This window comes from Marmota marmota, unplaced genomic scaffold, assembly GCF_001458135.2.
Source record: "Marmota marmota marmota unplaced genomic scaffold, marMar, whole genome shotgun sequence".
NCBI lineage: Eukaryota > Metazoa > Chordata > Mammalia > Rodentia > Sciuridae > Marmota > Marmota marmota.
Genome location: NW_025999977.1, coordinates 50,843,055 through 50,915,143, shown reverse-complemented (window position 1 = coordinate 50,915,143; position 72,089 = coordinate 50,843,055). Strand labels below are relative to the sequence as shown.

Here is a 72,089-nt window from a genome sequence, read left to right as displayed (position 1 = left end):
GGTTGTATATAATGGAAACAGGAACTGATTGAGTCAATGTTTAAGGCTTTAATCAGTATTTCCTTTGCAAGTATTTCAATTTTCCATGTTTTTTTTTCTCCCACCAATAAAGTCAGGGTACAATAATAACTGGGCCAATAAAGCTTGTATTTATTATATGCCTAACAAGAGACATAAATTTAAATGCCTCCTTTATTAAATCATAGGTACCTCTAACACAGGAATGATTACCATCTCCCTTTTCCAGAGAAGAAAACTGCAGTTAGCAATCTTAGGGAGGCAGCATAAAACAGTGGTGAGGAACACAGGGCCTGGATGCAGAAGGGTTTAAATTATGGCTTCAATATTTGCAAACTATGTGATCCTGAGGAAGTGACTTAACTTTATGCTACAGTTATCTCACTTCAAAAATGGAAATAATAACAGTATTAAACTCATATGATTGTTATAAGGATTAACAACACATGGAACCTGGTAGTTATCTGTAAACGCAGGCTCATTTCCATCATCATACTCTATTGTCCAAGATCATTGTGCTACCAAATGTCACAGTCCAAACCAGCCCAGGTCATGTCTGGTAGGAGCCTTGGATCATAACCATCATGCTCTGCTCCTTAGAGATCTCCATTGTTCTTCTATCTAATTTTTAAGGACCATTATATGTAAGCCACTTTAGGCAGACATGAACTCTTTGGACCTTTTACATAGCACATTTAATATTTTAGAAGTATATAAATTTGCTAATTTATTGCTTAAGAATAGGGTATAAAAAAGTTTTCCACTTATCATTTAGACTTCTACAGAATTACAAATGAATGCAAAAAAATATCATGTGCCATTCACCTACATTCCCTAAAGGAGGTAAGTTGACAACATGTGCATTCAGATAAGACATTCTGGGAAGGACAAAATGCTGCTTTCACAGAATTTCTGCTAAAAACTCATTGCCGAAATGCAATCACAAGGAAACAATCAGGCTGAGAGACAATGCAAAGTAACTGGGCATTGCTACTTAAAAGTTCCAAGCAATAAAAAACAGAAATACTGAGAAACTGTTCCAGAATAAAGGAGACTAATGAGACATGAACACTAAATACAATCTGTACTCCTGAGTTGGATTCTGGACTAGAAATGGGACATAATACAATATGTGCATAATAATCAGATTGTGTCATTATTGTTCTTTTTCTGGATCAGAATACAGTTTAGGAATGAATGTATTGTATCATGGTTATTTTCCTGATTTGAGGTTTCATAACTGGATATTCAAATGTTTATAATGTATACGTGGTTAAATGTAGGAATTTCTTTTAGGTAGATGCATTATTGCATGAAGGGGTGTCCATAGGCATCACATGCCTTACATGGTGCAGATGGAGTACCTGGGCTTCAGAAGAAGGTATCCTAGTAAGCAGTAGTTCTGAATTCTGTCTCCCACTTCTCAGATCAGTGCTATTTCTGCTATATTCTATTTCGTAGAAACATTCAGGCCTTAAAAATGTATTGTGTCCGTTAAACACAGGGGCTTTAATGAATTAACAGAAGCTAGGTTGCTTAAAACAATGGACATTTATTCATTTTCAGTTCTGAAGGTCAAAAGCCAGATGAGTTTCACTGGGATAAAAAGTGATAGCAGAGCTGTGCTCCCTCCAGAGGCCCTGGGCAAGAATCCCTTCCTGAGTCCTGTGCAGCTTCCAAAGCTGCAGGCCTTGCTTTCCTTGGTCCTACACCCGCTTCCTCCATCTTCAGAGCCAGCATCTTCCTATTTTCAAATATAGGCTTCCCACAATATTCGATTCCCTTCATTTACCTTCAAACCTCCTTTGCCTCACTCTTATAATAACCCTTGGATTTCATTTAGGACCAGCTTGGATAATACAGGATGATCTCCTCATTGTAAAATCCTTAGTTGAATGGCAGCTATAAAATCCCCAATGCCATATAAAGTAGTGTTCACAGGATCCTGGGATTAGGACCTAGATATCTGTGGGGGTCTTTATCCAGCCAGCCACAGGCATAGAAAAACATCCACATTTTTATAGGATTGTTATTTTTCATTCATAGATTCAAATAGGCATTGATTGCTATTCAAGTTGCAGCTAAAATTAATAGTTGGGACACAGATAATTCCGAGTCATTTCTCTATCAGGAAAATGACATGGTCTCATAGTGAGAGCACATAAGTTCTGAAATTTTGGTAATCTGCTTACATGTTTAACTGCTGAGCCTCTTTAAGGGCAGATGCTTTAAATGTTTCATATGTCTTCAGTATGGTAGGCTAAATATTGTCTACAAAGATATCCAGACCCTAATTCCTGCACCTTATGAGTGTTATCTTTTATGGCTAAAGGAACTTTCACCATGAATAAAGAATTTTGATGTGCAAAGTTTATTCTGGATTTATATGAGTAGGCCCTGAATGAAGTCACAAGTGTCATCACAAGAGGGAAACAGAGGAAAAGAAGGAAAATGGACACAGAAGTGTAAAAGCAACATGAAGACAGGAACATAGGGTGGCAGGATAGGGTCACAGGCAAGGAAAAGCAAGGCCACTGGAAGCCAGAAATGGAGAGAAAAGATCTCTCCCGGAGACTCCCAAGGGAGAATGGTCCCACTAATACCTTGACGGACTTGTGTGTAAGACTCACTTTAGCATTCTGATTTATGACCTCTAAAACTGCTTGACAATAAATGTTAGTTATTTTAAGCCAGGAAATATGTGGTAATTTGTTAAAGCAGTAACAGGAAACCAATGTGTCTAGAAAAGCACCTGACACATAGTAGGAATTCAGCCATGCATGGTAAATTTAGAAAGAATATAAAAAGAAAGGGAGGCAGGGGGAATGGGTTAAAGAAAGTCAACATTTTGGATATTAAATTAGCATTTGCCTTATTTCCCTCGAATGGGGAGATAGAACTGACCTCCCCAGTGAGGACACTTGGGATTCTTTCCTCTACTCAATTATGAGGTGCTGTGTTTTCAAACTCCACATCTGGGACTAGCAGGGTAATGCCAGGTTTCATCTCAAGAAGACTTTGCAGCTAAGCTAAGAACTTCTGCAAGAAGAGACTGCAGAGAAAGCTAGACGGTCCCTTTTCTGCAAGAGACTGACCAGCCTGCTACAACAATGGGAAAGTGGGTGGAATTCAGAGGTGGAGGCACAGCCCCTCACTGCCTTAAGGGACCCATTCATTTATGTCTGAAATTTTTAGGCTAAACACCACATAATCCCAGGCAATGTCATTTTCAAAATGTCTCCATTTCTATTAGCTGCAGAAAAACAATTAGTACTTGATAGATTTAGTGATACATGAAATATCAGAGTCCACATATACAGCTTCAGAAATAGAATGTGCTGACCTTATTGAACTCTTTAATCTGGTATTTAGTGAAAACCTGCAAATGACCTAAAGGGAGTGAGCTATGTCCATGGGAGTGGTTTCCATTGGGTAGTTCACTCAAGTGTTAAATTAAACAAAGCTGAAGATGGGAAGGTTGAAGCAATTAAGCTCTTATTTTGCAGACCTCCTTCTATAGGTCCCATGCTAGAATTCAATTAAAATAGACTTTTTTTCTTACCCCAAATTACCATTGACTTATCGAGTTTGACAATACTCAACAATGCCTTAATGTCTGTGCAAGTGAGAAGAATCAGTGTTCTGTCACAGAGATAAACGAGGCAAACTCATTGAGGACCCAACTCAATAAGAATATTGATGACGTTCTGCTTGGATGCATAAACCTTCAGTAATGAATGACTTAGACATCCAATATGACTTTTTGTAATTGTTTATTTAAAACAACTGTAAAAAAAAAAAGACATCTAAGGTCCCCATCTTGTGATTCCTTCAATAATTTTTCAGTGTTTACAACATATTTCATTGTAAGTTGCATGAAATGAGTCAGTGTGTAAATAAATAAACAAGCAAATAGACTACTGAGCTGAATCCAGCTTGATTATTTGCTCTCTTTTAATTCAAATAATATCCATCATTTAGACTTTCAAACTATGCTCATAAACTATGCACATAGTACTTTCCCCAAACTCTCAAGAAAATAATTTAAACCTTTTTTCTTTACACACACACATACACATATTTATAGACAGTACACAATTATGATAGCATGTGGATACATACTATTTCTTAACATGTAGTTGCATTTATTTTGCTTTTCAATTTGCCTACTTCCTTTTTCTTTCCTCTCTCCCCACCCATTTCACCTCCCTTTCAGGTAAAGCATGCAGCATCTTCCATGGCTCCGTACTTAGCCATACCAACACACATCGCAAATACAGATGCATTTGGACAAAGACAAAAACCTAAATTTCAAAATGTGTGTACGTGTTTGAAACATGACTTACAAGAAACTAAAACACGTTATACCAATTTTTCTTCGTCTTGTTTTCTTCATCTTCTCAATACCTGACAAACATTCCTTGAGTAAACAGACATAATTCAAATCCTCAGTGGTTTTATCCCGCAGTAAAATTATTTGCCATAATTTATATAACCAATTATTTTTTTTTATATTTCATTTTTTAGTTGTAGTTGAACACAATACTTTCATTTTATTTATTTATTTTTATGTGGTGCTGAGGTTTGAACCCAGGGTCTTGCATGTGCTAGGCAATACCTGAGCCACAATACCAGCTCATATAACCATTATTTACTGATGGATATTTTATTAACATCTTTCTATCTGGATAATAATGCAAGAAAAATCCTTATTACATAGATCTTTGCTTACTCATCATTTGGTTTCTATAATGTACATTTCCAAGTATAAAGTATTGCTGGATTCAAAACTATATGTACCTTAAATTTTAATAATATCTTCAAGATTGTTCAATAATAACAGGTATAACAATACATATTCATACCAGCAGGTGTTAGAGTGTGATTCTCCCTTTATTTCAGGGAAGGTCTAAATTCTTGTTGAATCCAAAGGAGGCCTATGCAGAGTGGGAATAAAAATTCTCTATAAATTTTGTACCACTTTTTCTTGGTAGTTGTTTGATTAGTCAGGATTTGAACATCGATGCGAATTTTGAGGAAGTCCAACCAGGATAACCCTACTATTTTAAATCCATATACATAAAGAGTTGACTCATTATATCTATTTGCCGATTTTCAATTGTTTTTGCAAAGAGCTACAGGGCAAAAATCTGATTTCTTTCCATAGGAGTTCATTTAAACAGGAATTAGTGACATTTAGCATATTCAGAATTCTTTTCTTCTCTAAGTGTCTTCACTTATTTCAACTGTTCCTCAAAAGAAAATAAAGTCTTCCCACCACAGGTGCTTTCTGTTTTCTTAACTATCGGCAAATGTTAAAATTATTCCAAGATTTAAGTAAAAACAACAAATAAGAACATCACAGGACTTACTTGTAAGGAATACTGATCGCTATTAGCAGGTTTCACCAGGTTTGTGCCTGGACATGGGGAACAAGACTGACTTCCTGGGCTTCCAGAGGCAGATACCCGGACCGTGCTCCAAGCAAGAAGAACTGGAACTTGCAGGGGCTGGGCCCAAGGAGCCTGTGAGCTCAGCTTCCCCAGGTATCCCGTCCCACTCTCAGAGGAAAGGCCTGCTTTCAAAGCCTCTGTCCTTCTCTTCCCACCTGGGCTGATTTAGGACTTCATTCAGCTGTCAGTTACCAGGAAGAAGAAGGGTGCTAATTACCTATTAAACATCTCCAAGTGACTCTCTAAGAGTGACTTCTTCTTTTCCTCCTGAGCAGGCTGCATTTTGCTGCTTTGCAGGAACCTCAACCCCTTGAGTGCTTTATTCCTGCTGTGAGACTCTAGTTAAAATAAAGGTTTCTTTGCATCTTAATTGACTTGCTCCCACTCTTTCCTTACGAATATTTTTGTAATTTTGCAATTGGCTTCTTAAAGGTATCACACACATTTTAAGAAAAGTTGATGTGCAGTAGCCAAGCTATTTGAAGAGCAAACAAAACCATAAAGGTTTTGTCATAAAAGCAAATGGCTTCTTAAAAGCTGATGAATGAATCTCAATTCAAGCTTGAAGATGTGCAAAACTATATTCTGATGTGCTTCACATTACATACACAGGATGACTTTAGAAGAACCCGAGTAAAGATCTCCTTCAGTGTCATTTTGGCCTTCATTCTTCTCAATATTCAGGCTTTAACTATTTTAAGGCACTCTTTTTCATTTATCTATGTTTTCCAGGTCCCTAACAAATATTACCTTAGCCAGCTAACAATTGAGAGATTTCCCAGAAATTAAACATGAAATTTGCCACAGTCCAGCTGCAGCAAAATAACCGGGGGGGTGACAAAAAACTTGTGTACATTGATACAGCAGGAGTGGGAGCCGTTTATTGTAGGACAGGAGGGGTATATATACATTCCACACAGCTTATCTTAATTAACACAAACTAGATACAGCAGTCAACCAATAAGGAATCTCCACACTTAATGGCTCGCTGGCATTACTTCACAAACCACTCCCTCTGGCAAAATGCCAGGCGCCATCTTGACTTGTTTACAGACCCTAACAGAAATTAAGGTTTTAGTGGAGCCAGTGCAGAAACTAGGGGATCAATGTTTCTAGATAGATATTTACTTTACAGACTTATCTGCAGTATAGAGGACTTGGAGTTCAGATTTTAAAAACCTGGTTTCCAGAGGTTCAACAAAGTTCTCTAGGTGTAACTTTATGAGTCCTGAGTTCTACTTCCCTGTCCATAAAGTGCAATAACAGTTTTCTCCCATCACAAACATTAGAAATGAAAGTAGTCACAATTTTTTCACTTAAATCTGGAATCCCAGGTATCAAATCTACCCACTTCTGCTAACTCTTCTACACGACGGAAAACTTACACAATTCCCGTCATGTCAACTTACTTAGGCAATCTTTAAAGCACTATGCGAATGCTTAAAGAACAGGAAGTTTATGTTGACAAAATATATATTTAACCTTGAACAACTGGTTAAATGTGATCAAAGATTCTGCAGAAACCGACCCTGACATGAGGATCTGTATGCCAGTGATTCTGAAGAAAGTGCCCTCTGGGAAACAAGTCTGGACATGAGAGATGGAGGACAGAAGGTGGGAGAAGTCCAGCAAGGTTGAGGTTTCAGGTATAGTCCCAGCAATATCCTAGGAAACACAGGAATATAAACAATTACCCCTTTGGAATTTGTTCAGCCTGGAAGCAGGGAAACTGGGCTTTCTTACTTCAACAATAAGCCTGTCTCTGAACAAGGGAAGAGGTGCTTAATGAGAGACATGACCTCACAGGCACACAGGCTTTCTGTGAGTATACTTGATCAAGAGGTTCCAGGAGTCCAAGGGTGTTCCCATGAAGAGAGTGTCAGGTACGAGGCAGGAAAAGCAAGCCATACCTTCCAGGGTAAGGAACCTAGTGCCCAGAAGAATAGTAAAGCTTTCAATATTTTAAGGCACTCCAGTCATTAATCTGTGTTCCCCAGTCCCTAACAGATCCCCAGAGGGATCTGGGTAGAGCCACTTGGGTTTGCAAATGTCAGTACTGAGACTCATGACATTAGGTAGCATGCCTAAGTTCACAGCTTAGAGTAGCACACCTGTTCTTCCAGCTCAAGACTCCCAGCTCAGCTTTCCTTCCACATCACCAGAATGCTGGTGGGTCTCCAGTAGTATCACTTCTGATGTTATGCACACCTTCTCTGTCCTTAACCTTTTATTCTTGTCTGGAAAGATACTCCACTCCAGTACAAAATTGATATGTACCCACCATCACAACAGTCAACTGTTAATAAGGTTACAAATAACTCAGGAAATAGCTGCTGAATGCAGATCCCCCTGAAAACACTTCACTGACTAGAAATGCTGTCCTTGTTATTAAATAATAAAAGACAGAACAGTGCATGTTCCCTTGAATGTAAGAATTTTTAAAAATCAGTATTTATGAAACAATTGCAAGGTTTTATGTGTCAGGCATTTCCTTACCACCCATTAATATGGACCAAAATCATTTCATTAAAAATGAGAATGGAATCCTCAACATATTGAACATGAACAAATAGCCTAATAATCTTGCTGCTTGGGAGAACCAAATCCAGTTGTTTCATATTCAAAAAAAGAATGTAATGATTACTTCTGATGCTGAAGGGAAAAGAACAAGGTTTCTTTTTCGATGACAACACTAAAACAAATCAAAGATTTGTACTGGTCTGAAAAGAGGGAAGCAAATTTTCAAGACAGATTTTTTTTCAGTGTTTTCCTGCACTGCTCCAATAACTTGTCCCGAAGAAGCAGCAGTCTGCAGGATGCCTACCAAATGGTCGGCTTCCTCCCAGTGTGCCAAGGTGTGTCTGAGATCCTGGAGCAGGCAAGATGATGTGTATTTAATTACAAAGGACAAATGATTATGGAGTCTATCTCCAAATATTCACAGAAGAATCACAATCAAAAGAAACTCAATTGAGAACCATGGGTCATTTTCCCACATGGCTGGATTGACCACTCTCTTCTGAATCTTCTGAATTGTGCCTTCATTTTCCTTCATCCAATGACAGTGCAAAATTGAAGAGAATAACTAATGGTGGTACTCTAAGAGTCAAAGGTTACTACATTAGAGAAGAGACGGATACATCTTCTTTCCCTCCAGAATCAATCAGACCAAGAGACAGTGGAAGGGAGAAACTGGTTTAAGCTCCACAGTATTGTGCTCAATAACTATGACCATTAAATAAAAAAACTGGGAGTTAGTCCCCCAAATTGTCCAGTGTATTCTCTACTACATGCTTTGTATACCATTACTCAACAATTCTCCAAGTTTTCCTATATCCATTTTAAATAATGAGTAAAAAAAAAATTATAAAAATTGCAACCGTTTTCTGGATATGAATGCCCCAAATCTCAGTGCCCCAATATCCCCTATTCTCTGCAGTGCAAAGCCAGGTCCTGAGACATGCTTTCTGATGTGGAATTAATTTTCTAAAAAGAGACTTTTAGAAAGAAGCAGAAAAAGTGAGTGTTCAAGCACATGCAGAATGCTTCCAAAACAGATTCAGGTGGAAAAAGAAAAGAAAAGAAAAAAAGAATCATTGTCCATGTCCCATCAGGGAAGGACTTGAAAGAGAGAAAAGCCAGGAGGAGGATGTGGCCATTAGAAAGAAACAACCAGGGCCTGAGGTTGTGGCTCAGTGGTAGAGCACTTGCCTAGCATGGGTGAAGCACTGAGTTCGATTCTCAACACCACATATTAATAAATAAATAAATAAAGGTCCATCAACAACTAAAAAATATATCAAAAAAAAAAATAGAAAGAAAGAAACAACCAGTTAACCATCCTCAGAGTCTGTCCCCTCAGAGTCTATTTGGTTACACTTCAGAATACTTAAAAATGGATCAGCATCTGGAATGAGCAACACCACAGCTCTAAACCAAACAGGCACTTGAGCAAACAGAACAAGTTCTACTAACTTTTCCTGCCTACTCATGCAAACGCACTCCACAGCAGGTGATGTTTGTTTTCTGTTTCCCTCAAATCAGCAGTCAAGTCAGAAGTTGCTCCACCATAACACCCTGGATTCAATCATGAAGCACCATCAGGGGGTTTACTCAGGAGTCCAAGCCCACAGCTATCCTAAATCCATTCCACACACTGAGTTTTCCTTATACTTGGGTGGTTCCTACAAATCCAACTGAATTTTCTCAGTTCTCTCAATCCAGTCTCAAAATAAGTCTGTAGACTAGAAAAACCAGGGATATTAGGATCATACATTGTAAAAGCTATCTAGGCTAAGCCCTAGGTCAACATCATTCTAAAGAGAGAAAAAGTAAAAGCATTCCCCCTTAAAACTGGAATAAGATAGGGATGCCCTCTTTCACCATTTCTACTCAACATAGTCCTTGAAACTCTAGCCAGAGCAATCAGACAAAAGAAATTAAAGGGATATGCATAGGAAAAGAAGAACTCAAACTATCACTATTTGCTGATGACCTGGTTCTATATTTAGATGATCCAAAAAACTCCACCAGAAAACCTCTAGAACTAATAAATGAATTCAGCAAAGTAGCAGAATATAAAGTCAATCACTGATGAATCCACTGCAAGAGAAATTAGAAAAACTACTCCATTATTAACAATAGTCTCAAAAAATATAAAATACTTGTGAATCAATTTGACAAAAGAGATGAAATATCTATATAATGAAAACTATAGAACACTAAAGAAAGAAATTAAAGAAGACACTAGAAGATGCTCCAAGCAGAACTGATATTGTCAAAATGGCCATACAACCAAAAGTGTTATACAGATTTAATGAAATTCCTGTTAAAATTCCAATGACATTCTTCATAAAGATAGAAAAAGCAATCACGAAATTTATCTGGAAAAATAAGAGACCCAGAATAGCAAAAGCAATGCTTATCAAGAAGAATGAAGCAAGAGGCATCACAATACCAGACCTTAAGCTATACTATAGAGCTACAGTAACAAAAACAGCTTGATATTGTCACCAAAATATACCTACAGACCAATGGTACAGAACAGAAGACACAGAGACAAACCCAAATAAATACAGTTATCTCATATTAGACAAAGGCACAAAAAACATACATTGGAGAAAAGACAGCCTATTTAACAAATGGTGCTGAGAAAACTGGAAATCCATATAAACCAAAATGAAATTAAACCTCTTTCTCTCACCATGCACAAAAATCAACTAAAAGTGAATCAAAGACTTAGGCACTAGAGCAGAGACACTGTGCCTAATAGAAGAAAAAGTAGGCACAAATCTTCATCATTTTGGCTTAAGACCTGACTTCCTTAACAAGACTCCTAAAACACAAGAAGTAAAATCAAGAACCAATCAATGGGATGGACTCAAACCAAAAAGCTTCTTCTCAACAAAGGAAACAATACTGTGAAGAGAGAGACTACCCAATGATAGAAAATCTTTACAATATGCACCTCAGATAGAGCACTGATATCCAAGATTTATGAAGAACTCAAAATAATTAACACCAAAAAAAAACAAATAATCCAGTCAATAAATGGGCTAAGAGACTGAACAGACACTTTACAGAAAAAAAAAAAAATACAATCAATCAACAAACATATGAAAAAATGTTCATCATCTCTAGCGATTAGAGAAGTGCAAATCAAAACTACTCTAAGATTTTATCTTACTCCAGTCAGAATTGTAGTTATCAAGAATACAAACAACAATAAATGTTGGCAAGGTTGTGGAAGAAAAGTACACTCATATACTGCTGGTGGGACTGCAAATTGGTGCAACCACTATGGAAAGCAGCATGGAGATTCCTCAGAACACTTGAAATGGAAACACTCTTTGACCCAGTTATCCCACTCCTCAGTTCATACCCAAAGGACTTAAAATCAGAATACTATATGGACACAGCCACATCAATGTGTATAGCAGCTCAATTCACAATAGCTAAAATGTGGAACCAAACTGAATACCCTTCAATAGATGAATGGATAAAGAAACTGTGGTATAGATACACAATGCAATATTACTCATCCTTAAAGAAGAATGAAATTATGGAATTTGCCTGTAGATGGATGGATCTAGAGAATATAAGTGACATAAGCCAAACCCAAAAAATCAAAGAATGAACATTTTCTCTGATAAACAGATGTTAATCCACAATGGGGGGGTGGAGAATGAACAGACTTTGGATTGTGCAGAGGGGAGTAAGAGGAGGGGAGGGGGTGTGGGGATAGTACAGACAGTGGAATGAGGTAGACATTATATCTATATCTATCTATCTATCTATCTATATATATATATATACACACACACACTACAGGTGTGACTCTGCACCATGTTCAGCCAGAGGAAGAAGCTGTGCTCCATTTGTGTACAATGTGTCAAAATTCATTCTACTGTATAACTGAATAGAACAAATTTTAAAAATTCTCTGATTGGGCTAGATATTTTTAAACTGGGGCATTTTGGGCAATAGAAAGCTTTATTACCCTTTAACATGGAAATAAAATTTCTTAACTATTTTAGATCTGACTTGAAATTCCAGCATTGGTCTGAGAGTCAAACAGTTTTCTGCACACTGTTTATACATGAGAGTGGCAATGGCCAAAATGTCTTTACAAGTGTTTAACACACGACTGAAGAATTCAGAAATGCACAGGGCTATCTAATCCAAGTCCCTCTTACCCTTGACTCTTCACTAAATTGACTCAGGACTTTGAAGTTGGAAGGAATCAAGGAAATTGACTTACCCACATCTTTGTACACGTAAGATAGATGTTGAGAGTGGGAAAGAGACTTCCCCAAGGTCACAGGGTGACATGGGGACAAAGACCTGAAATCTAGGTCTAATTCTCAGTCCACAGCTTTTCTCCCACCACTTCAGCTCTCCATGTCCACGCACCTGCATTCCCCCCAAACACTTTCAGAGGAAAAAAGACATTCTGATCTGAAAATAATATTATCATTCCCTACTCAGCAACTCAGTTAAGAAAATACCATCATCCTTTGGCTTTTCTTTTACAAATAATTCCACCAAGACAAATGAAGCTCAGGACTTAAGCAGAGCCAGCCCAACCTGGGTATTGTTGATCTCCAGCCCTCCCATTGTGTGTCTTGGAGGTTTACATCTGAAAATGACCTTGTCCAGTGCCTGACTCCCAGAGTATGTGGCAAGGCCTGGGGAAAATGTGTATAAAGATACAAAGTACTGGTAGTTCCTGCTGTCTCCTGTAATTGATTTAACCAGCCTGAGATATGCGAGATGATTAGAGTATCAAGATGGCTCCCAGCATGAGCACAGTTTAACTAAAATCACACCTTAATGAGATCTGTGAAATTTCACTAAGACCAAAGCTGAAATATCATCTCATCAAAAAAAATAAAATCCATTTCTGAAATTCAATCTATTTTGAAAACTTGCTTTTATTGAGAGACGAAATGAGATTAGAAATTTGTCACTGGTTTTTATCCTAATACCCATAAACAAAGCAAATAAATCTCCATATTCTCCCATGGCTACTGGTCAAGACCCTGAGCCTTTTCTAGTCTGGAACTTTCAAGCAATTTTCTTGGACCTTGAGACATCCCCGGGCTGTTTCTATACCTTGCCTTATTGAACAATTTACATGGACAAAGCATTGAGGATTTCTCCCCAGGCTCCCGCATCCACCCACTGCCTTTAGACTTAATAGGGGAGTAAAAGTCATACTATAGGCCAAGAACTCTGAGTCAGACCTGGGATCAACTTGTGTCTGCCTAGTTTGCCTCCTTGTGAAAATCAACAAATATTTTGTTTTTGTATAAAGTAGGCAAAAAGTTACTTCATCGGGGATTATTGTAAGGTAAAACGAGAACGTGGTTTATAGATTTGCTCTTCTTAGTAGGCCCTGAATGCTCTGCACCGCAATCTCATGTGAAGAAGTCATATGAGAGTTGGAGGCATTTAGGAGAAAAATTACAGTATTTCGCCCTTTATTGGCCTTCTGTCTCCAGCCTAAACCAAAGGTTGGGGATAGCTGAGAAGAGGAAAGTACTCCTTTAAGAGAAAAGAACCCTGAAGTATCCAAAGCCTAGGGAAAGGAGCTTTCCAGAGACCCTTTAGACAACCTCCTTGCTCCGCCCGCAGAGACTGAGAGGTAGAGTGGGCTTGTGTTGAGCCACAGATAGACACAGAACAATTCAAATGGAGAGAATGCATCTGGCTAGCTAGGCTGACAGCAGGTAGCTGCAGTGAAATTATCCTTAACGTGAAACTGTCAAAGCAAAGGAATGAGAAGGCACCACTTGGGTCAGTTGTGTTGCTTCCTGGGACAGAGGAGCCTGTGTGAACACGGAGCAAGAGACCTCACCTCAGCAGAGAGAATGAGCACGGCTGAATGGCTAGCCGTCAGAGGAGCTGTAAGGAGCCTTTCATACAGAAGGAAATCTACCTGGCAGCATTAGGAGTAGGGTATGTGTGTTTCCCTGTAAAGGTTGGGAGCAGGTCTTAGAAGATCCACAAATGCCGTCCTGTGTGAGAAAGAGTAATTAAACACCTGCCCAGCTCAGGGAGACGGATCCCAGCCCACAGCAGCACCAGAGACTCTCCACACCCTGCGTGTTCCCTCCTGTATCATTCCCCCCATCAGGACCATTGACCCCCAGCACCCAACATTTAGAACAAGTTTGTTTATTTTTTTATTATCACACCAGATTGGACTGTTCCTATTACCTGAAAGTAAGCAGAAAAGTTATTCCACCTGCCATAAATTGCACTCATAAAGAATCTGCTGGGCTGGAAAAATTCTGCTTCTTTGCCACAGTCACTCTGTGATAAATCATTGAACTGTACAGTCCTGATTTCTCTATTTTTCTGTATCGGTTTTATGTTTGCAATAAAAAACAGAAAAAGGAGAATCGTATTTATTGTTAATTGTCATCACTGACAAAAATTCTTCATATCTCATTCTTCTTGCCTTTGCATTTACTAATTAATATTTCATTTACAAAATAATAATGATAAAATACTCAATGGATATTTACCACCTGCAATGTGTTATGCTAGATACTTTTAATGACTTATTTCAGTGATTCCTGGCAGTAATCTCAACATTTGGTTTACAAATGGTACATATTTCTTATTATTTTTCTACTTCTCATTAATATAGTTAATGCAATATTGAAACAGCTTTGAAAATATGAGTTTGCATTAGATTAAAAAAAAACAACAATAAAACAAGCATTGTGAAATCCCTAATATTTCTAATTTGGGGATCCCAAAATACAAAAGGGGGGATTATAAATCCTAGAGAAGGTTATGATTGTCCACAGGTTGTTGATAGTATTGAGTGAGATAGTTCAAATGAAGTCTTAATAATAGATTAATAATTCTACAAATTAGGATTTTGCCCAATTCTATTCAATGTGGCCATAATGTGATCAGCATGTGTATTTAACTAGCAGCAACCATATATAAAAGATTTGTTTTCTCTGCAGTGGAACACTGCTGTACCATGTTTGATTGGGTCAGAAAGCAAGGAAGCATTTGATATTGTGGCTCACTGGCTGGTGTGGAGGAAGACTGTATCACGTGATACTTCCACGAAGGGTTTGTGGTAATTCAAAAGCCAACTTGGAAACAGCAATACACAATTATGGTGAAAAATGTTATAAACAGACATATGTTACACATCAACAACCCTAATGACTTGAGTCCATCAACCCTCCAAAGAAAAAGCATGAATATAAAGAAGAGATGAATAAAAAAAAGTATCCCAAAATTAAGTATTTGAAATTTTAGTATTAACAGCATAGGATTAAAAGCAGATTAAATATCTCAAAAGAAAAGATCAGTGAACTTGAAGACAGAAATAGGGATTGAAAATGAAGTGTTAAAACACACACACACACACACACACACACACAAGAAAAGAGAAGAAAAAGTTGGACAAAGTTGTGAAAACACCAGATATTTGCATGAGCATCCAGCCCAAAAGGGGAGGGTAGGACACCCCCTGAGAAGCAGTGGTTGAAAGTTATCAGCATGTAATGGGAACTGTATCTCCAAGAAGTTCCATGAGCTTCATCAAAGAAGCCAAGAAGTTCAAATATAATCACATAGTTGAAAATCAGAAATAAGAATAAAATCTTAAAAACAACTTTCTGAGCAGAAAGACAAAGAGAATAATAAGCAAAAAAATGTGAAAAGAAGACAGTGGAATCATTTTTAAAGTGCTAAACATCAAAAAAAAATTAACAAGCCATTATTTTATAGCAAGTTTGACATATCTCTCAAAAATGGAGGTGTTAAATTATATTGTTACATTGTGTGCATGTACAAATGTAATGTAATAAGGCCTTCCACTCAGTGCCTAACTATACAGTATTAATAAAAAAGAAAGAAAAGGGAAAGTATGGAGTTTTTTTTTTCAGACAAATAAGAGCTGAGGCACTTTATTTTCAACAGATCTGCATGGCAAAAAAAAAAAAAAATCAATCACATTAATTGAAGTTGCTCAAATCAAAGGAAAATGCTATCAATTGGAAATCAGGATCCACACAAAGAAAAGAAGAGTGGAGGATACAATAAACGTGTAAGACTGAGATTTTTTTTTTCATTTTAAAATTTCTTTACGAAGATCACTGAGTTTTAAAAATAATTATAACAATAATGTACTGTGGAGTTTATAACATCTGAAATTAAAAACTATGCAACAATACCACAAAAACTGGAGACAGAATTGGAATTGAAAGTCTATTATTGGACAAAGAAGTATAATATCCTCTGAATATAAAAATATTACAAATCAAAGGTGAATTTATTGAAGATTATAGCAATCAGAAAACAATAAAATGAAAAGTTACAAGCAGAAAGTCAGTGGTAGCGATAAAATATAATCTGAAAAAAATATTGAAATAATCTTTTTGGCAGAAAAAGAAAAAGATCAAAGACTGGATGGGGCAAGTAGACAGCAACCAGCATGCTGGTGGTTATAAATCAAATAGATCAATGATTGCACTGAGTAAAATTGTCTCCGTGTTCCAATCAAAAGACGTATCTTATCAGACTGGATACCAGGCAAGGTACAGCAAGCTGGCTACATGATAGCCAAAGTAAACGTAGAACTGCAACAGGCTAAAAGTGAACACGTAGGAACAGGCAGTCAGTCCACGCACCACCAGGACAGCTGGCCACCTGCACTAGAATGACAGAGTGAACCTTGGAGTCAGAAAACGCACCAGCGCTGAGCGGGAGAGTTCTCAAGGTAAAGAGAGGCACTCACTGAAGGACAGACAACTCCACACTTTTCTGCCTTCCATATTCATTCATTTTTCTGTCTCCCTTGATCATTACAAGAGCTGTAACCTAGTCAGTTTGTCCTGATTTGAATGAAATCACAGGGTGGTACCCACAGGCAGGAGGGCCTGGCTGTGGGAAGGTTGCTCACCAGGTGTGCCACTGGTCACACACCTTGTCCCTCTGGCTTGTCTCTCTGTCTCTGTCTCCTGGCTGAGGCAGCTTCCCTCTGTGGAGCCCCCCAGCCATGATGCTCTGCCTCACCCAGGGCCCAGAGTGATGGAACCTACTCATCATGAACGGAAATTCCTCTGCATTGTTTTGTTTGGTATTTTGGTGACAGCAATGAAAAGTTGACCAACATGGGATGTTTGTAGAAAATCTTTGAATTAAAAACAATTCTAGTAGTCATCAATAATGTAAAAATATATAACTCAATTATAAGATAATAAATTCAATTAAAAATTACGATTAAAAAATCTTAATATTTCTCAAAAGCAGAAACAGTGAGTAAACTTGTGAAAAGATGTTCTCCATCATTGGTCATCCAGAAATTAATTTAATATCACAATGACATACCCCTCCACATGCAGAAAATACTTATAAAAACATTTGCCCAAGAGAAATGAAAATATGTTCAATAAAGAATGATGCATAAATATGCATACCTTGAATAATAGCCCCAAAGCTAGAAGACAGCTAAATGTGTTAAATGGCGAGGGTGTTGACAAACGAATAAACAATTTGTGCTCATAAAAAAATTACTTACACACAGGCTCACACCTGTAATCCCAGGGACCCTGGAGGCTGAAGCAGGAGGATTGCAAGTTCAATGCCAGCCTCAGCAAACTTGGTGAGGCCCTACGAAACTTAGCAAGACCCTGTCTCATAATTTAAAATAAAAAGCACTGGAGATGTGGCTCAGTGGTTAAGTGACCCTGGCTTCAATCCATAGTACCAAAAAAAAAAAAATTACTCTGCAAGAAAATGCTTCATGAGGGAACCCAGCACCAGAGTACACATTCTATGATTCCATCTGTGTGAAAGTCTACATAAGAATGCAATCCCTAGTAACTGGAAGGAGGCACAAAGGGAGTGATTGGGGTGATGGAAGTGTCTTCTCTCTTAAATTGGTAATGGTTTCACAAATTAGCAAATCACATTGAAATATTCATGTAAGCAACGAATTTTGTGTTTGTTGCTTACAATTCAATATAGTTGATTGAAAACAGTTTTTAAAGCCTGGATATGCTGCCCAACCATAAATCCAAGATCCTTTCTGATTCTCCAGAACAGGGTGACCTTCAATTGTTCATAACAAGAACAAATGAGTTGCTTTAACTTACTTCCATCTGGGTAAAGAGTTTGCCCTTTAGTGTGATTTCCACTGATTAGAACGGCTAAGGATCTGTTTATCATGCTCCTCTTGTTATGGTCTTTTTGTTTCCTTTGAGGTACAGTAAACACTTGTATTTTAACCAGGTATTTGAACATTTTCCACTTCTTTTTTTTTAAAGAGAAAATGTTATAGAAAAGGTAAAACATCTGCATGTAGGAATATGCATTGAAAAATTATAATTAAAGATCTGGCTCTGAAGTTATCATGCATTATCAGTGGTCAGACCAGGTATCGATGCACATTTTTCTTCATTACAGCTGCCTGTTCAAGTCTTTTTGTCTGCCTCTGTGATAGCACAGGTCTGGGGTGATTTTTCTGAAAGCTTTCCTGTTTGTGCTGCCTGTATGTGGGTTTGTGATCTCTTTATCTCCACCATTTGACCCAGCTATCCCACTCCTTGGTCTATATCCAAAGGGCTTAAAATGAGCATACTATCGTGACATAGCCATACCAACGTTTATAGCAGTTACCCTTTTCTCTTGATGACCTTGGTTTCAGCAGAGCTCCTCGGGGCAGCCTGACTTCCGGAATTCTATAACTTACTTAATTTTGATCGCAGACTGCCCTGGCACTTTGCCACAATTTGGCATTGTAAGAGGTAATTTGAGGGATGGACCATGCCATATCCGACTTCCACAGAAAGTCCCCAAATGATATTCCCTCTGCCTAAGTATATGCATCATTTTTTTCTCTTTCAATAATTAAGGGAAATAAATCTGACTTTTAAAAATTAGAGCTCTGATTCCCAGTTTTGATTAATTCTAGAAGAGAATTTTCTATTTTTAAATATTTTTTTCTATTTCTGCAGGATGCCACTTCTGTCTTTCATTTTGTTCTATTTCTCAACCATGTAAAACCTAAATGTGAGTAAACATGTCCTGGCTTAATTATCACCGGTCGTTCTCTACTTATATTCCATTCCTCAGAAAATGTATAGGAGCTAAAATTTACAGCCATGCTTAGAAAATTATTAAATATTCTTATTATGGATCCACTCTTGGGAACTCTTATAAACTGTTTAAAACATATTTTCTTTGGAAATAGTCCAATTGAAGCTCTGTGGGGACATATTTATTGCACATCAGCACTCACAATTTGTGTAGATGAGTGAGGTTGGACTAGTTTTGTGATAAGGAAGTTGAAGGATACAATCAAAGAATAAAGAAGAAAGACTCTGGCAATAAGAAACACAGTGAAGAGAAATCAGGTTGCTCAGAGGGGACATAGGACATGACTTGCCACTTAGTCCAACTAGTCAAGGGATGTACTAGTCTCACCTGTGTTCTGCTGTGGCAGATTCCGCAGTGGTCCCACATCCTTCCTACTCAAGCTGCTTTACGTGAGGTTTCGAGCTTTCTCCCTCCAAGAGGCAGAGTTTACCTCTTCACTCCTTGTGACTCCTGCTTTGATTAATATCAGGAAATAAGATAAAAGCAGAGAACTAAAACACATCTGTGCGAGGTGCATGCCCTTCTCTTGATCATGGATCTTTGTAACCAGGTGAAAAAGCTCCAGCTAGCCTGTTGGATGATGAGAGAAACGTACCCTGCTGTCCCTGTTACTCTGCCCAACATCTTGTGTCATGTTAACACACACATGAGGCTGTCACACATCATCCAGCCATCACATCATCTTGACCTAACAGCTCATCATGAGACCTAATTAAACCAGCAGAGCTCCATCGAGCTGCCCCAGACCAGAAGAACCACCCAACCAAAGTCTGAATTGCAATTTAAATAAATGATGGATGACGCTGAATCAGCAGCAGAAGTTGACCGATACAAAATGAAAAAGTCAATGATCCCAACTGACCATACAGGTCAAGTTAAGCATTTCACTGAGAAACACTCATATAATCTAAGTCCTATAACCTCTTCTCAATTTAACAAATACTTATTGTTACCTAGAAAATGTACAGTTAAATCATAAGACAGACAAGTTATAGCATTCTATTTGCATTAATATAATATGAAGTATATCCATTCTTTTACTTTTTATTCATTTTTTATTTATTCTTTTTTAATTATAAATGACAGTGGAATCTATTTTGATATATTTATACAAACATGGTATATATCTTATTCTAATTAGGACCACAGTCTTCTGGATGTACACAATGTTGAGATTAACTGCTGTTTATTCATACACGTACATAGGAAAGTTATTTCAGATTCATTCCACTGTCTTTTCTATTCCTAGCTCCCTTCTTCCCTTCATTTTTCTTTGTCCAGTCATCCGAACTTCTATTCTTCCTTTCCCCCAACCCCTTGTTGTGGGGTGGCATGCACATATCAGAGAGAACATTTGACTTTTGGTTTTCTGAGATTGGCTTATTTCACTTAGCATGATAGTCTTCAGATCCATTTACCAGTGAATGTCATAAAGTCATTTTTCTTTATGGCTGAGTAATATTCCATTGTGAATATATACCACATGTTCTTTATCCATTCATTTGTTGAAGGGCATCTAGGTTGGTTCCATAGCTTAGGTATCGTGAATTCTGCTGCTATAAACATTGTTGTGGATATGTGTCACTGTAGTATGCTGTTTTTAACTCCTTTGGATATTGTGCCAAAGAGTAGTATAACTGGGTCAAATGGGGTTTCCATTCCTAGTTTTTTTGAGAAATCTCCATACTGCTTTTCAGACTGGGTACAGTAATTTGCAGTCCCACCAACAACGGATGAGTACATTTCCTGAATTGTTTTCAAATATATTCTAAAATGACTTCAAAATAACAATCTATATTAAAGATCTGCTTGAAACAGGAGTGAAAATGTTCACCTGTCCCATGGCTTTGGAAGAGAGGAGGTAAATGGGTGATGTCGCTGGTCTCCCAACAGAGACAACACGTCCATTTCATGTGTGTTTTGCCTAGAGATGGTATTCAATATGGATACAGCTGCCTCCATTATCAGGCACACTTATCTTTCATGAAAGTGGAGAAGCTGTTTAGAATGTGAGTGGTCAAGTTCAAGCAATACAGCCTCACCATCATCCTTTGTGCCTCTTCTTGGCATCACCAGAGGGAAGCTGGAAATGCCAATTGTCAGAACCTCTTCTCTCTCTCCATTTCAGCCAGGGCAAGCCACTAGAAAGATATTTGGAAACAGCAAGAAAGAAAAGCTCTCTGCCCACTTTAGCTGCAGGAAGGCTGGGACACCCATGTTGGATTCCTTGGACACCCATGTTGGATTCCTTGACACCCTGAAGTCCTCCCTGGGGAGAAACAACAGAGACCACATCTACCCCTCCCATGCAGAATGGCCTCACTTGGCTTCCAGGGAACCATCCACGTGGGTCCTGGGCTCAGCTGGAATCCTGGACCACAGCTCCCTCTAAGCCTGGTAATTCTGAATTTCTTAAAAAGCATACTCTGACCTTCACCCCCGAAATCTTCCTAATGATTGCATGAGTTTATAATTTTATATGTCAAATTTATGTCCAATAAAATTACCTAGTATGTTTTTCTTCATGAAATGTTTCAACTCATGTTTTTTGTTACTGTAACTGTTTCAGGGAAATGGAATCTTTAGAAGAATATAGGAATCAATCTTCCTACCTGCTTAGAACCAAAGAACAACCACAAAGAAATGGATGGCAACCTACTTATAATGTCACGGCCTATGTTACCTCCACGTTTCCCTACAAGGCAGAGCGTACTGAAGGCAAGTGACAGAGAGATTAAGTTGCTCATGATAGACTGCTATAAAGTGACCACTAAGTGGGCCGCTTCTAGCTGCTCTCAAGAGCTCAGAAAACAGGTAGTGCCATAGCTGCTTGAAAATGTGTGTGAGCTACTGATTCTCACCTAGACTGGTTTCAGGGCTCACACATATAAGAAATATGACAATTTCAGGAGCAAGAAAATTCAGAGGTGATTATGCAAGTGAGAAAAAAATGCATTTTTTTCTTTTTTTTTTAATGTGTGTGTGTGTGTGTGTGTACAGGGATTGAACTCAGAGGGCCTTTACCACTGAACCACATTCCCAGACTTTTTAAAATTTCTTTATTTTGAGACAGGGTCTCACTAAGTTGTTCCCTAATTAGCTGAGGCTTGCCTTAAACATGAGATCCTCCTGCCCCAGCCTCCTGAGTTGCTAGGATTACAGGCATATGCTACCATATCCCAGTACAGCTTTTGAAAATATAAGATCAACCAACCTCTAACTCCAATGAGGCAGCAGGAGATCTAGATTTATATTTTGCCTTTGATACTAACAGTGGGTATACGAACTTGAGGTTATTACTTAATATTCCTGTGACTACTTTTAAAAAGTACAGAGACAAAGGTAGGCGGGTCCTTCTGTGAACTCAGAAAGAGAACTTCAAAGGGGTCGAAGAAGCATCCCCAGCCATGAGTTCCAACCGGAACGGCACTACCAAGTGTTCCCCAGAGGGCAGATTGCACTTCTCACACTGGTGACCACCCTTCCCTTCTGGCTTGCCACTCCTGACAGATTAATCCTCTAGGAGCGTAAAGCCTCTAAATCATTTCTCTCTTCAAAATACACAATGGTTTTCTGCTGAGCACAAAATAGGCCGTAACTCTGCATCCTGGTGTTTAAGGTTTAAAAGATGGAAATTACTGGATTGAGGCATTATTATCCAAACTAGCTTTGGAATATAGCCACATATTAATTGGTTCTCTCAATAATCTATTTAATCACTCAAAATACATTCATTGAATGTCTCCAATGTGTCAGTTACTGTGTGAAATACTAGGGAACAGAGTCAATGAAGCACAGTCTCTGCCTTCAAAGACTGGCCTCCAGGTGAGCATGGAGGGCAGAAATACAGGGGGAAGCCATCCCACAGGGTGACCGTTGTTATGACGTAGGTGTGCACAGGAAGTGACAGGAGACAAATGGAGAATATCTAGCAAACCACAGCAGCATGTGAGAGGGAGCCTGGCCAGGGCCAGAGGTTTGAGGTACAGAAAGGGGGCACCAGTAACCCCAGCTACTCAGGAGGCTGAGACAAAGACGGCAAGTTTGAAGCCAACCTGCCCAACTTAGCAAGACCCTGTCTCAAAAGAAAACAAAACTAAAAGGGCAGTGGTAGATTGCTTGCTGAGCATGTATGAGACGCTGAGTTCAATTTCCAGTACAGAAAAAATAAAAAGAAAGAAAGAAAAAGAAAACAGCAGGGAGCAGGGTGTCAGGTGGGAAGCTGGATATTTCTGAGTAGCTAGGTTATGACATTTGTAAAACACAGAGGCCAGAGGATTCTGGAATGTTTGAGAACAACTTCATTGTGGCTAGAATTCAGGACACTAAAAGGGACCTGATAAGAGGAGAAACCCAGGAACACTCTCAGATATACAATATAAAGGCTGCAGCGTGTACGTTGGGTGTCTGAACTTGGTGGTAAAGGTAACAACCAACCATGCCATGGCCCCAGCACACAAGCGCTCGTCAGGCTTCTGACACCAAAATATTCCATAGCAATATGGAAATTAATTTCAGGAGAGGGATGCTGAAGAAAGATGGAGAAATTGAGATGCTTTCAACTCTAGGAAAGAAACTAAGTCTTGACAATTCCACTAAGGATGGAAGAAGGAGGGCTACCTTTCCCTTAGCCCTGGCTCCCGGCAGCCACTGGACCCCTGCACTGCTGATGGCTTGGGTGCCAAGTAGCTGCTCAGTCCACTCCACTCCAGAGGAGACAAGTGCATCTTTTGTGACTCCCCACTCCTTTCACTACCAAAGTCCCTAAGCCTTAACATATATCATCTGCACCGCATTCCTGCCAAGCTTTAACAGGTAATAAAGGAGGACCGGTGCGATTTATAGGACTAACATAGACTGCTTAGGCACTCCCATTGCAAGCCTCAAATCATCTGACCCCTCCTCCTGCCTACTGAATTGTGTTATGAGCAAGCTGTGGTACAGTATCTCAGAACACTAATCCCTATCCCCACATCAGTCGTGAAAATATTAAATTGAGAGAAAGGTTGGTTTGGGGGTGAGTAGAAGAAATCACTCAGTTAGAAAGACAGAAGCAATTGAAGGAACCCAAAACTTTGAGTTATTTAATTCCTTAGAGGAATAAGAAGACCATCTGTAACTTTTAAAAATAAAAAGCATTTTGAACCCATCACTCAAATACCATAGCAAGTAGTGCACTAAGTTTAGCAAAAGTAATTAATTAAGAAATCTGTTAGATGTTGGAAGCTTATTTTGAAATAATATCATTCTTTTATTATTCTTAAAGGATATTGGGAATCTGAAGTCCATTTAGAAGTAGGAATATATATATATATATACTTATGTGTGTGTAGACATATATGTATATGTGCACACACATACACACACACACATACACACACACACACATACCCATCAATTCAGTACTTCACCAGATAGGACTGGTATTTGAAAATGTGTAATCTTGTATTGCAGTTGCATCTAAGGAACTAAGGAGATACAACTAAGGATTTCTGAAACCTCAAGTAAAAAGCACAGGTAGACTGGGCTTAGTGACCCAAAGCTGTAATCCCAGCTACTCAGGAGGTTGAGGCAGGAGGATCATGAGTTCAAAGCTAGCTTCAGCAACTTAGCAAGTCCCTAAGCAACTCGGAAGACCCTGTCTCTAAATATATTTATTACAAAGGGCTGAGGATTTGGTTCAGTGGCTTAACGCCCCTGGGTTTACTCCCTGGTACTAAAAAGAATGAAACACGAAAGTGTACCAATAAAGAAAAATAAAATAAAAAACACAAGTACCAGAGAGGTCATGAACTTCAACTCTTTGTCACCTTTCCACATGGAATGTATAATTTTATTCTGAACAACAAAACTTTCCCTCCATATTTTCTTGTCATCAACAGTGATCTAAGTGCACGTGCACTCTAATCAACATAAGTGGTGAGAACATCAAATATGTGGGCTAGAGTCACCTGTGCCTGAGGGCATGGCACTTGGGTAAGTCCATGACAGGTGGCTGGACCAAGGATAGAGCATTTGTACACTTCCAGGGTAAGACTGGAGGGGTATTCCTCTGATAAAGACAGGCAAAGGAAAATGGTGCAGACGTCAGATAGGCACCTTTTCCACGTCAGAGCTTTAAGCACGAGTCACTCTCCACACTCCCAACTATGGATCTAACTTAGAACTTTGCATTTTGTTTGATAATATGTCTCCTTTCACTTTTTTATATTTTCCTTTCTGAAAAGCATATCAGAATCAGATAGAGGTTGGCAAACTTCCCTGGACAGTTAGCAGGACTCTGCTCAGTCTCCCTTCTACCTGTCTCAGGTATACGATCAGATCATTTGCCTTATATAATAGACAGAATGGGCACTCGTAACTGTGAGTTGAATAAATGTATATATTAACACATTAAGTAATTAAATTTTTGGCAAAGTGAGAAAGTGTAAAAATGTAAATGAAAATAAGATAGAAAGATAGTTATTTCATTCCAAGAAGACCCTTCAGCAGTTCATGGGGTCAACTTGAAGACTTATCCTACACATAAGTTCTAAAATGCATTGACTGATTTCCTCAAAGCTGATCATAGAGTCTGGAGTCTCAGATTATGGATACATGTAATATCCTTGTGATTTCTGCCATCTTTGGCTAGTTCTGTTGGGGAAGAGCCTCTTTTACAGAATGGTTTTTCCAGTCTTTGTCCAAAATTTCACTTATATGCTTCTTTGAGTCTAAAAGACTCACTAAATGATCATCACAGACATGGTCACTCACGGCAGAGTTCCCGATGGCAGAAGTTCCTTCCACTCTCCAGGTGTTTTTGAGTGAGTTTATAGTTCACCTTTCCCATAAGACATTCCCATGAGAGGGAGGGCGTCCTAGACTTTGGGTCTTTGAGACACAAAGATGGCCACTGTGGGACTATCCAGCTTCTACTCATGTAAGCCAAACTAATAAATCCCCTTTTTATAATTATATATAATACCCACATATACGATGGTCTTGGTGATTCTGTTCCTCTATAGACCCTGATATACCAATCATTATCATTAACTCTAAAATTTTTAAAAGCCACGTTATCTTCACGGTGACTCCCTAGAATGATCGTATCTGATACTCAGCACCTTTCTGCACACATGCCATGGCTTCCTGGCTCCTCTAAGGGGAGATGAAGCTCTCACAAGGCTCTAGATGAAACACCTAATGGCAGAGCCGGTCTGCTGGCTGCTGTCCAGTGCTCCTGCTCTTCAGCATGTTTTTTGCCATCACCCAAGGAAGAAAAGCACCTCATCTCCCGAATGGTCCGTGGACATCTGGGAGGCTGAAAGCACTGCAGAAAGCCTGGAAGAAGCACAGCAGAAGCCCCAGCATGAGATAGAATAGGCCCATGTCCACAGCAGGGAGGGCCACTGCAGATCCTCTAATTGATCATTTGTGCACATTTTCCTCAAGGGCAACTCATTGCTCAAGTGGAGGCCTCCTGCCAGGGTCACAGGTGATCCAAAATGAACATCTTTAATGAGACTGACCCCCTGGTGGGAACACCAGACAGCAATGGAGCCAAAGCAGGAAAATACTGCATGCATGTGAACTCTCAATTCTCAGAGCATCCCAGTGTGGCAGTCCTGTCAGAGTCTCCTTCTCTAGATGAGGAAACAAGAACAAAAAACTAAGCGCATGCTCAACATCATATATTGTGTAATTGGCAGAGTCCCACAGAATTCTTCCACTCGCTTCTTTTATTTCTGAAAAAAAAAAAAAACCCTCCAAATAGAATCACAGCTGCAAGATGCTATGTATTGGGTTTGTGTGATTCAGAATTTGCCATCACAATTGTTCACTCTAGTTTTGTTTGTTTGGTTTTTAATTTTATGGGTTTTTCAAACATAGCCTGATGGTGTCAAAGAAAAGAATTCCTAGAGTGTTTTTTTTTTACTATGTTCAATAAGCATTATAAGTAAAAAAAAAATTAAATGTTAAAATTTTTAATTTATTATAATTGAAATCTCTACTTATTAAACAAAATATTACAAAAGTAGGTATTGCAAGACTAAGTTCCTCTGACACTCTCATGTGCTTTGTCCAAGGTCCTTAACAACACTGAAGTGGACTGAGTTCAGAACTTTGGGGTGCTCATGCGTGTCTCAGGAGCTAACTCTTACTTGGATATGAAAGGTCCATGTCTAAGCTGCTGAGACTGTCATGTGTACCAGATTTCCTCACTGGGCTAACACAGTGCTTTGGAGGGTCTGAGTTTATTAATGCTTCAGTTACAAGTAAGGAAATACAAAGATAAAGGAACCCAACGTGGCCAGGCCCTGAGGAAGGCACGGCCCAGAGAAAGTGGTGAAAGGAGAGTCGAAGTGCGTGTCCCGGGAGCAAGCTCCTCCACATTCTGAAGATTTGTAAGTGACTCTGAAAAGCAAATTGTGACTTTGAAGTTGAGAAGGAATTTTTAATTTGACAGCAACTGTAGCAAGTGATGGAGGTCAGAGAGCCCAGGTTTGAGCAGGGGACAGGAACAGGTAGAATGGGCATCAGAGGTAGAGAAGCAATCAGGAATCAAACTGTCAATCCAACTAAACAATTTGGGAAGTGCGGAGACCCAAGTTAACACAGACTGTGAAGAAGGAGTTATCAAAGAGAAGCTATGGATTTTTTTTTTCAGGCCTTCTTTTTTGAAAAAAAAAAATTTAGTTGTAGATGGACACAATACCTTTATTTATTTATTTTTGGCGCCGTGCTGAGGATCGAACCCAGTGCCTCACACTTGCAAGGCAAGTGCTCTACCACTGAGCTCCAACCCCTGCCCTCAGGCCTTCTTTTTGATAATTCCTTCTTGAGATGTGTACAGGTAAATAAAAACTATTAAAGCCTTACATGACTGTCACCCCTATTAGACCTATTTTAGGTATACTTCTGCTACTTTTTTAACCTCTTAATAAAGTTTGTATCTTCCAGACTGCAGTACTTGCATTTGTAAGATGAAGGTAAGGCAAAGATCCCAACCCATATCAACTGAGGTACAGGTGATCAGGCAGGCAGAGGCTTCATTTCCCTGGCTAAGCAAGGTCATTGCTCCTTGCCAGCTTGAGCAGCCATAAAAGATGGATCTTTTCCCTTCATCAACCCTTAGGAATAAGAGATTGCAAGTCTTGGGGGCTGGGAAATGAGATAGGAACTTAGGAAAACAGAAAAAGAAAGATAGTAGACTGAGTCTCAAAAGAGAAGCTCTTGTAAGTCATTGGAATGCAGAAATGAATCTTGGAAATGCAAAGCAAGCATTCCTCAGCAACCCAGTCCAAGTCCTTACCCTCCACCCATGGCCAGTGCCCTGGACCCATGTCTTTGCATGCAAAATGTAATGTGTTAATATGTAGGCAAAGGGAAAAAGAAGAACTTTCAGATAGAGCCCCTATGGCAGGTTTAAACTTGCTGGAACAATTGGATCCTATTGAACTTAATTCTTCCCTATAGGTTAGAGAACGCAGCACTCTATAGTTATATAAATTATAACTAACATTCATCTAAAGAAAATTTGTTTGAAATATGTGAGATAATAAGTATTAATTGATGGGTAAAGATGTTATGTTGCAAGGCATTGAGAAAATTATATAAACTACCTGAAGAGATAAGGTTAGGGGGAAAAAAGACCTTGGTGAAGCAGCATCAATTTGAGGGAAAGTAACAGAACATATAGTATATTCAGGTGAAAATAGAATCCACATTAAGAGTGATATCAGTTGTAATGTTTTCTTAAACATCTTTTACCTCAGGATTTCTCCCTTATTCCTGCTTTTCTAGGAGGTTGCATCATGGATGAATGTTGACCTTTTTCAAATAGTTTTTTTTTCTGCATCAATTGAGAAAATCATATTGCTTTTTCCTTTATTCTGTTAACATGATGAATTATATTAAATCTCAAAATTCAAACCAACCTTGCATTCCTGTAATAAGCCCTTCTGATCTTGTTTTATTATCTGATATATATTTATGACTTAGATTTATCATTTTATTGAACTTTTGAAGCCATATTTGTAAAGAATATTTGCCTTTTGTGTATCCACTCCCTTTTGTTCCTTTTATTTCACAATGTCCATGCAGCATTTTATCATCAGTGAAAAGAGACTCCTAGTATGAATCAAAAGGTTTTCATTGTTCTCCATTTTCTGAGTTTTTGAAAAGAGAGAACAGTTTTTCTTCCTCAGAGGTTTGATAGAATTCACCTGCTAAGCCATCTGAACCTCAGAATTTTTTGTACAAATATTTTCTTTGTGGATTATCAATGTATTTCTACATTAATACAATTGAACTTAAGTTTTTCATTTTATTATTAGTTATTCATGATTTAGTTCCTGTGTTTTCCCTCCTTTCAGAGTTTGGAATTCAACACTTTTACAATTTCATTTTAATTTATCTACTTTTTAAACTATACTTTTTATATGTTGATTATTGCTCTAGTATGTAATATGCATATTAATATCTATAATATGTGACATTATTTATTTCCTACTCCAGAGTCAGATTATAGTTAACATTGTAACACTTTCTGCAAAACATAGAAACTTTTCAATTATATATGTCACACAGGTCCAATCTCCTCCATTATATCATAGTTGAAAAATATTATGAGGTTCCTGGTAGGCATAAGCTTGAGAAATAAAGAATACATTGTGTATATGTTACTGTATCGATTTTCAGAGAATTAGTGGTAATTCCTCCATTTGACAGATTCGGGGAGGTAAGCTGATTTGCCCAACACAATGTGGTTAGCTACTTGTTGTTGATGACTCTGAATCCAACCATTACCAAGGTTTAATATTTGATAAAATGCTACAGAAGCAGTATCTCCTCTGTCATAATAGGAAGTGAAGAATAAATAAGAACTCGAACTGTCCAGAGGTGGAGAGAACAGTGAAACAAGGACCACATCTGCCCACTTGAATGTGAGTTCAGGAATCACATCTAAACATGCTCTCAGGGAAGAAAATGGGCTCTTTTGCGTGGCATGTTGTGGTGAATCCGTTTATTTTATGATGTTTTTGCTTCTCTTTTGTCCTCAACAACAATATGAACAGTGCATTATATGGGACTACAAAACATACTTGACCATGATAGAGTATCATAGAAGAAATTGGAATGATTGTACCTATGTTTTTATGGTTCTCAGAAGATCAAACCTTTGCTTAAATTGTTTCCAGGTACTTTGAACAAACAAGGCAGACAGTTTTTACAACCTGTTCTTTCTTTTTCCTTTGCCCGTTTTTCATAGTTCACAAAATTGTCACAATAAAACAACAGGGAATATAGATGGTGCCAACTTTCTTTTGCACCTGTGGAAGTGGAATGTATTATTGAAGAAGCAGGGATATGAAGAAGCAGAATGGATCACGGGGAGCACTCTGTCAAGAAGCAAAGTTTCCAATTGGGTTGCAGCAGCTCCTGAAGGTAGGTTTCCAATAAAGATTGCAGGCATCCAGAATTTTTCTCTCAAGCCTTAGCTCACATACACCCAAGAGGAGTTCTCTGCTTTGCCAGGGAATGGTTGACCAATTTTTTTCCCAGAGAAAATCAGGGGATTTCAACATTCTCTACAGACCATAACTACACCTGTTCAGCAGTGTCTAAATCCTAGCCTTGGAGAGGAAATCCTCATTTCCTTCTAAGTTTGTTCTTCTCACATTTTTTCACTCAACTATGAAATAGTTCCCTGTGCCTCTTTAAAGCATCTTCTTTATAGTTAACAATAATAATACTTTATATTAAATTTCTCTGTTCCAATTACTCTGTAGTTTCTTTCTCTTGATTGGACTCTGACTGATTCAGAGCCGTAGAACTAAGATTAGCAAATCAGTCTTGATTAAAGCCAGTGACTGCCAGGCTATTTACAGAAAAGTATTATAGGAAAAAAAATTCAGAGTATAAAATTAATTCAAGAAGGAGAAGACAAGCAGTCAAAATTTGAGGCTCTTAGAACGTAGCCCAAGACTGTAAAATGATCAGGGAAAAAAAAAAAAAAACCTTCAATCAAGTTCAGAATTACAGTTGATGTAGTTAAGTCTCAGAAAATTGAAGATGTGTTCTCAATTATCAAGGTTTTTTTTCCCCACCAATGCAATAGGATTTCCTATATTTACCAATGACAGACATAAATAATTACCAGTTAACAATCAGAAAATAAAATTGTCTGGCATGAAAATAAAATGGAATTAAGTGTTTTGTACCATGGTTGGAACCCAAGTATACAATGATGTAGAGATCATTAGCAATAGAGAAGATCCAAACCAGCTCTGGCTATCTGCGAACCAATCATGGAACTCAACAATGTAGTATGAACTTCTTATGTTTTTTATTGTTATCTATTTATTTTTTATTATGAAGCAGATAGCTTCTCCAAACCTGTTATAATCATGCCAATTATCTGCCTTTTTTGATATGGAAGCACTCTTGTGATTTCAGAAAGACTAAGAATCCAGTCACAGTCCAGGTCCCCTACTGCCAAGAGTACAAGTTAAGATTCTGTAGTTATAAATAATGATGGGTGACCTCTGAAGGCAGGGACACCTGAGGATATTCACAGTAAGAAATTACACATCTGTCTCTTGGAAACACTACTGGAGCTGGTTTTAAAGTCAACTGAAGGACAGAAATATAGATTTCAGCCTGTGGATTTGTAACGTGGCAACTTTCTGAGCTTCATTTGAAGTAAAATAAATGAATGCCAGCAGATTAAGCACACTGAGAAAATAAGGAAACAGATTTTTATGGCTTCCTTCTACCTTGAGGAAAATACACTTGCATTTCCTTCTCAAAACTTTATTTTTTAATTTTTTAGAGATGTGTCCTTCACTGTCATCAATTTCCACAAGAATATTCGGAAGGGGCTTGATAATGCCCTTTCATATGTGATTTCTTGGAGTCATTCATGTGCATGCCTGGTAGAGGTGAATGCTGAAAATGTTGGAAGCGCTGATTTCTGTCATAGAACCACTCTCCCCTTAACCAATTTCATTCTGAACAAATGTTCAAACCCTTGTCACTGGAGCCATCAGGTGATCAAAAATATCCCAGATGTTGAGCTTCCAGTTAATAACTCCATGGGGTATAAATTTTGTCACAATATCAACTGGGAGGATTCTTTTTATTATCTCCTTTATTTCTTTTTCACATACAGACATTTGATGGGAAAAAAAAATTAACCTGAGTGTCAAGAGACCTGGGATCACATTTTGTCTCTGTTGCTTCTGCAATCTGTAACCGTGGGGTCCCCTTATCTCTCTGGGCCTCAGTTGCCTCAATTAAATGTCTGCACAGTGATGACAGTAATGCTATCTTCACATCATTATGGTGAAAAAGGCTTTGGAAAGCACTTTTTAGCCAAGAAAACCAATCCAAATCCAGTTGCATAAGACTTATTATGCAAGGAGGAAAGGTATCTGGAGAGAGAGAGAGAGAGAGAGCAGAAACTCTACAAGTTCACACATCGGTGGCTCCCAGTCTCTCCTCACACTCAGGTAGCAGCAGGATCAACTAGGGGTAGCAGACAGGGTGGAAGGGTGTTTTTTTTGCTGCAGATGGACCACTGCCCATCTTCAGGGAGGTTTGGTCCTCACAAGGGTGACTTGGACGACTCACGTGGTGGTAGCTTCAGAGGCTGCACCACCTGCCCAGTGTGTGTCATTCAGACACTGGCTAGAAGGCATGGGGTCTCCCTAGAGTCGGCCTTCCTGCCAGATATGCCCACCCTTTATTGTTTCTAACTGCAGTGCAGGTCTCTGTCCACTCAGAACATCATACCAGCCCCCGCTTCTTCCCTGACACCCGGCTCCGTCTTTCTTTGTGGAGAATTCCTCTGTGACACCCTTCCACACACATATACGTGTGCAATTCAGTCTTTACAAAATTGCCAAAGAGCAAAAGAGAAAGATGGACACACACACAGAGTGGGCCACAATAATCCAGAGATCACAAGCAGAAAGGACAAAGTCCAGGTACAAGAATAAAGAAATACCCATAATTTCATATGTTATAACACAGTGAAATGAGCAGAGCCTTTGACTCAGAAAACATTTCATTATATCCTTCACAGCAGTGCTCCGCTGGATGAGTTAATTAACTTACAGAGCTGGCTAACTCATCTGTAAAATGGAGATGATAATGCATGCTATCAGGTAATTTGGGGGATTAAATAAGATATTTTACAAAGTATCTAGGATAGTTCCTGACATTGACAAACTGCTCATAAATACTGAACCCTTCTCCTGTTTTTTTTTTTTATTCAAAGAAACCTGTATTCTGTAACAGGTAAGTAAAAATATCCTGCTATAATGCAAGTGATAGGTTATTATATCATAAGAACAAAGTATTATGAGAATAGAAAAACGAGGGCCTTGAAAAATGAAGTCTCAGTGGTGAGAGAGAAGTGTGACATCTGGTGAAGGGAATAGAATGAGTGAAAGCCTTAAGCAAGGCCAGGAGCACTGAGAGGGTCCTGATGGAGATTTGGGTTGACTTGGAGTGGGATAGGGACTGGCTTGGGAGTGGGGTTAAGAGACTGGCTTGCAAATGCACACAGTTCTACAGGCTTGGGATCCTCTGTAAAGGACCTCAAATGCACCATGGAGACATGGAAAGGCAAAATCAAAAATATGCATGTCCAGAGGTTATGAAACAAGACACACAAAAGATAAATAGCTTCAAACTCCCCGTTTTTCTGTGTTCTAATCACTGAATCTTTGGCTTGTGACCTCTATGATTAATCTTTAATATAGTCTTGGTGATGCATGCATGAATTATGCATTTCCTTCTTTTCCTTTTCATTCCAGCATAATCACTTGACTAAAATTCACTTCTCAAATTTTACCATACCATGATTTGTCCAAAAAATTGTCATTTTTTTCCCCTCATTTAAACCAGCCCCATAGAGTTCGGTATATAAAAATTCTTTTATTTTTAGGACCTGGTAAAAAGTAAAACTGATTGAATATAACACAAATACAACTTTATATTTTGTAACTTTTGTCGTAAAAAATATATTCAGCAAGGAAATTCTTCACTTGTCTGATATAAAAATTCAGGTGCTTCCACAAATTTTCTGATTACTCACAGATAATACACAGGTTTCATGGTCATTTTTAATGTCAGCACAATAGTAATTATGTGAAAAAGCTAATCTCTTCTAATTACAATTAATGACTGGCAGTTTAATGAATGTTTACCTGATAAAGATGGAAGGGAATTTTTTTTTTAATCTTCTTTCTTTATTTCTCAACTTGCCAGCTGCTAAGGCTGAACCTCCTGAGGTTACAAAGTCAGACACAAACAGGGTGAGGAAAGCCAAGTCCCCGGTGTCATATAGGACCTCATGGTCTCAAGGCCTGGCTCCTTCGCAGTCTACCATTTCTCCGGTGGATTCTTGGCTGGGCCACTTGGAGGATCCTTTCCTGGGCATCTTTGTTAGCCCTAAAGTATGAGTTCTGGAAACTCCTGGCTGTGGAGGTTTCTTCTGCCTCTGCTCTCGTGAAATTGTACTGAGAGTTCACTGGGTAAATCATGTGAATGGAAGCCCTTTGGGAAAGAGAGGAAGTAGAAGAATAATCCAAGAGGGTGTCAAGATGGATAGAAGGGAGGCCTGAAGTTGAAGACCAGCTGGAAACAGCTGGGAAATACAAAGAACTGATGACCATCTATGGAGGATACCCTGCATCTCGGGTGTTCTGTTGAGATCTTAATACTATTACCCATTGAAAATCATGAAAGAAGTGAAGGAAAACAGACTTTAAACAGGGGCATTACTCGCCAGATTTTTTCTTCTTAGCCAAAATAACGTGGTATTTCTAAAATACGAGTTGGATCATTTTATTTCTGTGTTTGGAGTTCTCTATGCTCATAAAAACTCAGCCTTCTTGTAATGACACAGAAATTCATGATCAATTCACTCCAGAACATAGAAGGAGACATCATTTATGATGGCTAAGTCTACTCATGATTTTAAAAAAAGAATTAAAAGAATAAATCACTTTAAGTGAACAATAAACTATTAACTCTCTTTATGGTTAACTTGTCTTCCTGTTATTCTCTCTCCGTGACATTCCCTTCACCCACTGTATTCCATCCTACCTGCATGATTCCAGTTTTTCCTCTGCGATATAAATTAGACTACTCCTAAATGTATGCATCGAGTTCTGAAGACCACACTGATTAAGTTTCCTGTAATTTAGAATGTTGACCTGTAAAACATTTATGTATATGGTTATAATTGCCAATCTATCTTCACATGATCTTCCCATGGGACAGTATCAACTCACTGCCTTTCTGTGGAGAGGACTGGGGTAATGGTGACCATTTTCCGCAGCAGCCAGGACACTTCCTGGCAAGTAACGTGCATCCAAGAAACATTTCCTGAATCAAAGGATCTTAGACACAGTTGTGTTTAAAAAATTTTGGCTCTGTCACTTATTTGCAATGTGATCTTGTAAAAGATTCTTACATTTGTTCAAGCCTCCATTTCCTTAGTATGAAATGAGAACAAATAGCATCACTTTAAAACTTGTAATGATTTCAACCAATGTGTGAATAGTATCTTTCTGCTGAGTATCTATTAATTTTCTCTCATTCCTTTCATATCCCCTTTCTGAAATCTGGGGGCAAGAAATCACCTATGTTAAGTGCCTTACAAGTTGTCTGGCACATTGTTGATGCTTATTAATGCTGGTGTTCTTCCTCATAGAAATGAGAGGGGATTTATAATTCCAGGATGTTGTTCAATAGATGTGAAGTCTTTCTTCAAGATTATTAAAGGTACATTGACCCAAACATTTGTATTAATTTTATACAAACAAAACTTGGGATATATTAATATATATGTATTAACATACATATATATTAATGTATGAATTCATAACTTTAATAACAAAGTGATAAAATCCACTTTCTAACAAAGTGATAAAACCCACTTTCTAACAAAGCCCATCCAAAATATATGTTAGTTTTGGCCAATGTATTATTATTCACTACAATCTACATGCAGAATATGCCACTCCTGCTTCATAGTCTGTTTTAGCTGGTAAAGCATGTGTTGGAACTAATTATAGTACTTGGCCCAAAGCACAGAATGTTTCCCTCAGCTACCTTTGAACTATCTTGCCTGTTACATTTTAATTATGAATCTGTACCCACATTCAAATCTGCTTCTGCACCTTGGACCCTGCTTATGCAAGAACACTGAATTTCCTAAATGCCATAGCTACTGTTTGACTGATTATATGTCGCACTGAAAAATAGTGGTGTGCCAAGCATTGACAGGGGCTAGATAGGGAGTAGGGGAGGATTTGTAGCTTTTGCTAATATCCATGATGTCCAAATTCCTCTCCAAGCTGTTCAAAGGTACCAACATGAAACCAATGCAGACAGTTGGGAAGGCACAGTGCACACCTATGGCATTTCCATCACAGGATACAAGAACTCAGACTAGCCAGGCATGGTGGTGCATGCCTATAATCTCAGTGGCTTGGAAGGCTAAGGCAGAAGTTTCACCAAGTTCAAAGCCAGCCTCAGTAACTTAGAAAGACCCAAAGCAACTCAGTGAGACCCTGTCTCTAAATAAAGAATGAAAAGGGTTGGGAATGTGGCTCCATGGGTAAGCCCCTCTGGGTTCAATCCTTGGTACCAAAAAGAGAAAAAGAACAAAAAAGAACTCCCATTGTCTCAAAAGCATGTATAATGATGCATGCAATAAAAACCAGAAAGGTGAACATGGGGTTTCTACAGAAAAGAAGGAGAGAAAGTAAGAATGCTGTGTAATTTAAGTTTGTAATACAAAGCAACAATAACAAGGGTTCAGAATATAGCTCAGTTGAAGAGTGTTTGCCTAGCAACCCTGGACTAGGTACCTAGCACCAAAAAAAAAAAAGTGAAATAATTATTAAAAGAGGTTCAGAACTTGATAGAAAGACCAGATCAATATTTTGGCAGAAAATTATGAAAGAAGTGCTAAATAAGACTCAAGAGAGATCTGCAAATGCCTAAAATAGAGTTATGAAAGCCATCAACAAAATCATACTATATATTATGATTTGTAGCTAAATGTATAAGAATACATTTTCCATGAATAAGGTGTAATAATTGCATATCATTTAACAACCTTCTAGTACATATAGACAATAGGCATTTACATTTTTAAAGAACTTCAGAGGTAAAGGAACATTGTAGCTCCTCTAGTTCCACCTCTTCATTTTGATGAAAACCACGCACTAGAGTAGAGAAACAATCTTTGTCTCAGCTTGCTCAGAGGCTCAGAAATGGAGCTACAGTCAGTATAAAAAGTCCTTTGCAAGAGACAGAATTGCTTCTGTTTACATACATACCAAACTCAAGGCATTTAAGTGACAAGTCTTTTAACTTGTAGGAGATAGAATTACTTCTATTTACACACGTGCCAAATTTAGAGTCTAATTAGCTGGTTTAACACTACTGAAGATTATAGCTGTACTCAAGGTTAAGGGCCAGAAACCCAGAGTATCACTTCCTGATTCCCTGCTATCAAAAAGTCTTCATATGTCTCATAACCCACCCCACGATCAGTCAACATTATTTACCACATGCATCTATTCATCCATTAAATGAATATGTTGTTCACTTGTCAAGAACCAAGGGGAGGACGAAGAGAATCAGAACCTCCCCTTGTCCTTCACAGCACCGTGCACACCTGCACTAGGGTGAACGTGCAAGGCCAGGAAGGTCTAGTCCTGTAAGGCTCCTCTGGTCATTGAAACTCTCAGCAGTGTCTCTCCTCCTAACCAGACTCCATATTTAGCTGTCTAAACATTGTATCTAAAACTTATCATTATTATTGTATCTCAAGCTTATTCTTGGGACTGAAAGTGGAGGAAATGTTGCAATATCCTCTCTTTATAATTGTATTTCATTATTGTTGATGACATAGTAATTGTACATATTAATGAAGTACGTGGTGATATTTCAACCCAGGCATACAGTACACAGTGATGAGGGTAATCAACATTTCCTCCATCATTTGTTCAAGTTTGGAAACTTCAAGCTCCTCTCTTCTAGATCTTCATAAAATATGCAGTAAGCTATTGTGAACTGTGGCCATTCTCCCACTGTGCTGCAGAGAGCTCATCCTTCTGTCTGTTGTGACACTCGCTGTCCAGTCCCCCTCCACTCCCTGCTCCCAGCCTCTGGTAATCACTAGTCTACATTCAAATAGACCTTGTTTTTAGCAAAAGTCTTCTCACCACTGATACCCTAGCTTCATCACCCGAGTACACAGGACTTGGTTAGCCATCAGACTTGTCTACCCTGGAAGGGTCCTATGGGAATTTATATTTTGTGTCTGGGATTTCACTAATATGCTAGTCCTTCCTCCTTTCTTAAGACTTCCTTCTCAAGATTTCCTCCCAATCCTTCCAAACCATATACCAGAAGGCAAGATGATAAAATTTCTACCTCCCATGTTATACAGAGATAGCATTATAGACTGAGACAGGAAAATAATAAGGAGAAAATATATTAAAGCAGAGCCATCAACCCTCATTCACCCCACTCTCCATACCCCTTCCGCCTTTTGCACTAAGGATTTTGTCAACCTGAGATACTCAAATAGAAAAATGATTCATGAAAGATTTAAAGAATATGCTTCTATAATGAAAAGTAAAGCATCTATTGAAAGAAATGAAGGGAATCCTTTATGCATAATGAAAACAGTCAATCAAACCAAACAAATCCAACTTCACAAAGAGGTGAAATCTATTGACTAGAGGCCAATGAGTGAGAAACAATGTCATATCATCAATTGTCTCAATTATCATTTACTGTTCATAGTCCACATTTCAAGGAATACGCTAGATTGAGAAAGCTCTGTCTCCTTTACATTGTTATCTCTGGAATTTATCTACTGTAGAAATCAATAATTGAAACTTCTGTCCTCAGGTGACAACTGTGCTTCAGACCTATTCACTCAGCCAGGATCACTGCACCTGGACAAAGCCGCTACACACCCTTAATCTATTCACAACACTCACCACGTTTACAAGACTAGCTGATGCTGCTCATTGTATATATATATGTGGATGGCATAGATGATGTATGCATAGATTATATATAGTTCTTTCCCTCAAGATCCTAATGGTAGGATGCAGAACAGGTAAATGTAGGTTCTACAAGATGAAATAGATACAAGGTACAAGTTCATATAGGTCATGGTGTAAATCTGTAATCCATATGGAACACAAAGAGAAGTAATTTGACCTCCATAGGTGAGATCCACCAAAAATATAATGAAGAAGCTGATTCTTGAATTTGGAAAGTTTTGATATCCTTGAGAGGGATGATGAGAGTAGGCAGATTATTCCAGACAGACATGAACACAGACAACAGCACTGAGAGCTCTGATATATCAAGTGAGATGTGAGAAGGTTGGCAGAGCCATGAAAATTCATTAGGCAGCAGAAAGGAAATGACTGCATGGAGAAAAGGGAGAACTACCAGTTATAGTAAGAACCATCAGTTACGTACTGGAGATAGTCTTTGAGATGAGTCTTAAATACCAGTCTCCTGGAGGAAAATGAGTAGAGGCATCCTAGAGGACAAGAACAGCAAGTACCAAGAAATAGAGGGTATGAAAAACTAGGGTGCAATTGGACCACTCAGGGAAGGTAGAGCTCTGTGTGTAGCTAAGAAGAGGTTCTGGTCGGGGGAGTGGTGTGAATGAAAACAGGGTAGACTCGAGAGGGACGAATTCTGAAGCAACTGATGTAATACTAAGGAGTCTGGGATCTGCTCTGAAGGAACTGAAAATGACCAGATAACTATAAGCCTAATGTCATATTCCATTTGTGGATTCTTTTAAGAAATCTATATAACATGGGTAAATAGATCAAAATTTGAAGGAGAGAGTAAGAAAAAATAACCAAGAAGAGAATAAAATTAATGAGTGTCTCACCCAAGAAAAAGATCTGAGGGTGAAGTTGAAATAGAAACTCTAAAAGTAGAGAACGGAAGTACACTGGGACATGAATGAAGTAACATGGAAAAATTCAGGGGCAACATGGAGAGAAAGAGAAAGCTGAGATTTTGGGGGGTGAGTAAGTTTTATTTTATTATGATTATTATTATTATTAGTTGTTGTTGTTGTTATTGGTTGGTACTGAGGATTGAACCCAGGGGCACTTAATCACTGAGCCACATTCCCAGCCCTTTTTATATTTTATTTTGAGACAAGGCCTCCCTAAGTTGCTGAGGCTGACTTTCAACTTGTGATTCTCCTGCCTCAGTCTCCAGAGTGTCTGGGATTACTGGCATGTGCCACCACGCCTAGCTAGATTTCCGATTCACAGAAGACAATGCCATATTTGTGTCTGGAAACATCATCCACTAGACTGTTTTTTCTGTTGATTATGAGATTCTTTTTCTTTTTAATTTCCTTTTTTAAGTCTCTTTACATTTCATAAGTATTAATTTTAATTGGCAAGTTATAGAGTACCATGTGTTTTGATACACACATACTTTGTGCAATAATTAAGGAAGGTTAGTTAACATTTTTATGACCTCTTTTACCTAGTCCAGGGTATAGAATGTTGTTTACTGTTTTCAAACAGCATCTTGTTGTAATATATGCCCCCAAACACTATTTTTGATGAACATTAACTTTCTTTTGATCCCTCAGTCTGTTTCTTCCTTTATATTTCCATGTTCACAGTTGTCACAATGATAAAGACCTTATCTCAATGTCTAAGGTCAGTAACTGTGACTTTAGTACCTGCTGGTATATTCTCAGGACCTGAAGGAAGTGTCTTTCCTATGGTAACTGATAAGTGATCAGTGAATTAACCCACAGGAGGATGTGAGCAGTTGGTGAAACTGGTACTAAATCCATATTGTGTTTGCAAAATCGCTTGAGAATGTTTCATTTCAATTCATTTTCCAATGAGATTGTAGATGCATCATGAGTAAATAGAGGATAATCCCAAACAAATACCAAGTGTCTGAGTGGGGTAATAAACTAACATCAGAAGGCCCTGCCACTGAAGGCTAGATGTCAACATCGAATGAGTAAAGACAGGCGCTTGGAAGCAACGAGACCCAATTCTTCATCCTCAATTCCCTGGACACACAAGAGACCTCTTCCCTTCCCAGCTTGCCCGAGTGAGTTAGCCAAAATCCAGCAAGAACATTAAAAAATGTAGTGACTATAAAAGAAGTAAATAAATATTTGAGAGAATTTGGGTGGTGGAGGGGAAAAAATAGCCAGAAAAAAAAGCACAAAACCCAAGACCCCAATTCATTTTATATCTGCCTATAAAGAATCTCTGAATAGTCATCAAATACAATCACTAGTCAGTCAGAGAAAAAACTTCTTCAGCCCATATGAGCTCCATCCTTGTTCAAAAAAATGTATGTTCCCCGATCAATTTTAAGGATTCTTGGCCATGAAGTGGTACGGGTTGGTATGCCAAGTTCCATGATCATTCTCTTTATTCGCATATGCCTTTGTTTGGATGAAAACAGATATATGAATTTTACCATATTTATTGTAGTTGCATCCTGTACAATGTAAATTTCTGTTATAAACCACGCTGCATCATATAGAGATGGAGGGGGGAAAATTGTTAAAAATGGAAAGAGGAAAAAATCCTTAAAATGTCTATTCACCTCTGATTTTTTGACAGCAAGGGCATTTGATCCAAACACACAATTTAGTAAGAAATAATGTGATTAATGAGAAGTGCCACATTCTCAATTTCAGGGCACTTTTGAGTACAATATAATGCACATATGATTTTTACAGGATAAGTTGCAGTGATTAAATACATGGAATTTTGAACTCTAGGAAGATTAACTAAAGTTATTGAAACTAAAATATTTCATGTCTTGTGAAAGATTTTTCTCACATTCTTTAATACTAAGTAACACATGAATGTTCCTAAGTTACCCCAGATAGTCCTATATATCTTATTACCCCCATAAATTGCTTTTAAGATAATATTAAAATATTATAATATTGAAAGCATTATGTTTTTAGTACACAAATTAAACCATATATATTCATGTTTTATGAAAATTATAATATTGTCTATAAGATTAACGTTTCCTTAAATGCACTCAGGTTATATGAAAAAGATGGCCACGGTGTGGTCAGCCTCTTTTTAGTTTCTACTAAAATAATAAATTCCCCATTACTGTGTCTGCACTTGCCCTGTCCTTGGATTGGACATGTGTACTACCCAACCCTTCAGATCCTCCTCGTACATCACTGCTTGATCCTCTCCCTATCTCAGCTTGACTATTATAATTGATAATTTATAACCGTTCTTTGCCTTCTTAGTATAAGATGTGATGGGTCTCTGACATTAGCTAATTCCTGCATAGGACTTTATCTATCTCCTCATTGATTGATTGACTGATTTTTGATTCAACAAAAGTAAGTGAATGCTTATATGTTAGTCATTGAGAAGAAAAGAAGATAAATGAAACACTGTCCTCTCCTTGATTTTCTCATGGGAGTACAGACCTGCATATAAACATAATTAGTCTGCTTTGTTATTGTCAGTAGAACTAAATTCAAATGCTATTCCTGGGTCATGAGTTTAGAGAGATTATTTCTTCCTTGAAGAGAGGGAAGTGGAAATTCTTCATTTGAGACGTGGCATTTGAGCTGAACCTTGAAGACCCAGTTAGAATTTTTCAGGGGCAGAGGCATTAACTAGAGTGTTCTGGGTACAGGTGAGTGTGGACCAAGGCATCAAAGCTGAAATTTTGTATCTCATTCATAGATTCTGAATTGCATTCTCAAACTGAAAGAACAGAGGCTAGAATAAAGGATGCTATCTCTGTTGAGGTTGCAATGCTTTTACAAATACATAAATCCATCAAGTATGAGATAGATTTATATGTCTATCTATCTCCAAGCCCTCAAAACCAACTCCCCTGCAAACTATGTGGATGCCTTGAAGTTCTCCATAATTTTCTCCCCATGTGCATTGCAGAACAGTCCTATTTGCCTGAATGACATATTGACTAGCATGCCATTTTCTTTTTTGGAATTGGCATCCAAAATGTTACCCTAGATTGAAATGCTTGTTTCTATGACAGGGATTCCTGTCATCACATGTAGTCATACATTTCAAGGGTAAATAAGTAAAATGACATCAAAGTCACACTTATAAGGTTCCAAATATGATAAAGTATCCACCTTTACTTCTTGTTTGGAAGAAATTGTTCAGGGAGAAAAAAATACCACAATATTAATATTAATTACCAAATTCTGCACCATGTAAACTGTAAAATTTCAAATCCTTAAATCTTCTCTGAGCTATATATCATTAATTACATTTTTTAGATTAAAAATAACTGAGGTGCAGAAGGCTAAGGAATTTGCCAACATTGCAGTTTGCAACTAAGCTAAGCCAGCATTTGGAAGTGGTCTTCTTTGATTCTGCATCATGCATCAACAGTTCATGGACTTTCCAGGACAATGTTGTCTGTATTTATAAGATAAATACACATTTATTGCAGTGCATTGTTCCCAGTCATTGGCCAACATTCTCCCTAGTTCTATGGCAGATAATATTATATCTTGGATATCATTTCATCTTTATACCAGCCCTATTTAAATGGCAGCTTCCTTGATCATCATTAGGAAAAAATCAAGCTTAGTGAATTTACATGGCATGGCACACAACTCCACACCTGAGATTTGAACACATCTGATCTCATGTATCTAAAGCTCTTTTTTTTTTTCCGGAGTATCACCAAAACTTTTTCTCCCAAAAGTTAGATAAAGCGTGGTTAGTGAGAGTAGTCGGCCAGAATTGTCTACTCTTGGAACTGTTAGGAAGATAAAGTATTTGTTTTCCAAGAATTGTACTTATATTCTGTATATGAAAAAGTATTGACCTTCAATAATGAAAAAGAATGCAAGTATTTGTCTATTAGGGAATTTTAGTGGATGGTCGGGCTTGCAATAGAGTGAAGGAAATGAACTTCATGAAGGAAATGAACTTCATGGCTTTTCTTTCTGTACTTAATATGACACAGGATTTGCAGACAAATCGCCATGACCTGGCTTTAACTTAGCTTACTATCAATTATTCTTGCATTCAGTGACCTCTCTGCTGTGCTATTCAGAAATGCTACTTGTTTTTGTTTTCATACCTTATGTCATTAATCTCTAAATTCAAGTTGCTCTGTATTATAGTCCCCATCTCTGTTTTGCAAATAAACTGAAGTTGAGAGGAGTCCCATTTCTGTCTTAGGTAACGTAGCCACTGATGGAATCGAAAACTCATTTCAAGACAGACCTTTAAAACCAAAATGCTACATCTCAAAATATCCACAGTATGTTGGGCAAGCCGCTTAGCTGCTGCAAACTTATGTTTCTCAGCTTTTATTATCTACTCTGAATCTCATTCAAGTAAGAAGGAGAGCCTGAGAGGAGCAGCAACTCTTAGCAGCCCTTGTGTCTTCCCAGTGTCTAAACCGGGAGAAGGCAGCATGTGCCCAGAAACCTGGAGGCCATCCTCAGTACCTCCTCTAGGAAAACTGCTGACAGCAGAAGAACCTCACCTTCCATGAATCTGTTTTTGACACCAGCATAAATATGTAACGTGGACTTGAAATGAGGAGCAGGAAGCACCGGACAGAGAGAGAAGCAGGTAAGTCCTTGCTGTGATCAGGACAACGCACGGGACTCTCAGTGGATCTTAAGTCTCTATTTGATCTCCAGGACACAGGAGGCATCTCCTAGACATGACTGGTTAATGAGTAGAGAGGAGCCTCGGCTGCTTCCTGTTAGAACTGTTACATTCCAACAGAACCTGGACAGAGGATTAGGCAAAGACCATGTGGGGTATATATGCAACTGAATACCTTAAAGGCAAACAAAAGAAAGCAACAATAACAAAGCCCAGATCCTATCATTTATGGTAACACCGTGGGACCTGGAGATCACTATGTTCAATAAAATAAACCTCAAGAAGAATGACAAACTCTATGTTCCCACTTCTGGAAATTACAAAGTTGATCTCACAGAAAAAGGAAATAAAACGGTGGTCACCAGAGGCAGAAGGGGAGCAGGGGAGATAGAGGGAAAGAAGGTAATGGCTGCCAAAATGCACAGGATGGGAAGAAGAACTTCTAGTGTTCCTGCAGACCTTTAATTTACAACATTGCTATATGTTTATTAAAAAAAAAAAAAACTAGAAGAGAGTCATGTGAAAGCTCCAAACACAAAAACAATAACTGTTTAAGAAGATGGAAGTGCTAATGACCCTGATTTGATCCTTACATTTCATATGCATGTACCAAATCATAACACCATGCACCATAAATATATAAGCTTATCATGTATCAATAAACTTTTTTCTAATACTTGAATAAACAAATAAAAACCCACCCCCTAATTCCTCAGGACATCTGTGAAACACCTTCTTGGATAAGGGATCTGAGAGTAAGTAAAACACTATAATTTCTGGGGTCTCCAATTCACCTGTAGGCAACTCTGTTAAGGATTGGTACTCACGAAGGTTAACTCCAAAAGACTCCTCTGGGTTTTTATTCAAAGTTTCATGAATTATGAATCACTGAGAACTGGGTGTTAATCAAATCCTACTATACCACTTTCCAGGAAGATGACCTTGAGAAAATAGTTTACATTTTCAAAACTTCAGGGTATTTTAGATCTATAAACTTATGGTAATAACAACTATTTCTCTGTTTTTGTTATAATTAATGAGGTAACACACACAGAAGAAGTCACTGTGAGGCTCAGGCAGTGCCACTCATTTCCGTTTTAACCCGTCATGCAGGTTCAGGCGTGCACGCCTTCTGTCCCACCTCCGTGAACCCCATCTGTGACCCAAGACTCCATCCAGGACACCTGACAAGTCTGCTACCCACATCATGCATCCAGAACCCTGAACCACAGATATATCAGCAGGACAATGGTGTTCTCTCCTCTGAGTTCTGTGTTTCAACCTGTGCCTCTTTTTTCCAATGCTACCTTCCCCATTGCTGACTGAATATCCTGGTACCTAACATGGCCAGTGCCATGCCCTGGGCTCCCTGGATCTTTTCAGTTCAGATGTCCATCTTTTACACTTTGTGAAAGAAAAAGTTTCCATCGATTCCAAGACTGACCTTTGAACCTCAACAGCCACTCGCACAGAAGAGGCGAAGATGTGTCTCCATATGGGTTTCTCTAAGGTAGACCCTGGGCCAAGACAAACAGAGGGTTTGGAAGATGATACCAGAGAGAAGTAGGTGAGTGACCCAGGGAAAGGGGGAAACCCAGTAAGGACCAATGAGGGGTTAGTTAGCCAGTGAGCAGGTGGCAGGCAGGGACAAGTCTGCAGATGCGTTCCAGGATATGGAGTGAAGCACAGTTCACAGCTGCCCATCAGCTCTACGTCCATCATCGTCTGAGGACCTTTTCTAGAGGCTTTCCCTCTCTAGAACTTCCAGCTTGCCCTGCCCTTCGCTGAAAACAAACCACAGTTACTCTCAATCCGCCCCCTCCCGAGGGCTGGAGCTAATGCTGAGGGACATGGGACAGACACTCACAGTTATGCCAGGGGACAGTTCCTGCCGTACATCACTATCATCAATGTCGTTCTGAGATCTCACAGCACAGTAAATATCTGTCATATGTGAATGTCCCCAATGTCTTTCCAGGAAAAGAAATCTGATGACATTCTCATAATGGGCTTATGTGACCCAAGCTTGTCTTCTAAGCCGAGCTCTGCTACCAAGTTCACACAAAAGAGTATTATTTAACCACAAGGAAAGCATTTCAAACTTAATGACTACTAAGGAACTGTTTGAAAGTAAATAACATGATAGTGGCAATTGTTTCCATTTATAGCAAACTTGAAAATAAAGGGGAAAATGGATGCCATCCAACCTCCACAAATATTTGTCTTCTTTCTACTTTATTTTTCCCTTTCTCAAGTCATGGCCAAGTTTGCAGAGCTATTAGGTTCCAGACTCTTTATATGGAACATTACCGCAGTCTGGAAATAGAAGAAAAGAAATTTGAAATGATTTACTCATGGCAAATGGTAAAAGCAGCTTTCAAAACCAAAACCAGGGTGGCCTCACTTTCAGAGCTCTATGCTTGCTCCACACTGTCCCCAGGGATAATGTCCACCACTCCCTTGACCCTGAAGAAATTGGCCAAATAGTCCTCCAGTGTGGGCAGCAGCTGCTCTGTTGTCACCGTGCCAAGGCACCAGCAAGGCCTCTGCCTCTGCCACCCCCTGCTTTTCCCTTCCAGGGACTCAGCCCAGCTCAGCAGACAGGTTTCCCCTACGTGTGTGCAACTCAGGCTGGCACCTGTGCTGGGCATGCATAACCGCCCACAGCTCCTATCAGAAGCCCTCTCTCCAGGGAGTGAGTGAAAGCACACCTACCTGGCCGCTTCAGAAGACCTGGAACACCCAGGGTCCTCCTGCTGTGCTGTTCTAGAGCAGACACAGTGGGGGCTACAGGATTCTTCAGTTTGCCCCCTTCCTCTTATTACTTTCCCAGACGATAACTTCAGGCCCTGCAGTAGAAGGTGGGGTTTTGAGAGAGGTACTCATCTGGGGGTTGGCCGGGCGTTAAGCACAAGCCGTCTACCAGCAGAGCAGGCTGGGAGCCCGGATGATGTCAGCTCTAGGTGAGTCGTGTTGGGCCAGATCCTCTGATGCTCATCGAATCTGTGTTTGAGGGACTAAGGAGACGGTCCAGGCTTCAGGGCTGCTCCCACAGGTGTTGATAGCACCGGGAATGGGAAGGTAGGGACTTAGCGAAAGTGACCTTTCATTCAAATATGAAAGTCTGCAGGATAACCCAAGTGAAATGTCTTCTCTCCGACCACAGCCCCTTCCTGGTCTTCAGATACAAAATCAGTCATTTCTCAGTGATTCTTGTCCCATGCAATTCTACCTCCATCAAATCTTTTCTCACACCTAGGCTCAAACCACAACCTGGCTATAATTTTTCCTTCCAGTCTCTTCATACATGAAATCTGCAGTTTTCCATATGCTCTGATCACTGTGGAAACATTTACCATCTTTCTTCCCTCTCCCACGTCATCATTGCCCACACATGCATGGCTGTCAGCTTGTGGTTCCTTTTTACCCTCATCACACAAAACCCTGGGTCCTGGCCCACCCTTCAAATGCATTTCAAGTGCCAACCTCTCTAGGAAATCTTTCCCAATTTCCCAGATGAAAGTGGTTACCTCTCCTTCTGACCTCGAAGACTACTTTATTTCTGTCTCTCTCATGCCGTTTCTCTTTAGAAGACTCTGGTATACTTAATAATTAAATAATTGTTTTTATACATTTCCACTGGGGTAGGACAGATCCGAGCTTCATGAAATGTTACTGTTAAATAGGATGTTAAAAGCCATCCTGCTCTATCCTGCCAAGTGTCCGATGAGAACACTGAGTGCTGGGGAGATCACAGACAGAACCAGAGTCTTCTATTCCTTCACCATCAGCCTTCCTCTCCAGGTCTCCACTTGGAAGAGAAGGCCCTCAGCACGTAATTCTGAACTGATAAAAGAATCTAGGGTCATTGGCTGATCCCAATAAGAAGTCAAAATGATAGGAATGTAGGCTTTCTTGTGCTTACCACCCCCTCCCTGATCCAACCACGCAGCAAAAACCAGACCTATTTCAATGCAGCATCCGTAATAATGTCTTTAAATAACAGATGTCATTAAATCACCAACTAAATACCGAGCTATGCTAGGCATGGAATCTGGTGACTCCGGTTTATTATTCCATTCACTATTATGACAACCCTGCAATTGGAGCTAAAAATAATCTGATGTTTAGAAAATTAGGTAAAGAAGCAAAGATTAACTTCTTCATTCCATGAAACCCACCAGTGTTCTGTCTACTTCTTTTATTTTTACAGAACTCTGTATATGATAAATGCTAAATAAACATGGAAAGTGAATTCTCAGCATTTGTTGAAATACTAAATTAAATTGTAGTCTTGTGCATGACCAAGGCACACAGTGAGCATTTGGATACAGTTGTACCATCCTGGCTTGAACTCAGATGCTCCATCAGAGAAGAAAAGCATTTACTCTGGATCTCCTTCCTCTTCTCCCTTCTATTTACATGAGATCTCCTTTTTAATTTTTTTTAACTTCTCTCTAGTTTTTGGATATGGGGGAAAACATCTGACCCTTGACTTTCTAAGTCTGGCTTATTTCACTTAGCATGTTGTTCTCCAGTTCCATCCATTTACCAGCAAATGCCATCATTTCATCCTTCTTTATGGCTGAGTAGAATTCCATTGTGTATATATATCACATTTTCTTCATCCGTTCATCTGTTGATGGGTACCTGGGCTAAGTTCATGTTCTTAATCCTCTGCCTTTTCCATTATGGTTGATGATTTTCATGTTGACTCCCAGAGGGATTGTTGTTTTCTATTTTCATCTGGAGAACTCCGGCGAGATGTGACATTCTTTTCCAGCAAATGACTTCACTTAGCAGTAAAAGCAAAACAGGCATTTGACAAGAGTAAACACCACCAGGAAGAACTGGAGTTTGTGACAATCTCCTGATCAGCAGAGCGGCACAGGTGACTGGGAAGGCAGGTGGAGCCTGGGGGAGGAGAGCCCTGCAAACTTTACACTGTGAGCAAAGTGCTTTCGTGCTGTCCTCACCACCCAGAAGACCCCAAACTCACAGGCAACGCAGATTCTGACACATTTTGACAAAGGTTTAAAATGAGTTCTTCTAAGCTAGTGGGTGGATATTGAAAAGATTCATTAACTTTTCAGTCTTTTCTCCTGAAATACACAAGGCAAAAATGGTGAAATAGAGGTGTGCCAGAGAGGACAGGTTTATTAAGTGCTGAACCCCATCTTCAGTCAAGGAGATGAGAGTTCTCCCAGCAGGGCAGAAAAGGCTTCCACAGGGTCCAACAGATGAGTTCTCAGATTAAGAAAGTTATAAGCACCTTGATTTAATGAACCTGCAGAGCACTTTATGAGGAATTACTGGAAAGATCCAGCTCACTGTATTTTAAATTATAAATGGAGAAATTAATGTTTTCTTTATGAAATAAAGTAAATATTCAATTAAAAAAACAACTTTCAATTCTAAATTATAGTCAAACTGAGATGGGGAGCAGGGAGGAGCCGAGAAAGGGAAGAACTCAGTTACAGAAAACTAGTAGGATAGTAGCAAGAAGTCCTTCCATTTGTGTGTTAATGCTTCATTAAGCTTAGATTAGCCTACATGTTTCTACTTATGCCATAATTTGGATATTAAGTGCCCTCACAGAGGACCATGGGACACCAGGCACTTCCTCTTCCTCTCTTCCACTTCTGGGCCCTGAAGTGAGTGGTTTTCCTCTACCCTGAGCTCCCGCCCATAAGGTGCTGCCTTATCTCCAGTCCACAAGCAATGGAGCCAATCAATCATGAACAGAAACTTCCAAAACCATGAACCAAAATAAACCTTTTATCTTTATAAGTTGATCATCTCTGATATTTGTTACAGTAACAAAGCTAACTAACACATATACTGTCCTCCTCTCTTAAACCTCTGGAGAAATAGGTCTGGAAGGCGATGAGATTCAATTTCAGAAATATGGAATGCTGTTCTCACCATCCCTTGCTTTTTTGGAAAGAGCATGTTAATAATCCCCTTGGCACATTTTGAGTTCCTCTAGGTCTCAACAAAAGGGTCTCTTTCTACAAAAAAAATACTCATAATTCCTCCACCTTCTACCCCACAATTTCTTCATTGTCCTTAGAATCTCATACATGAAAGTGCTTTCTAGCAATTGTCACATTCCTTGGAAATAAGAACACTCTTCATTGTAAATTGTGCTATTATTTTATGTAACCCTAGGAAAGAAAATCTCTGTGGATTAAACTGTGACATTGTGCTTTCTCATCATTTATAAGTCTTATTTTGTTCTTGTCATCAAAAGAGGCTTTTAGTCCCATGCAGAACAAGAAGGGGTGACAGTATGAATGCTCATGCTGTTGTAGGCGTCCAGAGCTGCATCTCATGGTCATTTGGCTGCTTGCAAATTTAAAACTGCATTCATAGTAAGAACTCCATGACAGAGATTAAAATATGAATCAATATGCCTCTCAAAATTTATAAAATTTGGTGTTTTTTCTTCTGTACCAGACTCTGAACACAGTCAGTGTTTTTCTTAAATCTGTTTTCAACATGTATCCTGTGAAACCTTGAAAATGACATTTACTAGGCAGTTTACTAGAAAGCTCTCGGCTCTGGCACTGCTTACCACCCCTTAGCCCTTTAGGCAAGTTCCACTTACTAGTATTAATGTTTAGTTATTTGAAATAAGGTTTATAAGTAGTCGAATTCTATGCCGGGCATACAGTAAGCATTAAAAGATATCAGTTTGTTGGAAAATGAATCGACGACAGAATTAAGGGGTGGGGGGGGAATCCCTCTCTCTTTCATCCTCTTCTGTCACCATGCCTTGACATTTCAGACACCGTGGGGCTGGAGAACTTGGCCTCATTTCCAATGGTGTGCAGAAGGGTAATGGGATAAAGTAGTCAGGCCTGAGCGATCCCTAGATAAAGTTCAAAGTCAAGGCCACAGTTGCAGAGGAAGGAAGAATGTGTGGCCAGCACAGGAGGAGGCTTGCATGCTGTCCTCTAGTTTGGGAGACCTGTGGCCAGGGTCCTGTAAGGTTCAGTGGCAAAAACAAGATGACCAAAACTTACAAAAGAGGGCAAAGAAAGAAATAAAGGTCACTTTCCTGTTTTTTTTTTTTTTTTAATCTCCTGCTTTCCCAATGTAATCCAATTTAATGAGGTGTAGAAATCCAGAGCTCTTTAAAATTATAAAGCAATTACAACACAAATGACACCAAAGCAAGATGATCTTATTATGTGGAGGCCATAAAATGCGAACTTCAGAATGTCAGGAGGCAGAGTGGCTCCTGGCTGGTGTGTCAGGATTTATGGGAGGCTGTGGAATTGCTGGCAACAAATTGTCCTCCTAGGATCGAGCCCTGCACCAAAGACAGCCTTACTTTGGGAATGTGGGCACCTTTCTTTATGCATCCCCAAAAATATTTCTTTCAGAATGGTTCATAGTCAGAGGAGAGGGAAAGAAAGCAACAACAGATGGAATTTCATTCTCTGTTGATAAATTGGGCGAAAATGGCTTCTGAGAGTTCCTGTTGGCCATCCTGCCCTCCACTCTGTTTTACTAAGGAAGTGATTCTCCAAGTGTGGTTCTTGTGGGCATCGGCATCACGTGTGAACTTGGAGTCAGCAGCTCCTGAATTGGACCCTCTGAGGGTGGCTCCAACTCAGCCACGCTACAGTGTTCTCCCACCCCAGGACCTGATGGGGTGCTGAAGCCAGAGAGCTGCAGCACCCATACACACACGGTGAGACTGGACTCTGTTCAGACCCACAAGACTGCTCCGTTGAAATAAGGGGAAAGCTATTTTCCCTTCCGCCAGATATCCAGTACCTCTCGAGGGGCTGAAACCTTTTGGGCTCCAAGCACACGGGATTTAGAGAGTTCTAGTGGGCTATGTCAAATCAAAACAGAAAAAGGAGGTCTCAGCCACGGGGGGTGTTCAGATGCTGCAGGAGGAGGTTAGAGAAAAGTTCATAATAGAACAGTATTCTCCAGACATAGCAGCACTGTTCAGGTAGCAGGGTTTCCTACTGTTGCCCCATGTCTGAGGCTCCCTTTTCCTATCATGGCTGGAGCTCCTGAGGTCTGAAGTTGGGGCCTCCCTTCCCTTTGCCATTTGCCCTCCAAAACCAAATCACAGGAAATTACTCAGCCCTGAGTTGCTGAGTCCTGAATCTCCTGTTGGCCTCCACTACCTGCCAACAGATGACCCTGGCACTAACTCTGAAGTGTCTCCCTGGGGTGCTCCGTGGATATCCCCCACCTACACTTTGGGGTCCTGTCATTGCCCCCAAGAGGCCTCCAGGCTCATCCTCACTTGAATAACCACCTGACTTCGGTCACCCTTCTCTGTGGATAATGTGCTCAGCCTCTGTGACCACACCCTCTGATGCGACTCCCCTGTTGGATCTCGGAGCAGCGTGGGTCAGGGTGCAGCTCAGTGCTGGCAGGTGTTAACAACAGCTCTCCAGAAGGAAATCCCAGTTGGTAGCATTTTCTAAATTTCTTGGTATAAACTCCCATGATGTCCAGCGTTGAAGGACCAACATGAAATCACAGGCACAGATTTGGGAAGAGGGGTGCACATGGGGAAAATCCCAGGACACAGTGGTTCAAGAAATCTGCCTGTCACCCCACAGTCATTCCTACCTCTGTCTTTGCATACGAAGACAGGACGCCCACAAAGGTAGTCCCTGAAGAAGAGACTTCTAGAGGCATAGCTTATTTTTTACTAAAAGAAAAGACTATGGAGTTGAGGGGCAGAGCACCTGAACAGGCTTTTATTGTCCAGGCTCAATGTAAAGCAAACGTTTCCTTATGCCCTGTTTTTCCTTGCTGATGTTCACATTATCACTCAGATGGGTTGGCAAATCCTGAGAAAAGACCCAAAACATCGAGTTCCCTGTTGGTGAAATGTTAATCAATCGGAGGAGACAAGAGGCAGCTTCACTGAGAAGCAGGAACCAGGTGACTTCATGGGACACTCCAGGAGCTCCAGCAGGGGCTGCTGAGTACAGTCGGCTTGTTGGGCCCAGTTGGTCCTTGATGCCGTAAGTGGCCAGCCTGTTACACAGATGTCATCAGAGTCTCTTCTCAGAGAGGGGATAATGCATAAGTCCAGAGAATTAGAAGGGAAAAAAAAAAAAAAAAAAAAAACATTTGAAGAGAAACAAGAAATTTACAGTTTCAAAGATTTACTCCTAAATATTTAATATTATAAAGAAAAGGGTTGCCTAGGTGATAGGAATTTGCAAGACTCTTCTGAACAATCAAACATCCACAGCAATGAGACCACCTGCTTAGGAGCTACTCTGTGTATCAAACCAGGATATGACTCAATGTATAACGCACCCTGGACAGAAATGTTTAATCTGAAAATATTAAAAAGAAAACAAACAAATGCATTTGGAATGTGAGAAATTCCACAAGAAAAGCTACCAGGACTCAAAACAGAAGAAAGAAAAGAAGTAGAAAAACAAATGTTAAAAAGTGGAGAAATTGTTCTAGAATAAGAAAAGTAAGAGTCTGGAACCTGAATTGGGTCGGGGGGAGGGTGGGGGAGAAAGGAAAGAAATAAAAGAAAAGCAGAAGACAATTTTGAGAACATTTTGGAAATTTTAGTGTGATCTGTGCATGAAGTGATTACAGAGGCAGTGCTAGTCCTCCTGGTCTGATAGCCCTTCAGAGGCTGAGTAGGAGAGGGCCTCACTCTGAGGAGACAGTATTAGAGGAGTTAGTGTGCAGACTGTCCTGGTGTCTGATCGTCCCTTGGCGAAGCATTCCTCCAGGCACTGAGCACAGGGTCCGCTTATCCACTGTTGATTACACCCACCGAGGGCACACTCAAAGAGGGACACATCTCACTTTTCTTCCTATTCACTTGGCATCCAGAACAGAACATGGAAGAGACTGGACACTCAATAAATATCCCAATATCCCTGAATCACTGAAAACGTCATGTCACCTTCTCAGATGCTGGCCCTGTCTTTGATTCTGGCACATAGGCTAAGCCTCATCAGTATCAGAAGCTTTCTGGCTGATATAGATAAACAGAATTAAAAGAAAGAATTAAGAGTCCAAACACAAGACTTCAAAAACTTTTGGGTTATTCAAAGAAAGCATTGGCTGTTGCATCTGCTGCAAGTCAATAAGATCTCTTTTTGAAGACCAAGGCATGATCTAAAATCTATTGAGAAAGCACTGATTTATGAGTGAGCAATTTTTCCCTTTGAGAAATGAATGAACAGAGAATTTCTATGTAATTTCAGAAAAAAAAATATGTTTTCTAAAATTAATAAGATGGAGTACATGTAGACCCGAAATATTTCAGCTTTAGGTGAATGTTGAATTTAAGCCTTAGAAGAAAGGTTTGAAATTGTTGAATTGTAAATTGGAGCCCCTCCTCACAGACTCAGCCCTGTTCTGTTTGGAAACTTCTATTACCAGTTCCTCTTTTTACCTATTCTCCTTTGGGTGATTAAATCCTGAGTGTTTACTGTTTGTATTTTTATGAAGATGGTGCAGAAGAATCCATTGTTCTAGAAATTAAAGTCTAAGCTTCTTAGCAGAAACAGTTTCTCATCATGAATTCTTGATAGCCCCTGGTTGACTTGCTGAGTTTTCACAAATTCTACCACAATCCAGTAAAACTGGACATCTGTGTGTGCTTCATGAGATATCAAGTGAGCAGTCAACTCCAAGTTTATAATCACTGAGATTGAAATTCATTGCATTTATTTGAGAATTCTTCAAAACATACGACATGGTTTATTGAATTTCAGAAGACAAATCATGATTCTATAATCCACCTTTGAAAGCTTCTTGAATTTTCAGTCAGTCAAAATGGCACAATTTCCCAGTGAAATATGCTTTAAATATTTTTAAATAGTCTTGGAAATCAAACAGTATAGGTAAAACATTTTAGTAAAAAGGAAGAGAAAAATTGATTTCCTGCTCTGAGCGGAATCTCTCTGACAGCGGATAGAGTTGAATGAATCTGGCTTTGAGAGTGAGGTTCCAGACAAAGCTACTCGGGAGCTGGAGTAAGCTACCACAGCAGCTTCATCCAGAAGTAAGGTCTGAATTTTCACAAGTTTAAGAATAATCCCCATAGGAGAAAAACCGAGCCAGGTGTTCACACCCCCAATCAGTCATTGATTAAGATAACTTCCTTGAATGAGATTCTAATCCCAGGAACTTCCTGCCACTGTGTTTTGAGGCCAGAATGGGCTTGTGTAGCCTGAGGACAGTGTTCATGGCTGGGAGGAAGACAAGACTATTGTGCATACATGTTTCACAGTCCCACAGATGCATACAAACACACACGTGTATATACATTTAAACACACATATAATATCTGACTCCATGTGTGTATGTAAACGTACATTCAGAGAAGCCACAGCACCGCGGTGGCTGGAGGGATAGTGATATTTTTCAGGCTCACCTCCCTAGCTGAATGCCTCAGTGTACCTTCTTACGCTGACCGAAGCTGTAGCATCCAGAGTCTTATCTGGCCGAAACAGAGTCCTGTGAAAAATTCCTCCTAAGCTGTGAAGGACTACTTAGCACATTTTGGACTAGGGGGACCCTAGGAAGGAGCACAACCTTACCAAGTATGAGAGGGAGAGGAGGAGTTGCAGGGGTCCACCTGGTGCAGCCCTGGAAGGATTCACTCTCACTGCCGGGCTGCCTGTTCCAGGAAGACTCATTCTGCACCTTATCTCACTGGACTCAGGCAGAATAATAAAGGCCAGTGCAGTGACTAGGTGACTCTGCAGCTGAGGACGTGCTGTCTTCCCTGACCCTCCAAAAACCAGTGGCTGCTCTTCCCTGAGTCCTCAGACTCCTTATCTGCCTTTCCTCCTGTCCCTGAGCCCCTGAACTGAGAGCCCGTGCACTACCTGAGCCCCAGGCTTGCCTTGGCAGGACCCTTATCTGCCCACTCCTCCCTCCCCTAGTCTGCAGGCTGCTGCTTTGCTAATTGCACCCAGGCCTGGTCTTTTGTGCCTGCCTGGGCCTGGACATCCTTTAATTCTGGACCTCTGAGTGCCAGCTTCCCGTGGGACCCTGGCACCACCCCCCGCCCTGGTTTTCCTGACTTTCATTAGGGAACTTGAGGCAGCTTCCACTGAATCACACCAGCCCCAGGATTCAAGGCTCAGGGCTACAGAGGTCCAGCATGGACAAGGCAGGCGGGGGCAAGAGGAAACAAGCCAGACAACATTGGGACCGAGTCCCATGGAACAGGAGCAGCAGCCTTTGGCTGTGCCCTGCTTGCATGGCATCTCCCCTCCCCCATCCTGTATGGGAGGTACCCTAGGGATGGGCACACGCAACATTTGCTGAGGGTGAGAAGTTCGGATGTGATTGGCATAGGCACATGCTTTGCATTTGACTTTTATTCCCAGAATTAACATATCCAGGTAAAAATAGATTTTCTTTTGAGAGCTTTCCTTTGATGGCATATGCTCATCATCAGAGCTTTTAAAAATGAGACATTATGTCTCCCTTCTAATAGTGGTTTTAGCCCAAAGCTCAAATTCAATAGAATAAAAGTTATATTTTATACTTACCTAATTTTTTTTTAAAAAATCTGCTTCTCAACCTAATTGCCAAGTTTGGTGGGGCACAAGCAGCGTCCAGTGGCAATTGATTAGTAAGACCTGAAGGAATTCAAGAAAGAGACTAAAGGCCAGTCAGTCAGTCTGGAAAGTGTCCTCCTGGCCATGTTCCCTCCTTGCTCTGCTAAAGAGGCAGTTGGCGGCAGACTTTTGGGGTCTCTGCTTATCTGCCTCAGCCCCAGGGAGCAGAGGTGGTAAAGGCTTCCAGCCTAAAGATTTGGTTCTGGACACTTCCCTAATAGAACTGGAGTTGACCAGATGATTTCAGGGTCTGGAATTCCCTCATTGCTCCCAGGTGGCCAAGGGTGCGGCTGCTCTTGGCTTTCTCTCTTGGCCACCACTGTTCTTCCTGGGCTTCTGACCACCTGCAGGCCCTTCTGCTGTGAGCTCCTGCCCTGAGTCCCACTTCCTTTCTCAGTGGCTTGAACATATTTCTTACTCAGCCTTTGCTAGATTCTCTCTCTGAGAGCTAGGTTTCTCTCTCGGGAGTCCACTCAGCCCACCTCTGTCTCCTGTCTCTTCCACACACATAAGCTCATACGCACACCCACACACGTGCCCCACACAGATATCCACACTCCACTCTCAGGTGCTGGCCAGGGTGCTGACTGGGAGACAGACCACCAGCCCTGCACAGCCATGAGCACCCTCACTCTCTGCAGGACCCTGATCCTGTGAGCCATGACCTCCACTGACTTCCTGGAAGCCACACTCGCTCCACTGCTGTGCCTCCTGGGGAACGGTGAGTGGGACTCCTCCCCAGCCAGGCAGAGAACCAGGCCAGTCCTGTAGCTCAGCTCAGACTCGCTCTTTCCCAGAAGCCTTGTGGCTGAGCTCACATGCATTACGGCAGACTCTTCCTCTGTTGTATGTCTCTCGAGAACCTGATAGGACACCTTCTTATCTGTTCTGCACTTGATAAAACCAGGGCACAGAAAAATACTGCAGGCTGCCTTAGGCCCTCATTGAGAGTCTGAGAGCACAAGCTTGTGTTGGAAAAATAAATCACTCGCAGCCATTTCCCACCTGAAGCCACCTGGGTCTTTAAAGCCAATAGATGAGAACTATTCCCTCTAGCAAAACCCACAGACCACCGGTTTCTATTAAGTATTTATGGGTGAAATCAAGTCTATCTAGAAGCAGACAGCCATTTCATATGCACAATCTGTTTAATTTCAGTTGGTTCATATCTCCTTGTCCTTCAATATCCGTTATTTCTAGGAAATATAAATCCACATATTGTCACTGATTTGTGTTCATTCAAATGGCAAGTTGGAGAAAAATAGCTTAAAAGAGCTCTATTTCATTTTTTAATTATGAAGTAAAAGTGACAGTTCATCTCGAACATTGTCAAGATGAGATAGGAAAAAATAAGATTGAGGCTTGGTTTCCAAAGTCATTTGAGTTGCAGGGGGCAGGGTGGCTTACTCTGAAACACACAGACATTGATGTTCAAGTGTTTGTACAGCAAGTTTTGTAACCAGTTGTGCAGTAAGTTGTGTAGCACCCGAATCAGAGAAATCTGTCATTTGTTTGCATATGATTTTGCTTTGTATACTTGCAGTTTTGCAAGGCACAAATATAAGACACAAACACGGTACAAGCATCAGTTTCTTCCTGATCAAAGATTTTGCAGTGTAATATGTTCAGTCAAAAAGGAAGTGGGCTGGGGATGCTTTCTGTTGTCTTCTACCTAATTTCACCGCTTATTCTCAGATTAAAGTCTTAGCTGGAGAAGATACAATTTGCCTGAATTACCTTTGATAACCAAAGACTGGGTCTAAAAAGCTCTTTTGCTCCTATTAGGTGCAATGCTTTGTTAACAAAACCCAAAAGGAGTATTTGCCTCCAAGAAATTCAGAACTTAGAGGAGCAAAAATAAGCAGCCTATTGGGTCCCTAGGCAATGTGGTGAGAGTAGTCCTGGGGTGTGAGCCAAGGGGCAAGTCACTGCTCAGCTGCAGCACCCTGGGAGAATGCTGCAGGACTACCTGGCACAGCTTTCCCAACACCCCTAACATCTTCATCAGGAAAAGCAAGTTGCAATAGGGTACCATCAAAGGTCGCTTCTGGCTGCAAGATAGCATGACACCAAGATGATATCATGGTGTCACAACAGCTTAATCTGAAAACACCAGTTCAAGTAGAAGTAGGATTGCACCCTTTTTAGATTTGACTTCTTAAAAATTCAAGCAAAGAGTGACTAGATTGAAAGGGCGGTACAGAAAAACACAGGGAGGAAAAGAATCGAACTTAGGATGAGAAGAGTGAAATGCATGTGGGTTGTCTATCGTCTCTGAAAGGAGAAGCTGTGGTTGCTTGTGTCCTTGGCTCCTCAAATGAATGGAATTAAATGTGCCATTTAGAGTTAAGTTCATATAAAAGGGGTCAAGGAGGAAAATAGGAAGGTCAACTTCTAAGAAGGATTTTCTTATCTTTTGAAAATGCAGATATGTACCCTTTTTAAAAATTATTCGATTAAGAGATGCATTGATATAAATAAGCCATATCTGTGGCACTTACTGTGCCTCTGAAATGCTCACCCATGCAGAGTTGCCAGAAATAATGCAAGATTTGCTGGTGAGAGCCAGACTAGCCACAGGGAGCAACATGCCATGAATAGCCACAGTAAGTACTGTCTAGGGGTAAAATTCAAGCCTGGTTTCCTGTGCCTCGTCTGTTGATGCACACCAATATGGATAATAATGGCAGTAGTGACACTTCCTGATTTTTAAGAAGTTACCTATTATCTGAGTTGTCCTTCACCACCATCTTCCTAAGCAGAAACCGCTGGCATGAATAACCCTGAGTCCCCTAAAGTTAAGGTGACTCGCTAAGGTCAGAGTGAGTGCTGGGAGTAGAAACATGGTTTCCTGATAGGAAGTCCAGAGACATTAGACCAGGACTAGCTGGGTTCTTCCAGGGGAAAGACAACAGGTGAGCAAGTTTATCAGGTGTGCATGCAGGGGTTAACCCAACTCTGCAGCCCTTGCCAGAGGCAAAGAAAGTGCCCACAATAGACAATCTCTTGCCTTATTTTCCTTTTTAAAAAGATGTCTACTCATTCAAGTCCACCTAAACGCATAATGATCAGTTTCAGAGTTATCACCACCACTTCCTTCACCTTGTGGAAACCGGAAGAATTTAGACCTTGAGTCCATTGGTATATTTTCTTTTTCTTCCGTTTGTTTAAGTAGCATCTTTATTGAGATGTCATCCACACACCATAACATTCACCCACTTAAAGTGAGCAATTCCACAGGTTTATATACCATGAAATTCACCTATTCAAAGTACATAACTCAGTGATTTGTAGTATTTTCATGGAGTGTGCGGCCATCACCATGCTCCGTCTGGGAACATTTCTACTACCTGGATAGAAGCTCTGTTCCCAGGAACAGTCAGCCCTGTTATCTCCCCAATTTGGCATCCCACACCGTGCAGTCACTCTTCTCCTTCCTGTCTCACTCGATTTCAATGGATTTTCCTCTTGTGGGTGTTTCATTAAATGAAGTCCTACAATAGGTGGACTTTTATGATGATCTTCTTCCACTTAGGGTACTGACTTTGGGTTTGTCCATGTTTCAGAGTTTTCAGGGTATCATCCTTTTTCTTTGCTGAATAGCTTTCCATTATGTTGATATACTACATTTTTAATTCACTTGTCAATTGATGGGCATTTTTACTTTTTGTACCTTTGGGGCATTCATTGTTCTATTGTCTATTTCTTGTAGTGTTTGAAGTTCTCTTTTTTAGAAAGTTTTTTTAAGTGTATTCCTATATTTTATCAAAACTTTTTAGTAGACTGATGTGAAATTCACCTATATTTGGAAATCTGAGCTCATTTAAAATGACTATACATATTGGTTTAGATGTGAGGTGTCCCCCAAAACCTCATGTGTACTAGAGTGCAAGAAGGTTTAAGGGAGAAATGATTGGGTCACAAGAGCTTGATTCAATCAGTACCTCGACCCCCCCTGATGGGATTAACTAGGGGTGACTGAGGTGGGTAAGGTGTGGCGGGAGGAAGTGGTCATGGGGGCGTGTCTTTGGGTCATATATTCTGTATCTGGCAAGGAAAGTCTCTCTGCTTCCTGGTGTGATGTCCTCACCCTCTTCCCTCCACCACACCCTTCTGCTTGATGTTCAGCCTCACTGGACTCAAAAACCCCTGAAATTGTGAATCCTCAAATAAACTTTTAGCTCCTCTGCGGTTGTTTCCATCTGGTCTTTTGGTCACAGCAACAAAACAGCTGACTGAAACATGACGTATTCTCCAACCTATTTGTTATCCAACTTAGATTTAATTTCTCTTTAGAAATCACTTATTTTTTTCTACTTCCAGAAAGCATACAAAATTCTTTAATGAAAAAAGTGATAATCAAGTTTTTCATATTTCGTCATCTTTTCATGGATCCCTTAGCCTATTGGAGGTCTCCATGAAAGACAGGACTGCCCAGAAGGTATTTGAGACAAGTTCTGGTCAAGGTCATTGATAGAAATATACTGTCCATGGCCACCAGGGCCACACAGATTCACTCCACATTGCTTTTCCATCCTATTACATTCTACCCTGTTCCATCTTATTACATTTTTCTTCATTCTGGTCACGATAGACTAAGTTAAATTAATTAAAGTGATTCATCATTCAAAGAATAGTGGGTTAAAAAGTTTTAAAGAAATAACTATATATTTTTTCTTTAAAACCAATAGAGAGTTCTTGAATATTCCCAACATTACCATTTTTAATGAACACAATGATCGAGCAATTCTTCATAAATCATACCAACTTATTTTTGTACTTTATTTCAGTCACATTTCTTCTTCCTTTAACTTTGATATCCACATTTATTTCTTTGGGTTTAGGGGTCCACTGGATCTTTGGTGTAATTTATTTTCATGAATAGTATCATTGGAAATGCTAATAGAGACTCCGAAAGAGAGAGAAAACGAGAGAATAATCTCCTGGTTTCAGAAAAACACACCATGGCCAAGTTATCAAGTGTTTCATGTTACAAAAAGACACAATTAATGTCAGCACGAACACTAAAATCCACGCCATTTCACTGTCAGTACAGTCTACCACACCAAGTTTGATGAATGAGTTTCTGATTGTATGCACAACCAGCAGACTGAGATCCTTTTGTGGGAAGAAGTTATTATTGATGTAATGCTTCAAGGACTTTATCCTCTCAAAACTCTGTTTGCAACACTGGCTAAATTGAAGTCTACTAATAGGAAAACCATCTCCCTCAAGAAGGCACATTTATATGGAAATGGTAAGGAAAGAAAGTGAAGTAACACTTCGCTGATCCTAGGAACCTGTGTCAACACTGCTCCGCGCTTACTTTCCTTCAAAGGCCAAAGGAACCGTTTTCAGACACGTTTTTGCCATTTCGTCATCATTGTTGTAAGGTTTGTTTTACCTCTTCAAGAAAATCGGACTGGATTCTACTAACGCGTGAACCATTGTAAGCTGTCTGCCGGGGGTTGAACTGCAGCCCTCAGAAAAAAGATGGGTTGAATTTTAACCCTCAGCACATTAGAATGTGACATTATTTGGAAAAAAATTGATATGCAAAAAATAAAGTCAAAATTGAGTCCTTAGGGTGGACCCTAATCCAATGCAACTGGTATCTTTAAAAAAGGGAGAAACTTGAAGTCAGAGACATGCACACAGAGAGAACACCACAGGAAGGTGGAGGTAGTAAATAGATAAAGAATATGTAGTATATGTGAGAGATGTTCTGCCAGCAGCAAGGGCCAGAACCCAGGGGAGAGAACCGAAGACTCTCTCCCACAGCCCGCAAAAGGAACCAACCCGCCACCTTCCTCTGCATCTTGGACTTCTGGCATCCAGAATGGTAGCTGCATATTATTTTAAGCCTCCCTCCCTGGTTTGTGGCACTTTGTCAGGGCAGTCCCTGTAAGCTAACACTAAAGAAGGGAGATATCCCTGGATGTGGTAATTCTCTTCCACGAGTTGGCCCCTGACCCTAGAGTTTCCATGGTTGAGATGTGCACACCAGTAATGGATGCTGAGTGCAGTCTCGGGGACCTCAGTGCCTCTGCACCTCCTCTCCAGCCAAGATGTTTGCTGTCACACTCTGTGGACCCCAAGCTCCATTCCTTCATGTCCAGGTGCTCACCCGATTTCTAGACCAAATGTCCTATCTTCACATATACGTCATTAAGATTAAGGGATGGGGATGTGGCATGATGATAGAGCACTTGCTTGCAATATGTAAGGCCCTGGGTTCAATTCCTAGCTCAAAAAAAATTGTAAAAAAAAATTTCTTTTTTAAAATTGTTTTTATTTGTTTTAATTAGTTATACATGACAGTAGAATGCATTTATGCACTTTGATATATTATACATAGATGGGATATAATTTCTCATTTTTCTGAGTGCACATGTTGCAGAATTACATTGGTCATGCCATCACATATATACATAAGGTAATAGTGTCTGTTCCATTCTACTATCTTTCCTATCCCCAAATCCCCTCTCCTCCCCTCACATTACTTCCCTATACCTAATGTAAGGTAACACCATTCAACCCTAGTGTTCCCCACCTTATTGTGAATTAGCATCTGCATATTAGAGAAAACATTTGGCCTTTGGTTTTATGGGATTTGCTTATTTCGCTTGGCATGATATTCTCCAACTTCAACCATTTACTGGCAAATGCCTTAACTTCTTTAAAACTGAGTAATATTTCATTGAGTATATATACCACATTTTCTTTATCCATTCATCTACTGAAGGACACTAGGTTGGTTCCGTAGTCTATCTATTGTGAGTTGAGCTTCTATAAATATTGATGTGGCTGCGTCACTATCGTATGCTGATTTTAAGTCCTTTGGGTATAAACCAATGACTGGGATAGCTGGGTCCAATGGTGGTTCCATTCTCAATTTTCAGAAGAATCTCCATACTGCTTTCCATAGTGGTTGCACCAATCTGCAGTCCCACCAGCAATGTATGAATGTTCCATTTTCATCACATCCTCACCAATATTTATTGTTGCCTGTATTCTTGATGATTGCCATTATGACAGGAGTGAGATGAAATCTTAGACTAGTTTTGATTGGCATTTCTCTAATTCTACAGATGTTGAACACTTTTGTACATACAAAAACATATTAAAAGGGTAGTGCACAAAGATCAAGTGGGACTCATCCCAGGGATGCAGAGTTGGTTCAACATACAGAAATCAATATACGTAATTCATCATATTAATAGACTGAAAAACAAGAATCATATGATTATCTCAATAGATGCAGAAAAAGCATTTGACAAAATACAGCACATCTTCATGTTCAAAACACTAGAAAAACTAGGGGAAGTAGGAATATACCTCCACACTGTAAAAGCTATATATGCTAAGCCCCAGGCCAACATCACTCTAAATGGAGAAAAATTGAAAGCATTCCTGCTAAAAACTGGAACAAGACAAGGATGTCCTCTTTCACAACTTCTATTCAACATCATCTTTGAAACTCTAGCCAAAGCAATTAGACAAAAGAAAGAAATTACAGGGATACAAACAGGTAAAGGAGAGCTCAAACTATCACTATTTGCTGATGACATGATTCTATACCTAGAAGATCCAAAAATCTCCACCAAAAAACTTCTAGAACTAATACATGAATTCAGCAAAGTAGCAGGACATAAAAATCAACTCCCATAAATCAAAGGCATTTGTTTTTCACAAGCCAAATAAATATATATCTTTGCTCTCAGCCTCTAGATGACTTCAACATTGTGATATATTTATACAAAACCCAAACCCTGAGAAGCCATGTATGTAGATTTCTTTGTGAAAGTTTCTTTTATGGAGAACGTCTAATTGCCTTATGTGACATACCTTAACACACTCACTATAACTCCTCAGCTATTTGTCCATAAACCTGTCTCTTTCATTTGATTCTTCATTCTGACATGCTTTCTTGTTTAGTTACATTACATTACAATGAGTGGGAATATTTGCTGATTAAATTAAATAATTCCCCACAGAGTGACATTCTGATTCAAGTTTAACATCCACCCATTTTCTTCCCTTCAGAACACAGGAAGAAAATCTAACTTGTTTTCATCATGGTAGACTTTGATATATAATGATCAAATTTCCCTGATGCATCTTTTTCTTTCTAGGGAAGCACCCTAAGGTTTTCCAATTAGCCCAAGCATATAAAAGTGTTTATGAAAAATCTCTCACTTATAAACTTTTAAAATTCCTCCTCATCACTTTCACTTTTACATTGGGTAGCTGAAATCACTCTTCTTTTTCCTACACTCTGAACTTTGATAAATCAATTTCACATGAAAAATTCTCCCACTCAGTTTTATTTATTCCTTCTATAAAAGGATCATGCAAATTTTCATGCTATTTGTCAATCAAGAATTGCAAAGAAGACAGTCCGGTGGCACTTTGTGAAGATGAGAGCAACTGTCCAACTTGGATTTCACCAGATGAATGTTTGAACCCACTGCCTGCTTCTTGTCCATAGATATATCCTGAGGAACATTGTCAAATTTATTTTCCTCATTGTTGCTAAGATTCATCATGTTTTTGGAGAGAAAAACTAAAAACTGTGAGGATGGACTTAAATTTTCATTTCTCTTCTGCCAAATGCCTCCCTCTTTTTTTTTTTTTTTACTTGACATTCAATCCCTTGAATTCAAATGGGTTCTTTTTTTATACCTACATAATCATTCCCATAAAGCACTTACTTAAGGGTCTCTGTCACTGTGAGAGAATATTGATCCTAGGAAAGACCCTGATTTAAATGTCTATAGTTTGTAGGATGGAAATGTCACTAAATTCCATTCACGAGGTGCCATCTCCTCTTGTTAGACAAGTTATCTTTCCTTTCCCCAAAAAGGAGATGATTGTATCTGCCTGTCAGATGGAGAAAAGACGTGAAATAACTATAGGGATGAATTCTCCATTGGAAACCCTTTTTGTACTATCAATGAAATATATGTCACATTTAGAGTTTTCTAAAATGAAAATATAGTATGAAAGTTGAAGAGATTCTGCAAAATTACTGGCTGTCTCTAATTGACTTCTACCAGTGTGAAGATGTTATAGTAGCAGTAACATTTGTCAAAGATGATTATGCCTAAATGTCTCCACCCATTCATTGCAGCAATTATAAAAGCCTATTCAGAACTACATTCAGTGCTATGAGAAATATAAAGATTAACCAGACACTGATTATATCCTTGAAGAAGCCACAGCCAATTACAGAAGATGAGAACATACACACTTAAATAAGATGATTCAAGGAAGACTATGCATATGCTTGAAGACCCAGTTGCACACAAGTGCCAAAGTTAGTTTTGCAAATAGAATAACATTTGATTGGTTGCTAATGTCGCAAGCCCTTCCAGGAGTGAACACAGAGGGAGCAAAATCTCCTCACAAAGAGCTCAGGGGCTCCTGATAGGAATTCAGTGCAATTACTGTAAGAGCTACCTGATGTTGAATAGTTGGGGCACAATGCTGTCATGCATCAAACGACATCCACATGCCAACATAAGAGAAAAAAATGACATCTTTGTGCAAGAGATAGAGTGCAGTGAGAGCACTGGAGTATTGAAACCCACGACATGGGGAAAAAAAAAAACACTGTGCTCATTCTTAGACTTCACATGAGCAACATCAGGCAAAATTCCAAATTCTTTAAACACTTCATTAGTTGAAACAGATTAGAATATTTTGTGAGTGTCTAAGTAATGCTTTTGATGTCCCCAAATATTTGTTTGTTTGTTTGTTTACTATGCTACCCTTAAGAAACTAAAATCCCTTCTGGGATAATTCTGAGTATGAAGGGTGGTCAGGCCCAGTTTTCAAGTATGAGCGGCCACTTATAAGCCGTTGGGACTTCCTCAAGTTATAAAACCTCACCTGGAACACAGGGAATCATCTCTATTCTGGCTGATCTTCTAACATATGTCTTTTTATAATGGTACAGAGGGTATCACCTTGCTGTAGATAGTAGGGATGCAGACAGGATCAGAAATGACAGAAATTCAGCCCAGCTAACTGGCATGAGATGCACGACATGCAGAAAATCCTGGGAGAAGACGGTATTTTTTTTCTTTGTTCTTTTCCCAGAGATATTTAGAGAAAGAAAAAAAAATGGCAGATATAGATTTATTGTTTCAGATCTTGCTAGGGAGAGGAGTGGTGAAGTGAGTAAGCTTCGATGGCATTTTTGTCCATGCAACAAGTGGCTGAGATGACCAATGGCATCTATTAAACATGGATCCTGGAGACCTCAAAGGAAACCCCGTTGGCCTTTCCCATCCTCCCACCTCAGTGGCTTGGTACTCGTTCAGGAGAGTAGGCGGCAACATGGACAAAATGATGATAGGACTGTTGGAAAGCACAATCTGTCACCCCCAGGCCAAGTGAGAGAGAAGAACTTTCAGAGACAGGCAGGAGACACCTTTCTGTGGGCCTGCCTAGCCCTTATTATAGCAATCATGTGTGTCTTAAGTGTCTGCTGGTTTTCTAACACAGCATGCTTCTCCTTATCCTTGGAACTCATTCATGAGTAAGGGTACTTTGTACCCACAGTCTACCTTCTGGGAAGGTAAGTCAAAGCCCTCTCACTTTCATAGACTTGAACTTATGTTTTATGAGTACAAAATATAAACATGCAATATTTTTAACTCATAAAGAACATCTTAATTCATTGAAGCATTGGGTTCTAAGATGCCCCTGAATATATCACATAAGACTGTCCAGGTCGAGGTCCTCTCTGGCTTCCTCCATTGGCTCCCCATGTCCTCTGTGTGAAGCATCAAAGACTCTGCCCAGCTTCTTCAGCCAGGTTAATTTTCCACCACTCTTTCATCCACCATGGCCCCATGTATCATTACTTGACTTTTATTCAAACTGTTTCCTCTAGCTGGATTGCAATTTTCTCTGAATCCCCTGGAAAGACCTTTCTCTGACTCCACTTAAGCACCACCTCTGAGAAGCCTTCCCAGGGTCTCCAGGGAGAGGTCTTCAACGCCTGATGTACACTTGGTTCCACAGTTCAGAGCACTTTGTTCCCAGTTCCAAGCAATCTCCACGTCCCCTGGTAGTTCTGTCCCCTCCTCCCACACACGCCCCAGGAGCAGGAGCACATCTTCGTGACTTCCTTATTCCTGGAGGCTCCTGCTGTGCCTTACACAGAGTGACATTCAATAAGTAGCTGGTGACTGGTTTCAAGTCCCCTCCAAGGACCTCTAAGGTACTTCTCTCTGTCCTAACGTCACTAAGGGTAGAAGCAGGAGGATGAGTTTTCACAGATCCTCTTTCCACTCATAATCAATTTTTCATTTTTTTCCCCAGGAACCAACATCATGAAACTCTTTGTTTTATCTCTCACTGCAGTTGAAATTCCTGTTTAGGAATAATTTTTTTTTCAATATCATCTCCTCTTCCATAAGCTAAGGGCAGATACAAATTTGAGTTCAAAAAAAAAAAGTAATGTATGCTTTGAATGACTTTTTTCTGAAGCAGCAAGGCCAGTTGATATTAGCTTGGCTTATATCTCCCCTAAAAGGAGCTGGGCAGCTTCGTTGGCTTTCAATGATCACCTCTACCCATATATCCAAATAAACCACTGATTATCTCACAGTAGACATAGGAGAACTCTCTGGACCCAACGGAAACAGGAAGGAAAGGGAAGGTAATTCTGACTTCTATTTCCCCCATTGACTGATTCATTTGTGCATTTAGCAAACATTGTTTAAATACTCCCAAATATTGGGCACTAGGCTAGAAGTTGAGGGGGGACTAGAAATGAATAGGTACAGTCCTCTCCTAGTCAAGAAACCTAAAATTCAGAACGAGGAGCAGGCTCTCTTATAAATATCTTCAGTGCAAAATATGTGTATTGGATTATGAAAGATAAGTAAAATTTTAGATATGAATAAGATAAATACTCTCTGATATCTTATCCACTCAAAAAAGAGTAATATATGGTCTTTAGAGCAATCACTCTGTTTTAAAAGTAGACGACAGGACGTAGGTATGTCAGGGTGCACGTGAAGAGAGGACTCACCATGTTCTTATAATTTAGGGGTTACATGATGAGCTTCTAAAACTAGCAAAGTAGCAACAAGAATGGAAAGAAAGGAAAGAACTTCAGAGATGATCTGTAAGGCATGGAAGTCCACAGGGCCACGTCTGGTTGAATGTCAAGGGTGGAGAAGGCAGAGCAGTCAACAGTGCTCCTGAGACTTGCAGCTGCCTCTGAACCAGAAGGTTCGAGGGATGAGGGAGACCTGAAGCGGTGATAATGCAGGCAGGTGAAAGGGTGTGGCGCCTGAGACAGAAAAAACAAGTAATTGTTGAGCAAGACACTTCTGGTCACCTTAGAGAGCTAGAATGGGAAATGAGGCTAAAAGTAAAAAATAGAAAAAAAACAAAACAAAAAAAAGCTCATGAAACCAAAAGCTTACACCATCATAGCAACTTGAGATGGGGACGAAAGAGGGGAGGAAAATCAGCTCATGGCCCAGGCTGGGAATCTGGAGACCTGGAGAGGCCAGTGTCCTGTGATGCTGGCTCTGCGGAAGAGCATTTGTTGGCCTGTTGACATAAGCATGGACATCCCCCTCCTCTGTTGTTCCAGACTGAGACAGATGGGCTGTCTGGTGGGGGCAGAAAATGGAGTCTTCTTCCCATTGGTGGATCAAGCTCAGCAAAAAAGAATAGGGAGATAATTCACAGGAGCTTGAGGGTTTGAGTAAGCTTTACTGTGGATAATTACTCATGGGGAGTAGACCACAGAGACGGGGGCAAACCATCCTTGAAAAACCAGCCTCACCTCTAGAAAGGCTGTACACAGGAGTGGGCAGATGGCTCAGGAGCCTGCAGCTCAAGGTTTGGGGAGAGGATTCCATCTGAGAAAGCAGAGCTATTGTTAAAGTGCAGGGCAATGTTGTGAGGATGTCCCAAGAAAGATCTAGAGAGTCAGACTGCTGAGCAACCGTGACTCAGTCTTGTGACTTTAAGATTGTCACTTATTTCTGCTGACTCTGTTTTCTCATCTGTAAGTTGGGAACAACATTACACTTCCTTTGAACAGGTAAGAAAATTAAATGAGACCTACAGGGGCTGACGCCATGCCTTACACATAGTCACTTCACAGAATACGTTGATACGAGTGCTTCCCTTGATCATCTTCATGTATTTGACTATGTGCTGTCTGCATATGAACTGGTCTTTTCTAGGGTGTAGAGATAAGCCTCTCACTGGAACAGTTCATAGATCTAACTCTGAAAAGAGGGGGCTAGGTAGACAAAGGCCAGGGCACTTTCATCATTGAGTAGACAGAATTGGAATATTCACAAATCAATGTATTAGTATTTTTTTAAAAATAAATGAAGGTAGATATCCATTAACAAGAACATCGATGAGACCAGAAAAACAACTGGGCTTCCTGTCAAGTGTTCAGTGATGCAGTATCCCTGAAACCTGGATCTGTGGCAATAAAGGAGACTCAAAATAGCCAAGGCAGGCCGTTGGGCATGACCAACTCACTAGCCATCCCGAGACAGGACAATTACTCACATTACTGTGGACAGTTAATTGCTGAAGTCACAGCTTGATTGAAAGAGAGGAGAACATCCTCTTGGACGCCAGCTGTGTAATGAGGGAGCTGCTTGACTAAGCAGATTTTGGGTTAATGAAAAACAGACCCTCTGTCTCTGTGATCAGCGCCTGCCTGTGTTAAGATTAAATTGTGTATATTGCTGACTGTCCTACATTTTTACATCAAAAAGAGAGCGGAGGGATGACATTTGCTGTAATTTGGCTAAGGGCTATAGCAACCTAATTAGAAACGTTCAGTCCTACAAGTTCACAAAATTGTATTGTAGCAATCACTCTTGAAAAATTCATTTTAAAAAAATGCAATAAGCAAAACCCCAAACTGGTCGATGGTACATGGATTCTGAGGATAAGTTTTGTATTAGAAGCCAAAGTGCATAAAGCTATAGGCATCCAAAGCAGTGACAAAGGAGCCCCCTCTTCTTAGCCAGACTGTCTGGTCGGGGCCTGCCTGGTTTCTGGCTGGTATAGCTCACATGACCCCAGCCAGAGTCACTTGAGGGCCATGTGCGTTCAGGATTTTTTTTCCATGTGTGTCTACTGGACTCCCTTCCAGACCCCTCCTCTCCTCTCTCTGAGATAGCAGTTCTGGAACTTCAGTTAGAGAACATGAGAATGACCCGGGACACTTGTCTAAAGTGCCCAGCATCTTTGGATACATTTCACTCATTCACTCAACATATGACTTTGAATGTCTTCTCTGTGCCAGATACTATCTTCCTATCAGATTTCATTACTTGAAGCTCCTTTCAAGAAAGACCACTATCAGTTTTCTCACTGTAGCTACTCCAGTGCCCTGGATATTGACTTGCCCATGATCAATATGCAGTTACCATGAATTGATTTAATTTCTATACCAATGATTCTCAAACTGACTGTGCACCAAATTAAATCAAAGAAACTTCCAAAACATACCCGTGTTTAATATCCATATCAGAACAATCAAATTAGAGTTTCTGGGCAGATGCCTGTTATGTTTTAAAAGCTTCCCAGATTATTAAATGTGTAACCAGATTTGAGACCCACTGTGCTAAGTTTTTTGGTCTCAAACACAGAGTACAGAGAGGAATCTGACAAGTCAGTAGTTA

General features: G+C 39.7%; 1 long non-coding RNA gene across 2 annotated transcripts; it reads left to right on the top strand.

The window, feature by feature from the left end:
• Positions 1-16,584: 16,584 nt before the first annotated feature.
• LOC107137489 lies at positions 16,585-35,136 on the top strand. Of its 2 annotated transcripts, XR_001502871.2 has the most exons (5): positions 16,585-16,725; positions 21,235-21,503; positions 21,676-30,034; positions 30,361-30,536; positions 34,368-35,136. It is a non-coding gene; the product is annotated as an uncharacterized LOC107137489 (long non-coding RNA). The 2 variants fall into 2 exon arrangements; XR_001502872.2 differs by lacking the exons at positions 21,676-30,034; positions 30,361-30,536; positions 34,368-35,136 and having other exon boundaries at positions 21,235-21,631.
• Positions 35,137-72,089: the final 36,953 nt, after the last annotated feature.